Here is a 72,089-nt window from a genome sequence, read left to right on the forward strand (position 1 = left end):
TCACATTTGTCTCACTATACTAATATTTTATATATTGAGGAAATAGAACAATTCAAACATAACCTTCGATCATATTATACAAGCTAGAGATATGTTCTTTAATATGCTCCACTAGCTAGTCAAGTATAACTCATCATATATTTATAGGAAGATATTAATATTAAATATTTTCAAATAAAGTATATCATTTTAGTAACACTTATTCTAATTTTTATTAATTTATTCGTAACTTTAAAATAAATACAAAAATAAAAATAAAAATGCAAATATTAAAAAATCAAGCCTAACACAACTTCACCCGAGCTTAAGCTTGAATTTTTACTTACAACTCGGCTCATGCCAAACATAATTTGATTTGGTCAACACAATTTCTGTTGAGAATTTTGGACTGCAAAATCGCTTTTTCGTGTTGCGAAAACCCCGATTCTCATGTCACAGGATCCGTGCGAAGTAAAATAAAACAAAAATTTAGGAGTACGAGTTTCTTACATCTAGATCTACACTAGAACTACATGGTTAAGAGATTTTACCCTCGATGCGATGCCTTTCGCAATCCCAGTCGTCCAACGGTTCGCCGGATCTCGAGATCGTCAAGTATACGATCCTCTAGAAGTATCCACACGAACAAACTAGGTGGAGAAGACCAAACAAAGGTGTGCTATCACCTTAGATGGTTCGGCCAAGGAGGAGGAGAGGGAGAGCAAGAAGAGAGGAAGGAAGAAGATGAGTTGAATTCACTTGAATGAAAAATCAATTTTTTCATCCTTAAGTGGCCGCCCACATTATGGCTTGTAACTCCCATGGAATATCAAGAGTCAAGTCTCTTAATCTCCTCCATGAGGTGACATTTGGTCAAGTCAAACTTGACCAAATGAAGAAGCCTTGATGATGTGGCATTGGTCAAGTCAAAGTCAAGTCAAAACTTGACTCTTCATTTTCCTACTTAAGTCAAGTCAAACTTGACCACTTCTCTCCCTTGGTTGATCTAATCTAATCATTGGTTCAAGTCAATTTTGATTTAATGAATCTCTATTCATTGAATTAAATTAATTAAATGAGTCTAAGTCCAAATTAGACTCACTTAACACATGAACCAACTTGAGTCCAACTCAATTAGCCTAATTTGGACTCTTAATCCAATTTGGTTCATCATATGAACCTAATCATTTAGGTTCATCAAATGAACCTAACCTTCATCTAATTGCCCTTTGTGTGTGACACTATAGGTTCTTGTAACGTTGGCAATGCTCCTAAACTCATTTAGAAGCATAAGTAATGAGCGGTATCTAGCAACACATCATTACTACCCAAGTTACAAGAATGTTGAGATTAAACATCACCTTGTGACTAATAATTGTGACTCCTCACAATATATGACAAGTGCCCTTCTATCCTAGACATCTAGATTGATCAATGTGAGGCATAGACCATGTCATCCTCTAATCAATCTAAATCTTGAACTCCAAGTAGACTCACTCGATCAAATGAGCTCAATATCTCATATTGACTCATTTGGGCATGACCATGCACTTCGTGGTCTCACTCTATCAAGAATATCGATGTCGCTCCCGTCATATAGGAAGGATAAATCTCATCTACATCACTCACATCCCTCTGCATAATTCGTTACATACCCAGTAATCGCCTTTATAGTCCACCCAGTTACGGGTGACGTTTGACGAAGCTAAAGTACGTAACTCCTTATGTAGGGATCCATGGTGACTTCAGGTCCAAGGACTAGTAGTCATACTAATAGCCACATGAGAAAGTATATGACACTCATATAACGATCCATGATATTTTCTCATGGCGGGTCATTCAGTATACATTCTCCAATGTATACCCATGTGTCAACTTGATATCTCTATATCCATGACTTGTGAGATCAAGTCATCGAGTTGACCTACATGCTAGTCTCGTCGCATTAACATTGTCCCCGAATGTTAATACTCGACTAGGAATGATTAAGAGTAGTGTTCCCTATATCATCTCACTATCGGTTCAACTAACCGATTGATATAGGTAAGAACCCTCTACTCAAGGACGCTATTATATTTAATTTATTTGGTACCAATACAAGTAAGTATAATAACCAAAAAATCAAATACCTTTATATATAAGAATATGATATAATGAATTCATACAATAATCATCAAATGATTAACTGTAGAACTCTAACTAATAATTTCAAGATAACTCTTGAAACAAACCCCCATAAGTTCATGAGACATGCATGATGCAATGCATACAAGATCAAGTTTCTTTCTTCTTCGTTTTTTTTCCTTTTTATCTTAGACTTGTCATGTAAACTGATATGACAAAACTAATGAATGAAACACTTAGAAGTAAAATGGAAAGAGATTCCTTGCTGTATGGATATATCATCAGAGATGAGATTGAAGGTGATGATGATGGTGAGATAAGAGTGGTAAAGTGCAAAGGTGACGAGAGTCATGATCACCCGCCAATGGGGAGTGCTATCTAAATTGCCCTACAACAATCATCACACCCCAACCTTTTAGTTTAGAAAGGCCCCCATGCATGCACGCCACTTTTAAAATTATTTTTTTTAATAATTCAAGTGTCCAAATTTCATCCATTAATCCAGATATAAATGATCTTTTTCCTAATTCATCTATTGGATAAATCCATATCACTTAAAGGTTAATTTCCAAAATATTCATCTTTATTAAAATTCAAACTTTGACCCTTTTTATTTATTCTCCAAGTGTTTTACCATTCCACCGAAAAAAATTACTCTCAATAAGATTTTCATACATGAGTGTAATTAAATCTCTACCTTAATTACTAATTTCATACATAAGAAAAAATATCTTTAATTATTAAAAAAACATCATTGAGATATAGCCATATAGGAAACATAAAGCTCTTATGTAATACGATTATCATAACACAACTCTTGATTTCTTTTTTTCGTTTTTTTTTGTTTCTATAAGAATACCCAAGCATGCTATAATTCCATCGAAATTTAGAATGCAAATGAACTTATATCCAAATTTAGAAATAAAATTACATATTTTAGAAATAAATTTAGAAATATGTTGTTTTAAAATTATAAAATAAATAAAGTAAATGCGTAAATGGTCTCTTACAACTAATAAGGGTGCAAATGTGTGATTCTTAAATATGATAAAGTAATTTGTAAATTAGCTTGCTCTTTTAAAATTTTATATATATATATATATATATATATATATATATATATATATATATATATATATATATATTCCATACTAAACAACTGTGAAAAGGTAAATTCAAACATTTAAGATATTTGGAAGTTCAAATATTAAATCAATTGTAAATCAAGAAAGAAAATATTAAAATGCGCTTAATTAATGTTTAGCTACTTTTCCAAGTATCCTCAAAATTTTAATATTGTGAAATTTTCCTTCATTTTTTTTCTTTCAAAGTGGCCCCCCGGCTCTCTTGGCTAGAACGCAAACAAAAGGGATGTTAAATTTATATATATATATATATATATATATATATATATATATATCTATTTAATTTTCGACCTCACGATACAACAACAAACTCCACAATAAACCGCTATGATGACCATGTTTTTGTAGCCATTGTAGGTAGTAAGTAGTATTGTTGTGTTCGTGGTCATCCTTATCATGCTCAAAAGAGCTACACTTTCTCTCGAGCCCCTACTTTATCTTCCTCTAGTGTTGCCACAACCTCAAAGTTGATACTTTCTCGCCAATTGAGACTTCTTCGACTTCAACAATGGTCACACATTGATCTACTCCTTTGACACCAACCTCTTCTTCATCATTTGATGTTATATATACCACCAAGCCTCATATAGCATCCTATGGCAAGAGTATGTGAAGCTACTCCACATAACTAGCTTATAATTCACACAATTAATTAAGTTGCTAAGAAGCCCACATCAAAATTTTTGATGGCCGTGATTCACACATGAACTGAATAAAGAGAGTTCACGAAACTCCTATCAATACAATTGTTTTCGCAATTCGAATGGGTAATCACTAGGTTGCATAACAACAATTTTATTATTACGCTAGGAGCCTAGGACTACTCTTCATTACAAATTTTAATGACCAGAATAATGGACATAAATCTGACATAACTATAAAAACAAGGCAGAAAGCTTAGAATTAAGTGAGACATGCATTCAAAACACAGTAGTTGTTGTAATGATCCAGTGCTTGGTCCTTTTTTCTCCAGTCTTTTTCTCCCCCGGTGGGGAAGAAAGCTACACGGATGGTGGATATAAAGGCACTAGACAAAAGTAAAGACTGAAGGGACAAATTGAAGTCACTCATAATTAAAGGCTAAATGCAAAGTATTGCATGTTTCACTTTACATGTTTGGAGGAAGGAAAACAGGACTTGGAAGAAAGAAATAAAAGCAGACTTCTATAAGCTTAGTCTCTGTTGAACTGAGCTGATAACTTCACAATGTATTCGATAAAGCTTTGAAACTAAAGGAACATAATCCGATCGCGCACATCCAAAGGGGTGACAAAGGCCTCAGAGCGTCATCAAGGAGGCCGAGTGCACCACCTCCTTTGTTAGCCAAAAAACACCATGTTGGTCATCATTTCAATCACACTGAACTGGGGAAAAGAGGAGGAATATGAGCTTTAAACTCATGCAGTGCAGTGACTCTCTAGGGCTCTACTTTGAAATCGGCAGAAGTTCTATTACATGCCCTTTTTTTTTTTTGTGTGTTTTTACTTGTCATTTGCTTCCTCTTTTCTTTATAGATCTTTTATGGCACTTTTACCTTTAAGTTTTCAACCTTATCCATGCTTTACATTGCCTTTAATTTCATCTTGAGTTGGACCCTTGGTAAGCACCAAATTCTCTAAGCTTGCTCTATTGTACCATCTTTCACTACTCATATTTAATAATTTTTTCGAGCTAAATTCGAATCCATAATATTTCTTTATTTGATTGTTCACGGGCCAAAGTTGAATCGAATTTTGATTATTTTCACATAATTTTAATTTAAATATGTTTAAATTAAAATCTAATAACTCGAACTGAACTCGAATTTAAATCATTTCGAACTATAATTTGATTCTATTTAAATCAAAGTTCGAATAATTTATTTTGAACTGAACTTGAGCTCGAATTTTATTTTGAACCGAGCTCGAGCCAAAATTATTTATATTTTCAAGCTATGAATTGAATTTGAATCTCATATATATATTTTTCAAGTTCAAATATCAATATTTTCATATTATTGGATTCGATTCGATTCGTTTTCACCCTTAACCTAGAATATGCCTCACTTTGAATTTTTAGACTGTCAAATGTTCCACATTATCTTAAGTGATAATTTATGCACTTATCTCTTTACTCACTAACAAAACTATAGACCCAACAAACACTACGCTAGGATGAAGTGATAGTAAGTTAAAATTAATTTGTACTAAGTAAAGTCTCTTGGCACAAATTCAACCTTAGAGTGATTATAGTCAGGGTCTTAATCGACTTATAAGGTAAAACAATCGATCGACTAATGAACATAAAATTATAAAATTATGATTTGGTTAAATTCAGGATTTGGAGCAGTCGAGGATAATAATCGATTGATGAAGTTGTTGACTGAGTAATCCACTCAGGTTGAAATACTAATAAATAAAATATTTTGGTTTGAAGACTAGTGCTACATGTGGAAGCTATAAAACGAGCCATTGAATGAATAAAGACGCTATTAATAATCAAAATGATAGAGCATAAAGATTGCTTAACAGAATCCGACATTAATAGGAAGCTTATAAATAGAATAAGACTTGGGATTTTTGGTTAATGCTCGTGGATAGTTAATTCTTGGATAAGTGTCATTTTGTTTTTGAACTTCTTGATCAAACCAAAGCAAGAGCAAGCGAAATATAAATCTCATTGTTGTAATTTTTATTTCTTATATTATTTTCATTATTACTTGTAATATTTAATTTCCTCTTATATTTGATCAATAAATATTGTAAAAGATTTCTCCAAGAAAGAGAAGTATATATAGAGAATTTATGAGAGTGATCCATAAATTTTCACTTTGTATAGAAGACAAATTATGAAGGTTTTTCTTTGTATATTAGTCATTTATTCTTATAATTGTTTATTATTTTATTTTTACTCTCTAAAATTTCATAATCAAATATTTATTTAATTTGAAATTTTTACCTCTATAAATTTAATTTGTTGGTGCTAAATAATCATATTAACATACTTAAAAACTATCATTAAATTATTTTAATATATGATTTCCTTTTTTTAATTATATTCTTAATTGTATTAATAATTTATTAAAAAAATGGTTAATCAGACAAAAGCTTGGTATGTAAAAAATCAACAATCTCTTTTATTTTTCAACTATGAAATTTGAATAATATTCATTAATAAAATTTATAATCCCATCGAATACCAATTGTTATAAGATGACAGACTTATTACAATAACACATGTCCTCATAGAAAAAATCTCCCACTCCTTAATTATTTGACGATTCATTTTATTTTACTTGATTTAACTCAATTACCTTAATAAATAAATTTAAACAACATAAAACTTAATCACTGGCTCATTTACATCCTTACTAGTGTTAACATGATTAAAAAGAGATGAATATTCACACATAATCTAGGAGATAGATATGGTCAACAGACAGCCCATTTATATCAAAAGGCCCAGGCCCATTGATATTTCATTACATGTAACAAGACTCTATTTTAGATTATTGATGGCCCTTTTAGTAAAATGACTCAGTTAAGGCTGAATAAGTTCTCATTTCCTTGGGTTTTTTAGAGTGCGCATCCTGAAAATACCGCTAAATTAGCTTCATCTTTTTCTAATAAAGAATATTGACATTAGATTTTGTATTATTTTCTTGATTTAACTGAATCATACGAAAAAGCATGCATCTACTTGATATTTTGATTGGGTAACCATGTCATAGTAAAGACACGAATGATTATATGGTCATATTAATAATTAAAAGGATATTTTATAAATTAAAACTCTACTTGTATGATAAGTATAGAAGTTTGAGATATTAATGAAAATTAAATTTAAAAATAATCAAATCCATTTTTATTTAACTATGGGAAAAATAATTGACAACAAATGAAAAGGTCTTTTTTTTATTATAACTAGTGATTGTGCACACGCATCGCGTGTGTTATAATATATTAAAATCACATTGATCATTTATAATGAAATTATGTTAATTAAAGCATTTTAGCATTAAAATATTAAAGTAGATTCATTTCAAATTGTTTGGATTTTCGAGTGTCACCCTTACGGCTTCCCTATGAAAAAAATTAATTTAATTTAATATTATACTTATCTTAATAAAAAAAATTAAGAAAAGTATATTTTTTAACATTGTCGACCTAAAATATTTATAGAAATTTTTTTGATCATAGTGTTGTCAATTCTAAGATGTGGGACTAAAGAGAATTATATATTTTTTTATATAAAACAACCATAGAAAATTAATGATGAGAAAATTTCATAATAATATGTCACAGCTGAGTCTCGAACTCTAGATTAAAAGGATATTAACGTAAATTCATTTTAGGCTTCACCAAAATTAGTTAGTAAAGGGGGGAGATTTTTAATAAAATAATAATAATAATAATATGTCACAGAGTCTCGAACTCTAGATCACTGATTTTTTCGTTTGTGGAATTACTAATAAATCTTGGAATTATTTTTAGTGTGAATAGAAAAAAGGATATTAACGTAAATTCATTTTAGGCTTCACCAAAATTAGTTAGTAAAGGGGAGAGATTTTTAATAAAATAGTAAGATAGTAAGATTATCATAAAAAACATCTCACTTTTAAAGAAATTCATTACAATAACAATCCATTTTATAATTTTCTCAAAAATACTTTTATATGCTCCAGCTCAACCAAATAATTTTAATAAAGTTGCTTTTACCTAAAGTTATTCTAATCTTTGAAGTATTTTGATTAATATATATATATATATATATATATATATATATATATATGTATATATATTAAAATGGGGTGCGATAAGGGATGATAATATGGGTGCCAAATAAATATTCTATGTATATTAAAAAAATACTTTTTCTTCCTTAAAAACACTTAAATATCTTATATTTAAAAGATCTATTAAAAATGAGTTTTTCAAAAATATTTTAGGAGTCTTTTTTTTTAATATCGTAAAATCTATAGTTTACTAGAGGCGAACACTCCATTTGATCATCTTTAATGTAGTCGAGAAATTATTTCAATTATCTCAAGACAGCGTCCTCCCCTAAACATCTACCTTCCTCTTTCTCCCAGTGATGATTAGGGTTTCCTGCGCCACTAGAGAAGACCGCGATCCATCTCGGCCTCAGGACAACAATTGAAAACCAAATCGGCACTAGGGTTTTCCATTCGTGTGTGACCACTTGTTTGTGGTGCTGGATTTCCAGAAAAATTTGGTCGGAAGCGCCGAATCCTTGAGTGTTGGAGAAGCTCCGATGTTGATCAATCAAGAACCGGCGAATAATCCAATCGATCTCTCTCGCTTGGCGTCCCGCTGGCGCTCGAGAGATGAGTGGAGGAAGATGATCCAGGAGATGGATTCGGAGCCGATGCCATCGCATTTGAACACCACCAACAGCTCTGGTCTGTTCCATATTGTATCCACCGACAAGATGTCCGTCCATTACAACGGGACCCCGCAGCACGGGCATGACGTTGGTGTCGTGCAGGCTGACTGTCCGGCGCCCACCAGGAGGTTGGCTTACTATTTTGAGATGACGGTGAAGAATGCCGGGCAGAAAGGGCAGGCCGCTATTGGCTTCACGATGCAGCACTTCAAGATGCGCCGACAGCCTGGGTACTGACATTAACTTTATCAAACACTGTTATTTTGCTTAATTTTACCAATGATAGTTTGTCTTTGACTTTTATATTCCCCAACATATCAAATTTTTTTTTATGTACATGACAAAGCAATTATAGATTTGAAACATTCTCCAACTTCCTTTTTTCATCTTTTCAAGTCGACTTTATTTATTTCAGCGAAAATTCATTCCGGTAGTGCAACAGGGTCAAAACATCTAGAGATTCAATGGAAATTTAAGTGGCACTGAAGACTACACTTGTAGGATCTTTTGTAGACATCTAGTCAAGACCTTAAATAAGTCTTCACACATCAGGTGCATTCGATGTGCTTGGAAGAAAATTCCAAAAGTCAAAAGGATGCCAGGGTTGTTTCATAAAAGAAAAAGATAAAATGAGTTCATGGCCACATTTTATGTCAAGTAAATGAACTATAACTTACACCTCTCATTAATTCTATTATGTTATGTTCTCCAAGCACTAAAATTTTATATTGCTAGACACTTGACACATGTCTGGGTGAAGCAAGATGCTTGATTCTTGAAATTTTCTAAAACATATTTAGGACTAACTATGATTTTTTAAATTACTTTCTTTATGAGTTTCTTGCATCAAACCAATTTTTTTATTCTCCTTAAAATCTTTCTACTATAGAAGAAAGACGTTAAGCCTAGTAGTATTTAATACTGCCTGGGAAATGGTGGTTAGGAGAAGAGTAAGATATAAAACAAAATATTTTGAAAATCAAATTGGTTTCTTACCCAGCTGATATATTACAAATGTTGTCTACTCAATACAACAATTAGTGTGAAAATATAGAGAAAAAGGATGAGTTATCTATGATTTCTATTGACTTTGTAAAGACTTGATAAAATCCCTTGACTGTGCTAAATTGTACAGAGGAAAAATAATGTAATAATTTTGTGTATGTGAGAATAGACATGTGAGCTAGATCGTTGCTAGTGTGAGTTACTGAGAGTGTAATGAATGCTTTTAACTTTTAGTTTACACTATGAGTTTGATTACTTGTATCAAAAATATGAGGGAGAGGATGGAAAGTGACGAAAAGATGTACATGAATGATGGAACTCCAAATGTAATTTTACGATGCTTTCACTCTTCTCCCTCATGTCTTCCATCTGAGTAATCAGACCCATGTCTGATTTAAGATTCACTCTTTTTTCTGCGTTACTACTAGTTTAATTCACTCATCATATCCAAGGTAAATATTTTTGGTGCACATTATTTGTAATGATATAATGCTAATTGATGAGAATGTTAACAGAATAAAGTTGAAACTTTGTGTAGGAGAAAAGCTTGATTTGGGATGCCATAGTCTTTATTCAATTTTATAAGTTTTAAAGTGAATTGGCTTTAAACAAGCATCTTTGACTTGCAAATTGAAACTTAATAATTTAAAATTACTTCTTTCATCTTGAAGTTAGAAATATAGCAGAGTAATGTATGTGGAGCTTTTTAGTAACTTACTAGATAAATATTGCATTCAATTATGGATCAACAATGTTTAAGATGCATCTACTTGTTCTCATAGTTGTTGAGTTAGCTTTAGCTATGAAAGATGAAAAAGCATCATCTGGACCAGATACTGAGCCTGACAACTGTACAAAAGGCTAAAAAGTTATTGTTATTCCAGCTACATGTTGAACCCTTGGTTCATCTTGGAGTCTAAATGTTTTGGTCATATGCTGTGGCTTGTGGAAATCCCATGTATTTATTTAATCAATTCGACTACTCTCCCCTTGTTTTACTGATTTATTCACTAATCTTCTTCTTAGTTACCAGTAAAGGAACCCAATTTGTGAAACAGTGTGTAAGAGAGAATTCAAAGAAGATAGCTAAAATATTGTTCAAGGTGGCAAATATGAATTGGGGTTGTAACATATAAGTCATAATATTCTTGTAGTAATCAATCTTGTACAGGTTAAAGTTGCAATCATATTCTTATTGATATTCATCTATGTTTAATATGATCTCCTATTCTTTCTTACTATTCTAGCATTGAACTCTTACTTTATCTTTGGGTGGTTTGATTGAAATTCTTGTTTGTTTAATATCGCTGAAACTAAGTTCTTTTGTGATATCCATTGCATATGTTGGATTCTCATAAACCATTACTTCATTTGCAGCTGGGAAGCCAATAGTTGTGGTTATCATGGCGATGATGGATATCTCTACCGTGGACAGGGAAAAGGGGAGTCCTTTGGGCCAACATTTACTACAAATGATATTGTTGGTGCTGGCATTAATTATGCAACACAGGAGTTCTTTTTCACGTGAGCCAATGAGTTGTTTAGTGCATGGAAATTTATTTCCTTATCCAATACAAAGTTTCTGATTTGCAAATTCCTCTTTCAGCTTTTATTTTGTTTATGTTTCCCTGATTTTCATGCATTTATCCAAATACATAGGATCTTTAACAAGTTTTGCAAATAGCTGTAGAGATACTTGACATGCCAGAGTCAATTTCAACTGTGATCCTATAGCACAGTTTGTCCATTTTAGTTTGTCATCCATTATGCCAGTTTTCCATCTACCTTCTTGGTGATTAGTAGCTTGGTCATGTTTTGTATATGATGATGATGACAACCTTGCTTTTTGTGCAGGAAGAATGCAAAACTTGTTGGAACTGTTACAAAGGATATAAAAGGACCCCTTTATCCAACAATAGCTGTTCACAGCCAGAATGAAGAGTATGGTGCACTCTCATTTTATATCATGAATATAGATGTTATTTGTTGCTTCTTTGTTTTCAGTACCATCTAGATCTTCCTAGCTATGTACCTAATCCAATTACATTTGTATGAAATCTGCAGACTAATTAATGATTCTATATTTATCGTCATTTGCTTGTAGCATATAGTTCATTCCTGTATTCATTTTTTCCCCGAGGAGTTCTGAATTTTTATTATCCTTGAAACATCAGCATCAGTTATCTTTACCAACAAGGCATCCTCAAATTAAAAATGTATGATGTGTAGATTCATAGACAATGACTTCGAGAAAACATCATGAATATTATATATATATATATATATATATATATATATATGTGTTTTGATTTCAATTTATTTTACATTTTTTAAGGTAAGTGCATTGAGGCTATTACTGTTGAAAATAACAGAGGAAGTTTATTCAAGAGAAAACAAAATGAATTGCATCAATTAAAAGTAAGGAAAATATAAAGATGACAATTCAACCAACTCTGATGAAATTTGCATCATTCATTCTGCCCGTCCCTTAACATCGATGTTCTCAACTCTCAATGAGATACATAAATGAAACCCACGGGTAGTGAGAGTGGGATGAAACAAATTCTTATACCTTAAAATTTATTTTTCCTCACTTGTTCTGCATGAATTCTAATAAAGAATGTTTTTTTTTCTTTTTAATTTTTTTAAAGTTTTATATTATATTTATTGTTGGTATCCTAACGTGTCTTGAGCATGCTCACACAAGAAGGGACAGCGGAAGGGAATGAGTTAGGCTACCTCATAAGTGACCTTGTGCCACTTCAATTTTTAGCCTCTTCTTGCTTCAATTTTAGGCGAGGCGAGAATGGGAAGTCAATTCCCTGTTTTCTCCTACTATATTTCCTTCCCTAGGAAAAAGACTAATTTTCTCAATTGATAGTAGGTGCTATGCTGCACCTTACATAGTCCAATGCAATACATGAAAACAAAACAAAATAAAATAGTTAATGTGGGACCATTATTATCTTATTAACATCATGAAAGATGGCCATTCCTATTTTGGAAATCCAAATAGAGAAACATCTGAATTGTTATAGTGGAGACTGAAGTTACTCTCCAGAACTAGGAGTGGACATCTTAATGATCACAACATCTTCTTTAATGACTACTTGAGTGTGCTTTGTTCACTCATGAAAGAGTGAGTTGTTGGATCTGCATTGGTTGAATCAGAGTCCCTCTTAAGAGTGAATGTAACACTTCCATCTCACAAGCTGTTACACACCAAAGGATAGTCTATTTTAGTAATAGTGAGATAAGCAAGCAAAACTTTCTAATTACCTTCTAAGTTATGAAAGCATGGTCATCACTATTGGCATCAGTATGGATGTTTCAAAAACATAGGTATTGACTGTCATCAAATAAATACAACTGAATTAAAAATAAGAAATACAATTCAATACATAATTGGACTGAATATTTAGTTGATAAATTGTACATCACAAATGATATACTATATATTTTTAAATTAAGTAAATAATTTAATTATATTTATTCTTATTTTTATTATAATAAATAAAAAATTATAAGATTTTTGTAATATTAATTAACTAAACAATTGATCATTAATTATATATTAAATAAAATTTAGTTAATGTCATTATTATTTATAATTATTCTTCATCTATGATTATGTGCATTTAGTTATCATTATTGTTTATAATTATTTATTGGCAATGATAATATTATTATTTAGAATATTAACAAATACTATTAATTAATTTATTTTTACTGTTACTAATTAAATATTTTAACTTTGCTTACGATACTACCACAACAACAACAACAACAACAAAGCCTTTATCCTACTAAGTGTGGTTGTCTATATGGATCCTTCTATGTCATTGGACTTGGTCACATACTATATCATCATTTATTTTTAAATGAACTTTATCTTGCTTTATTGTTATTAACCAAATTTTCTTTGGTTTCCCTCTTTCAATTAGGTCTTTCTCTTCCTTGATTAATGTGTATTTGTCACGGTCTCATACTGCCTAATTAAAATATTCATTGGTCATCTAAGTATATATCCATACCATCTTAATTGCGAGGTTTCCTTCAATTGGCATAATTTTGACTTTTTCTCTAATGCTCTCGTTTCTTATATGTCCATTCTCGTATACCCCATACATCCACCTTAATATCCTCATCACTAAGACTCTCATCTTCCTCTTGTGTGTTTGATTCATAACTCAATATTTAGCCCCATATAACATAGCACGTCTAGTCGCTATTTTGTAAAACTTCCCTTTAAACATTAGAGGTATCTTATGATCATAAAGAACATTTGATGCCCCCTTTATTGTAACCATCTTGCTTGTATCATATGCAAAACATTTCTATCAACTCCATCCTTTTGTAAAAATGAATTTAGATGCTTCTGTTATTTTAACAATTGCATTGCTACATCTACTATACCAAACTTAAATTTCATATTTTATCTTTACAAAGTCTAAAATCATTTTTTTTTTGCCAAATTCGTGCTTAGCATTTACTTCTTCATGAGTCTCATCAATCAAAACAATGTTATCTGCAAACATACACCATGGTAATGCGTTTTAGATGTATTCAGTGAGTTCATTGATGACTAGTGTAAAAAATACAAATTTAGAGTTTTGGTGATGATATCTTATCTTTATAGGAAACACTTTAGTTAATCCACTTGAGTCTTCACTCTCATTGTTATATCCTTAACTATTTCAACTAACATTACGCTAACACTTTTTTTTTTTTTCTTTCTAGACTTCTCCATAAAATTTTCCTCATGACGCTTTCATAAGTTTTTTTGAGGTTGATGATACTACGTATAAGTCTTGCTTCTTTTGTTTCTTTCATGATACTTCTCAATTAGTTGTTTGAGAAGATGTATAATTTCTATCGTCAACTTTTCAAGCATAAATCCAAACTGATTTTTTGATCACTTTGATCTCCTTTAATTTTTTCCCATCATTTTTTCTTAAAATTTCTCTCATCAGCTTAATGCCCCTTATACTTTGCACAATTTTATATGTTTTTTTGTCTTTTATACAAGGAGCTAGAGTATTTACCCTACACTTATCATGCATTTTCTTCATTTCTAATATGAGATCGAATAATACCTTGCTTACCTTTGCACTTCCATACCTCAATTAGAATGTCATCCGATCTAATTGCTTTTTCATTTTTATATCATTTAATGTCGGTTGTACTTATGAAATTTAAATACTCTGATTAAATTTAAATTTTTATACTCCTAGCTTAAATTTTTTAAGCTAAGTTGGTCACCTAAACTTTTATTAAAATGTTGATGTATATATCTCTTTTATTGCTCCTTCATTTCTTCCCTTCATTAATACTCTATCGGATTCATTTTTAATACATCTTATTTGGCTAAGACTCTTTGTTTTCCTCATCGCTTTAGCTATTCTATGGATGCCCCTTTCCCTTTTTTTGTATTAAGATATTGATACAAACGTTCGAATGACTTCACTCACTATTTTCTTGACACTTTCTTAGCTACCACATACTTTTTAAAGTTTTTTTTCATTATTACAAGTGTACAATAACTTATCAGTTATTCAATGTTTTGTCACTTTTCCCTGTGCTTCATCATTTCACCACCAAAACTTTTTATTTGGTGGCATTTGTCATATTGACTTTCCGAGAAGGTTTGTAGCCATTGTTTTCAAATTTTATGTCACTTTATCCCATTTCGTAATGGAGTTGCTATGTATTTCTCCTAATACATGTGCTTCTACCCTCTCCTTAAAGATGCTTTGCTTTTGTCTTTTAACTTCCACCAATCAATCTTTAGAATCATGTACATTTTTCTTATATTGACACTATGTTTGAGACGTGTATTTAGACCATTAACTTATATTGGGTGGTCAAGTTTTCTTCAAGCATGACCTTGTAATTGTTACAATTTTTTCTATCCTCTTCACCATAAGAAACTCAATTTCTTAGTTTTGAACGTAAATAGTTGTTCTCTTTTCTTAAAAAATGTATTAGTTATTATAAGTTTATATATTATCGCGAAATTCAATATAATTTTTTTCCTTCATTTCTTGTTCCAAAATCATAGCCCTAATGCACCTTATTATATTCCTCATTTCGTACTCTATACCCATTTAGACCTCCTCCTATTAAAATCATCTCTTTTATCAGAATATTTTTGACTATCTCATATTGGTCCTCCCAAAACTTATGTTTGATATTTTCATCTAATTCTACTTCAAGTGCATATATACTAATTATATTAATAATTTCTTTTGCTTCCACTATCTTAAGAACTATAATCCTATATCCTTTCCTAAATACTACTATTTCGCCCCTTAATGAACTATTTATAATAATAAATAGTTTATTTCTTTCTATTTCTCCTTTTACTCTTTCCCTATCATAACTTAAAACATGATTTTTTTTTTATAATTCTCCCCTATCCATTTTATCTCTTGTAAACATAAAATATTAATTCTTCTTTTAATCATTCAATCTACTACCTCCCTTTATCGCTTTGCCCGTGAGTGTATGCTCTAAATCTAAGATAATCAGAATTCCTATATTGTCTATGATTATCCAATCTAGAGTGTGAGAATTCTTGTATATTTAATATTACATGCAAGTTCTTACGGAGATATAGTGATCCTTGTCGAAATGTTGCAGTTGGACCTTGAAACGTATTCTCTTTGTAAAACAACTAAGTATTAACGCAATAGTTTAATGGTTCCATATATAACATTTGCTTATGTTTTACTGACAACCTAACATCACCCTCTTTTACTCGGGCTTGGGATTGATCATGGCTAAGTTTATTCACCATGGGCAGAGTTAATATTGCCTATTAGATAATAATAATATAATACCATTACTAAGTATTACCAATTACGTTAGTGCAACAAGATTATATCTATTACTGGTTTACCAAGTAGCCTTCGTATTTGTTTATGCATCTATTAGTTACCTAATACTTTTTGTTGATATTAACCATATTTAATATCTTTACCTCACAAATCACACACTTGAAAGCCTTTCTCCACTCTAGACTCCATTTAATGCCTTCCTCCTTGATGAATCTTCATGTCTCCCTCTTGTCTTGAGGCAATAATGCCAGAGTGATTTCTTCTCTCTCATGCACATGAAGTATTTACTCTCTCTTATTTTTGCTTCACCCAAAGCCTGTTTCTTCATGCAATCCAATGGTTCCGGCAAGGGGCAATATTTAGAGAAGAGGATCTCCTTGTTTTGGAATTCACCATTGCGATCTATAGCAGAATGCCTCCCTCATTTTTCCAAGTTCTTCTCCGTCTCTCCTTGCTCCATAATTGTGATAAATTAGAAATCAGTTGATTTGGAAAATGTTATGAATCTCCCACTGTTCTCTCTTGATTTGCACAATATTCACTGAGATTTTTTTGACCATTTTCAATTTTATTTTTCAACGCCATCACATGTCTGAGGCATTGGCAAGAATTGGATGATCTTGCTGATCCCGATCCAACTCAGTTAATTCATATTGTGATCAGTTTGACCTGGAATAATCCTTGGACTACAGTTAATTGTATCAAAGTCATTATCTTTGGACTACAGTTTCCGAACTGGAATAACTTGCATCGCAATAATTTTACAACAAATGCATTTATATTTTCTCTACTAGAGAAGAACCACTCTAATCTCTTTGAATAAAATTCCCCATTGAGCAACCTTTAAAATGGAAAGGCTAAACTCTCTGAGTAGTAACGAAGTTAAAGAGGAATGAAAGGAATTGCTGTATTATGATGAACATGTAGGAGACATGGAATCTCCTTTTCAAATTCTGTTTTAGCTTGAAAACCTTTGTGACTCTAATCTCTTTGAATAAAATTCCCCATTGAGCAACCTCTAAAATGGAAAGGCTAAACTCTCTGAGTAGTAACAAAGTTAAAGAGGAATGAAAGGAATTGCTGCATTATGATGAACATGTAGGAGACATGGAATCTCCTTTTCAAATTCTGTTTTAGGCTTTTAGCTAGAAAACCTTTGTGATTTCTCTCCATTAGTCTTGCAAGAAAACCAGAGAAGAGATAACATGCTTGAATTCATTTAATAAATTGACAAGAAATCATTAGGGTCAATATAGCAAACCATCTCAGGAGATTGTCAAAAGATTTCTCTAAATTATATTTGATCAACCTCTATTAATAGAGATTCAGATTTGGAAGATTTCACTATATGGATGATTTCATTTGAGAGTGTTTTCAATACTCTTCAAAAACACAGCTGACGCTAGCAGATTTATAAGTTAGCCAAGATAAGGTCTCAATCTGGATCCATGTACCTTTATGAGATGTTCATAGAGTACAATATATAAGCCAATAGGTGGATTAGAATTCCTTAAAATTTCAAAGGGTTTAAAAGAGTAGATGCTCAGGTTGTATATGCGCCAACTAACTCTAGTGAATTACTGCATATGCGGGGCATCTACAGTCCATGCTATAAATGTAAAAGGAAAATCATACTGATAAAATGCTTAGCACATCTCATCACCATCATCAAGCCATATTTATCCCACCAAAAAATGCTTAACATATGTACAACAATGTCTTTTTCTCAACCTTTCCAATCCATAAATTTAACATCAAATATGTATAACATAAAATGTAAAATACATAATATCCAACAATTTTATAACAATCTTTATCAACCAATAACGTAGAGCATATATATAATAGATTTACATATATACAAGTACCACACCAACAATTTAATTTATACAAGTGTTTCACAATTACAATATCTAATCCTATGATGAGTAAAAGCATCATAGAAGACATTATTTGAAGGGACCAATACCAGTAAGAATTAGACTTTTATTTGATTTGGTTCAATCAAAATTTGTTTGAATCAATTCCAATTTAAGGTTTTTTGGTATCCCCGTATGTGGCCTTATAGATAACCTGATACCATTGACTAAAGACAGACATATATGTTATATGTGATGTAGTTTGCAGTCACATATCCATAGGTGGCTGTATATATTTCTTTTTAGAACATTGAACATATTTGGAGCTTACCTATTCTGGTATTAATAAGAGTCAGGGAATACTAACATGGTTTATGATCACCTAGACCTCTTTTTTTTTAAAAGGTAGATCTATTGGGGTTGTACTTTTACAAAAGAAGTGTTTATATAACATTTACAAGTTATCACACCAAAAAGATAGTTTATATGTGATTCATAATCACAAGAACCAATCCTTCTGTGTATAAACATCATAAAAGTTATTGTTTAAGAAGGTACCAGTGCGAGTTAGACTTTTATTTGATTTAGTTCAATCAAAATTGGTCCAAATCATCTGAATCTTGGTTTATTTGGTGTTAATGTATGGGGCTACATAGATCGCATGATCAATCTACTAAAGACAACAACATTTCTTATATGGATGTGGTCTCATGCCACAAATTCATAGGTGGCAGCAAACGTGTCTACCATGGCTACTTTTTAGAAGATGATTTGGGATTTCTCCTTTTTTTTTTGGTATAAATAAGATTGAGCTAGACCACTTGATAAAAATTGGATGTATATATTGTGTGTACTGTATGAATTAGATTCAGGAATACGAACAGGAAAAAGGGAATATCTTCTTTCTTTTTTTCAAAAGAATTCTTAATGCTAAGATTTTTGCCACATATTGAAAAGATTAGCTCAAATTATATTATGACGATCTTTTGGTTCTTGGTTTACAAAAGCTTCTAGTCCCATGAATGAGCTTGTGAAGAGGGCTTACTTGGTTGAATTACAATTACAAATCCATAATGAAGGAAAAGGATATGTTATGTACCAAGCAACTTCAAATTATTTGAGTGCTTTACTTTTAAAATGTTTGACTGCTCATATGACACTTCTATAACTGATTATTTTGTCTTAGTCCAGAAGAATTAATTGCCGATAACCATAACTTTAGGAAATATTTAGTTTTGATTTTCTTTTATATGACTACTTATCATCTTATATCCAGTTCTTTTGTTTAACTTGCTGTGTAATGTATGTCAGTTTCATTTTAATTTTGCTACTATATTACCTTCATGGTGCAGGGTAACTGTGAACTTGGGGAGGAAACCGTTCTATTTTGACATTGAGGTACAAGAAAAATATTGCTCTGCAGTTTTTGTCAAATCTAATGCTTAATCATACCATTCTTTATTTGAAAACTTGTTGAAGATGATATCTTGTTTCCTTGAACTATCCTGTTAATCTCTTGCTATTAGTGAAATCTGTCTCCTTATTTCTGTTCGCATGTTCTTCCCTCGAAGGGAACACATTAAATTTGTACAGGCAGTTAGAAATAAAAGAGGTCTGCTGCAATGACAGAACAGAACACTCACCAGATTGTTAGCAGGGAAAATATCAAAACAGAACTGAAGTTGCTGAAGGATGCTGGAAGTAAATCTTCTTTACAAATTTAGCCAGGAAGAGCTAGCGAGAAAGTGATTTCATGGAGACGAGGATAGGCAAATCTAGCAGATCCAATCTAGGACGATGCGGTAGAGCAGGTAGAGCAAAGATAGATTTGGGAGTAAGTGAAGCTGCACTATTGATTGGGCTGATGCTGGGAGAGCATCATGATAATAGATGATGTTCAAGATCTGTGATGAGATCAAAACTCTATTGTGAAGAAGTGCAAGTATCATGCCACAAAGAGGCAAGTGCTTTGCGGACAAAGATAAAAGCAACAGTGAAGAAGCCCAAGATCATGTTGGTTGGAGAGCCATTGTTTGGAGATGCCAACAATAGGAATCACATTACATGGACAACTTATGTAGTGGGCACTACTTGGAAGAGGATCGTGTGACTAGGATTCACCTTCACATGGAGAAGATTTTAGAGACAATCATGGAGAAGATATAATTAGATGTGCCAACAAGGCCAAGTCAAGTAAGGGGCATGAACCTTATTCCATGCTCATGTTTCTCAGCTAGTAGAATAGGCTTGTCCTGTAAGAATTTTGGTTGTACTCATTGGTCTGTGAGCTTTTGCCATGATCAACTCTCTTAGGTGGCTAGCCATGGCCAAGTCTTGGGTTGCAAACTATGCTTAACCTAGCTTCTTGTTGAGAATGACTTGTGGACCGAACACAACAACAACCAATCCTTTATGCTACTAAATGGGTGGGTTATATAAATCCTCCTACGCCATTAAGCTGGATCCTCTATTGTTTTGTCATTATTAACCAAGTCTTTTTTTTTATTTCCCTCGTCCTCTGTTAATGTGCATATTTATCATAATCTCAACTTTCTATCTAATGTTTTCATTTATTATCCTGTCCATCTTTGTTTGTTTGTACATTCATTTTAACATCCACATTTCTACAACTTTTATCTTTTATTGTTCGTTTCATAACTCAACATTCAGCTCCATATAACATAGCTAGTTTAACTATTATTTTACAAAATTTTCCTTTCACTTTTAGAGGTACTTTATGATTATAAAGAATACTTGACACCCTTCTCTACTTTAACCATTATGTTTGTATCGTATGTAAAACATTTATGTCAACCTCTCAATTAAAAAAAAAAAACGATCTTAGATACTTAAAACTTTTAGTTATTGGTAACTTGTCATCTCCAAACTTAACAATTGCCTTGTGTCTAGTATTAAATTTAAATTTCATATATTATATCTTTATTTTACTATACCTAAAACCTTTTAATTCAGTGTTTTCCATAAAGATTCGAGCTTAGTATTTACTTTTTCACACCCAAATAATATTATCTGCACACAACATGTATCATGATAATGAATCTTGAATGTGTTCGGTGAGTTCATCAATAAGTAGTGTAAAAAGGTATCGATTTAATTGAGCCTTGATGTAACCTTATATTTATAGGAAATTTTTACGCTGTTGTAATTTAAACATCTAATAAATCGGAATTACATTTTTGTATTACAATGAAGGCTTGAAATTTTTTCCGAGTGGGGTTTTGGTCTAAGTGGAAACAAAACTATTTTGGCTCCATCTTGTGCATGCTGATATGTTGTGTCGGTGAATGAAGGAGGAAGAGGAAAGAATGGTAGAAGAAGGTCAACCAACAATAACAACAATGAAAGATGAAAGAAGTGCATCATGAGATGGGAGTTTCAAGCCTTATATTCTTATATGTTGATGAGCAGACATGCAAAGGCATAATTTTTGAGCCCATGTAGTACATAGCATTGAAGGTAGATTAGGAAGTTCTCAAATTGCTTTGGTGAACACTTCATGATGCTCAAAACCCTTGCATGAACATTGTGACACTAGAACCCTCGCACGTACACTTCATAATGCATGCAACCCTTACATGAACCTTACTAATATCATTAAATGCTCACTCAATCCTTGCTAACTTTGTAGGTGTTGTCGCACGACCTTCACTCGTCATTATAGTTGTGTCATGGTTTTGAGGTTTGTGTCATGTGCCGCAACAACGAAAAAAGTAGATCTCTACAATGCAAATCAACGCAACCATGATTAAACTTTTTTTTTCTTATTTTAAATTTTCTTTTATCATTAAGTTTAGGCCAAACATTACCAAATATTTCAGAGTGAAATGATTTTAATAGGAGGTGACCTAAATGAGCATGTCGGAGTGAAAAATGAGGAATATGAGAGGGTACATGAGGGTTATGGGTTTGGAACGAGAAATGAGGAATGAAAAACTATATTAGATTTTGCGATATCATATGACCTTATATTAGCTAATACGTTTTTTAAGAAAAGAGAAGAACACTTAGTCACGTTCAAAAGTGGGAATAATAAATCGCAAATTGACTATCTTATGGTTAGGAAAAAGGATAGAAAGATTTATAAAGATTGCAAGGACATCCTTTAAGAAAACTTAACTACCCAATATAGGTTAGTAATGTTGGATATACGTCTTAAACATAGTATCAATAGAAAGAAAATATATATGACTCCTAGAATTAAGTGGTGGAAGGTAAAAGATGGGAAGCAAAATATATTTAAGGAGAAGGTAGGAGTACAAGCATTAGGTGAAATATACGGTGATTTTAATATGATATGGGATAAGATGATATCAAAGTTAAAAATAGTAGCTTAGAGTGTACTCGGTGAGTTAAAGAGAATTGCACCAAGTAAGGAATCTTGGTGGTAGAATGAGAAAGTACAAGAGAAAGTGAAGGAAAAACGAATAGCTTATAAAGAATTATATATTTGTCATAACGAGGAAAACTTAAAAAAATATACAAGAAAGAAGCTAAGAGAGTAGTGGATGAAGTAAAAAATGAGACTTTTGAATGATTATATCAAAAATTGGATACAAAAGAAGGGGAAAGAGATATTTATAGAATAGCTAAAGTGAGAGAAATCCAAATAAAATATATTAAAGATGAATGTAATAGGGTACTAGTAAACTATGAAGAAATAAAAAAGCGGTGGAAGTGGTATTTTATCAACTTTTTAATGAAGGTTTAGGTGACCAACTTAATTTAGGTAATTTAAGTAGGTCAAATGTGCATAGAAATTTAAATTTTTATCGTAGAATTCAAACTTCAGAAGTAGAATAAACTTTAAATAGGATGCATAATGAAAAAGCTGTTGGACGGATATTTCGATAAAGGTATGGAAGTGCCTAGGAAAACAAAGTATTGAATGACTTATAAAATTATTTAACATGATATTGAAAATAAAAAAAATACTTGATCAACGGAGGATAAGTATTCTAGTTCCCTTGTATAAGAACAAAGAACACGTACAAAATTGTGCAAAATATAGGGGTTTTAAACTAATAAGTCATACCATGAAACTTTGGGAAAAAGTAATAGAAAAAAGATTAAGAAAGGAGACTACGGTGACCGAAAATCAATTTGGATCATGTCTGGGAGGGCGATAATAAAAGCTATATATCTTCTTAGACAATTAATTAAAAAATATCTGAAGCAAAAGCAATATCTACACATGATATTTATTGGCTTAGAAAAAACTTATGATAGAGTCTCAAGAGAAATTATATAGAGAATTCTAAAAAATGGACGTGTTAGCGTAACATATATTGAACTAATTAAGGATATGTATGAGGATGTAACGATTAGAGTAAAAAACTTTAGGCGGAGTAACTGAAGTATTTCCAATAAAGATAGGGTTACATCAAAGATCAACTCTAAGTCCCTATCTTTTTATACTAATTATGGATAAACTCATTGCAGATATTCAAGACACAGTATCGTGGTGTATGTTGTTTGTAGATGATATTATTTTGGTAAATGAAACACGTCAAGAAGTAAATGCTAAACTAGAATCTTGACGGGAAACACTTGAAGGGTAAAATTTTAGGCTTAGTAGAATAAAGACAGAATATATGGAATTTAAGTTTAGCAATATTAGTAATAATGAGGCAATTGTTAAGATAGGAGATGACGAGTTGTCTGAAATTGAGAGCTTAGATATTTAGGATCATTTTTACAAAATGATAGAGGGATTGAGAGAGATGTCTTACATAAAATACAAGCAGGATGATTGAAATGGAAGAGTGTCGGTTGTTTTATGTGATTGTATTTTATGTGATCGTAAAGTACCTCTAAAACTTAAAAAAGAATTCTACAAAACTACAGTTAGACCTGTTATGTTATATGGAGTTGAATGTTGGGCTATAACTAGTGCACATGAGCAAAAGATGAGGATGTTAAAGTGGATGTGTGGATAGAATAAGAAATGAGAGCATTAGAGAGAAAGTGAGTTGTATCTATTGAGAGAAAACTCCGAGAGATGCCTTTAAGATGGTACATGCATGTACGTAGACACTAATAAATGCTCCAGTTAGACGATATGAATTATGACAAACACACATATCAAACAAGGAAGAGGAAGAAAAAAAAAAAGAAGACTTGGTTAACAATAATAAAATAAGTTAAAATTTATTTAAGTATAGATGATGATATAGTAGGAGATAGAGTTCAATAGTGTAAAAGGATCCATATAGCGACCCCATCTAGTTGGATAAGGCTTGGTTGTTGTTGTATTAAATTTAAGTCCAAAGGGCCTAGGCTTTGTCCAAGAGCACTAGTCCCTAGGCTAGTTGGCACCACTCTAGATTATGTCTAGCACGACCTATATGAGGCCTTGTCAAGCATCTTGGTCGTAGCCTATGACATCTATAGATTCCATTATAAGATGAGAAGGTGGATAAGTACACTGAAGATATATATAGATAAGTGGATGATGCAAATAAAGATAGGGGTACCCATTATTTAGTTCAGATTGAAAAATCAAAGCAAAGTTGGTCAAATTTTGATTGTCTGGTTTCCTTGCTAAATCTATTTGTTTCAGGTTGACCAAAGGTTTGAAGCATAATTAAATTTGAATTGATTATTTATAAACCAAATCAAATCACTGAGTTCCCTTGTCTACTTCATTAGAGGAAGAAAAAGCAAGAGGGAGAAAGGGATCAATTTGGCGTTCCTTCCTTCACTTGTGATTTTAGAGTGGATGAAAGTGGGGAACAATGTTGAAAAGAATTGGTTTAACCCTGCATGTACGTGGGAATGACAACATTGAAAGACTAATTTTTTGTCTGTGTGGATATACGAGGATGAACTCAATAGAGAACATTAGAGAGAGTTATAGTTGCACCTATTGAGAAAAAATTTTGGAGACCACGTTTAAGATGATAGACATTTACTTAGGCGATGTGAAATTATGATAAATATGCACATTAAACGAAGAATGCCAAAGAAGATTTGGTTAACAATAATTAAATAGAGTAAAATTTATTTAAATATAGACGATGATATAGTAGTAGATAAAGTTTAATGACATAGAAGAATCCATATAGCTGTTATTGTCTATTTTAGCAAATAAACAATGGAAATTTCTTTTTTTCCCTCTTCCCATTTCTGATCCTTTCTTTGCTATCTTTCTCCACCCAAATAGACAGCCATAAAATTATCATTGATGGGCTTTGAAATTTCAGTCTTCATGCTAAAAAATTCAACATTACTAATACTATTTTACTATATGTGTGATGAATGAATGAAAAATACCATGATCCCCTAATGACTATTCATAAGTCTGTCATATTGTCATATTAATTGCAAGTCTTAACAAATTGGATGGTTGGAAAATCTCTGTTATCCACAAGCTATAAGGCAAGCCTATACCATTCTTTTGATTGTAAGATTCGGGCCCTTTGCAAATAAAGTAACCTTTGATATGAAGCATGGTTTAAAATACCATTCTGTGCGGGGCGAAACTTACCCTTCCGCTTGTGGCCTGAAACCTGCACCGATAGTCCAAAGGTTTCGAGGCCCACAACCAGCCTTAGAGGCATCACACGAGCCCCATGGCGGAGGCAAACTCGTTGCACGAGTCTTGCGGTCGCGGAGGTGTTGTGTGAGCTCAGCGACTTGTCGAGGACTCATCTCTTGATGCCGCGGTGCACTCGTTGCGTGTGGCTTGCAGCAGACTCGCCGCGAGAGCCCAATGGCCGTGGCAGATTCGTCGTGAGCTCCACATGGCGGACTTGTCGCACAACAGGTGCAACAGTTCAACGAATAGTAAAATTAAATAAACGCATATTAATAATTTCAATCAATTTATAGCTATAGTCGGGATATTTTAATAGGTTTAACTAAACCCTAATAAAATTATCCCATAAATTATATATATATATATATTGTATTTTAAATATTTAGATTAATTTTTATTCTTAATTAATATATTTTATATTGGTCGCGGAGGTGTTGTGTGAGCTCAGCGACTTGTCGAGGACTCATCTCTTGATGCCGCGGTGCACTCGTTGCGCGTGGCTTGCAACAGACTCGCCGCGAGAGCCCAATGGCCGTGGCAGTTTCGTCGTGAGCTCCACATGGCGGACTTGTCGCACAACAGGTGCAACAGTTCAACGAATAGTAAAATTAAATAAACGCATATTAATTATTTCAATCAATTTATAGCTATAGTAGGGATATTTTAATAGGTTTAACTAAACCCTAATAAAATTATCCCATAAATTATATATATATATATATATATATTGTATTTTAAATATTTAGATTAATTTTTATTCTTAATTAATATATTTTATATTTAAAAAATACCGAAACTATATTGGCACGATACGAAATCGAAATCGTATTTTTCCGATCCAGTACCGAAATCTTGGCACGGGTCGAGAGTTTAAACTTTGATCTGAAGTACATATTTTATCCATATAATATATGTTTGATTTTCATATTTGATTTATATGTGGGTACAATGCATGTCATATAATAAATAACACCTATTTTCATTAGCAATCATTCAAATCCTTTAATTGGCAGTTCCCCTAAAGGTAATTAATAGTAGAGATTGTGCTGGCAGGAAATTGTGGAATTCTTTAAGGGTGAATTCGACAAAGTGATTCAATCATTTCTGAAATATTAAAGCACCTTTGCTCGCCTCGTAATAAAAAGATTAGGGTGAATTTTTGGTTGTATGGACTGCTAATTTATGTGCTAACATCAGAATGATGGTTGAGATTGGATAGATGTAGCTGTGGGTAAAAGCAGAAGTTTGAGCCTGAGTTTTATAGGTTTCTCTTTCAGGATGTACTGTCTGTTCAATTGAACACTGAAATTGGAGGGCAACTGGCCCAAGTGATTGTATCTCCAGCATCTTCCTCATCAATGAGAAGATCAACCACTCCACTATGAAAGGGATCAAAGGAAAGAGGATCTGAATATGTGTTCAATAGCTTCAGACAACCAAGTGGACACAATGACTACAAATGTCTTATGACTTTGAATATAACTGGTAAAGAAAATTAGTCAATATCATGGTTTTCAATATCAGTTATTGGTATTGGGCATTCTAGAAACTTAGGAATCAATTGTATAATTTGTATTAGATCAGTAAGATTGGTGAGATTGGAGTTGGTGAGTAAAAAAAATAAAAAGGTCATTTAATGAAAAAAATGAAACAAGATAAGTTTGTTCAATGATTGATGTAACGAAAGATATTCGAAGAACCTAAGAACAATTAAACATATATCAATACAGTTGAAGTGAATTTTGTTTTAGAATATTAATTTTGCATTTTATATAAATTAGCAGTGATTAATTGATAGATAATTACATATTGTATAACCAGATGATTAGTAATTAACAGCAATATCAATGAAAACAAAAAAACATAATTAATAAAGTCCAATTCTAATACAATTCTATAAATACATACTAATAACTTCAAATTATTAATAAAATAATTATATCTAATAATAAAAATAATAAATAAGTATAAATTATTAACATTGTTTTAAATGACTAATTTGATTTCATAAATTAATCTAATTAATAATATAACACAAATTAAACTCAAACCAATTATTATTTTAAATAATCTGATATCATATTGCCAGATTAATAGCTATATATTTACCATTTGAAACTAAACTCAAATCAATTACATAACATGATGATCGTGATGATGTTATAATAAATAATAATATTATGTAAACACCCAAAACCACGTATTTAGAATAGATGTGAGCACATCATCTACCCAAATAATGCTGCAATTGATTGTAAGGATCACAAGGTTGCCACCAAGTCTATCCAATATTGCACAAAATCATATTACAAAGTGAAAATACATATTTTGTACTGCGCTTTCAACTTCTGATGTATTATTTTATCATAAAGAGATGATTTTCTTCATCTTACTAAACAAAATGCAACATTATACTAAGATATAAAAAGTACATAGTATTGTTAATAATATTGATCTGGTATTACTTAATATTTTAAATTAACCTTTCACTAATTATTTTACATTATCGTTATTATTTTACCAAGTTGTGTTAATATACTGCCTGTTGTTAGTCATTAACAGATTATTAATATATTAAATAACTATTATATCTCATTATGTCTTAATTTTGGAAATTCAATTACTTATCATAAACCATGCAAAGCTCCTCCTCCAGAGAGCTTGAGTGCCTGCTCCGAAATCCACTCCTTCCCCACTTGATAATCATGGACCTTCATCAATTAATGAGGGGATGATCAGCCAGTTCTCTTTCTTCTCTGGAATCAAATCTCATTTGCCCAAGCCTTTGGCAGTGACTGTGAATCATGCCCATTGAGCTCTGTGTCTGAGTCTTTGAGCTCTTCTTCCTCCATAAATCATTGATTCATTGTGGTTTATTGCATAGAGATTGAAGTCTATTGCAGGATCAAAATCTCATTGTACTCTCACTTCCTACAATAATTTCCCTCTCACTTCTCCTCCAAATCCAGGTTTGATCTCATTAAAAGACAAAGTTCTTGCTTTTCTTCCTATTTTTCTTCATCTTTGTGCTCCTTTTGTGTTTGTTTGCCAATTTGTCCATCCGGATAGATTGAAAAGATGGAAAAGTTGGTCTGTCTAGAAAGTGTAGTTCAAACCTACAGTTGCTTTTCAACCTTAATACAGTTTCATCTATTTCTTGGGAGATGTAATCTATTTCTGCATTTCAGTGACCCTCAGATAGGTGCCTGAGAAATCTGCTAAGATCAATTGGCTGTTGCTTCCTGATCTAACTTGGTCGATCTGGATTATGACTGAGTTTGCTAACTATGGTCAATGTTTTTGGCAACATGATGTTCCTGTCTGTAGTGTGACGGGTGCTGTTGCTTCCTGTCTTTACTGTGATTGTTGCTGTTGCTTTGGGTTGGTTTTACTAGGTAAAGGGTGTTCAAGCACAAGAACATGTTTGAACTTGAACTTAGATTTTAGTTCTTGCTTGTGGATGATAACTTGGTCAGAAATCCAAGTATTCTGGTCCTTTCATGTAATCTTATCTTAAATAGTTTTTTTGGAATGTGCATGTGAGGTTACAAGTGGCAATTTATTTTGCAATCTTGTTTTCCGAATTTTTTTTTATGACTAAATCGTTTATGTTGGAGTCCTGTCTCGTTATAGCAATGATCATCTTCTTCATTCAATTTGTTGTGCCTTGTGCCTTTATCTTCTTAAGTTTGATTTTTTTTTTTCTTTTCCCTGGACAGGGCTATATTATGGAAGAGAGATTGAAACAGCAGTCAGTGGTTGAAAAGCTTTCCTTGCAGCCAAATATTAGCCATCGGTATGTTAGTTTAACACAAATCATTCTGAAGAAGTTGCTTGTGGAGGGAATTGAGTGGCATTTACTTGCAATTGTGCAAAATTTTTGCCAGTGAACTTTGAATTAGTCATTACAGTCTCAGAAATATCTTACTTTATGCCCTAGAAGCTCCATAGAATTGTCTCTGCTATTCTGGTTTCAGTAGTCATTCTGCTATTTGTTTTTCTTGCTCTCCTTTTACTTCTGCATTCATATCCTTGATCTTACTTTGTGAATTTATTTGCTTATATGTTTAAATTCATCACTTAACACCAGGTTAAATTAATCTGATGTTTGATTTAGACACTTTAAAATTCTTCTGTGGTTCCTCAATGGGATGTATGTATAAATGGTCTTTCTGTATATTTTGTAAAATTTTGTTTGTTGTAGCATAGAATGATAAGCAAAAAGTAGATTAGGATAGTGAATGTTCCAAGTTTGAATGAAATCACAACTTTTTGTTTGTAATTTGAAGTCCAGTCTTGGTACAATCAATCACAAGCACAAAATTTTTAGAAGTTCTTCCACATGAACTGCCTGCATACCTGAATGGGGTTTTGAGTTCAACTCATTGCAGCATGGAGTTTGAATATTACAATACAATACCTTACCGTTGCACAAGGAGTCTTGTTTCCTTTACATAAATCTCTTTGAAGTCCCAGTAGGTAACTGTATAAGATTCACCTCTTAGGTAACATAGGCAGTTCATGTGACTGTCAGTTGAATAATTAAAATGTTCAACATGCTTCTGCATTAGCATGGGGTTCTGGGAATTTGGCACCACTAAACTGTAGTTGAAGTCGTACGACAATTTGAATGGACCCCGATGGGAACTAAACTGCCTAGCAAGTAAAAGGTTCTTTGTCCAATAGCTCTCATAGTTGTTTAGCCTAAAATACTTAGGGCCATGTAACAAATCCAAGGCTCCATTATTATTACCTTGTTTTAACGAAAATGGTACGATCCTACATAACATCTATCTATGTCATTGTAAACACACTTTGACTTTTTCAGATTCTTTGCCATGCCTGTCCTGATGCATTCACCATGGCATCAAAAGTAACTACACATTTCAATTTGGCAACATGAACCTGATGAAGTCATCCATTGATAATTTTTAAAGTCACTGTCTCTGGTGTAGTCGTTTATGAATGCCTAGGTTTACTGATCTCCCCCTTAAGAAAGCCATGTAAATCCATATTTCTGGCATCTAATTCCATGCTTATTTACTCAAGTTCTTAATGCAGTTTCCATAACTGAAAGTTGACTACTTGTTACTGTGACGGACACTCAATACTGATGTGGCACACACTTCCATTAACCTAGTGTAAAATATTCAAGAAAATGAGGTGCAGTACACCTATAAACATTACATGTGTAGTTTGGTAACTCATAGGTTCATTGTTCATCTCCTGAATTTTTTTTTAATAGGTTAGCTATTGACATGTCAAAAATGTACCCCCAAACATTATCTTCAATTGTCATTTACGCAATAGGGATATTATAGACTTTTTACACTGAGCTGCATCATTAAACACAATTCTAATTATCGTAGATCTCTGTCAGGATTGTTCGTTCCTATTTGTTACACTACGGGTATCAAGAAACATTGAAGTCATTTGACCTTGCGAGTGAAAGTACCTATCCTTCAGTGTCCTCAGCTACAGAAAATGGCTTTAGTGATCAAGACGATGTCTATGCTCTTAATCATAGACATATACTCCGTCAGGTAGGAGCATTGTTATGGGAAATTATTATATTCTATGTTTTCATTTATTGGCTTTGAATTTTGTTGCTTGTTAGTTTCTTACTGGAAAGTGATCTTTAGGATTTAAAACTATGGATCAGAGCATCAATCAAAATGCTACATGATATTGTTATTTAACTTTGCAATGAAGCACCTTATTTGAACATCCTTGTAATGTCCGATTGCATTTTTTTTTTTTACCTTTTTGATGTTAGTTTCAGTACAGTGCTGTCTTGACCTATGGACTTTATTTTCATCTGACCAATATTTAAATACTTTCGATCAATGTACTCCCATGAAAGATGTATTCTATTCCCATTTTGATCACATTATTATTCATCTCTGGCAATTCTGTGATGATAAAATATCACCCATATCTACCTCATCATCCTCACCACGCTTTCTGCTTCTATGCACTGTAAGCTCTTAACAGTATTTGCCGCATTGGTCTTTTAAACATGATTTTATAGAAGTTTTACTGATGCCAACAAGGCTATAGATGCCTTACATTTTTCTACACAAGTAATGTTGTAGTAAAACTCAGGAATAATGGGGAACTTCAAAACCTTTCAAATGACGTAATGCTACTAAATATATATTAGGTCATCAATTACAGTTCCAATTTAGATTCTTTTATCGTTCCCAAAGGCTGTGGAAGCAAATTTTATCTTTAGGTTACTGTCTTTTTTAAATTTTCATGATGGAGGAGACAGATCTTCAAATTCAATGTTTCATTTCTTTACAAGAAAGAACTACTCAGGGTCGCATGATATGCTATCTTATTTCTTTTGAGCAGTGTGTATCTATGCTCTCTTGTTTATTTTGAGCAGTGTGTATCTATGTTTCTAAGTACTGAATGATATGCTCTCTTGTTTCTTTTGACTTATGATTATGAAGCTAATCAAGAATGGAAATATTGATTCTGCATTTCGAAAGCTTCGAGAATGGTATCCACAGGTTGTGCAGGTATGCTGTTGATACTTCTAAATATCATATGAATTTAAGATCTTTGCAAGTTCCATAATTTTTCTATTTCCCTCTCATCTTTTCTTTTTTGCTTGTCGATTACATATGAAAAAGTTAGCAGTCTTTACCGACTATTTGGATCAAGGATCAAAAATATCATTTTGCACTGCCCAATATGGGCGACACAATTGTTCGGACAAATATTTGAGATGCAGATTCTTCTTCATTGCTTCTTTCCATCACAGAATTAAATATTATTTGATGTTGTAGTCATTGTTGATTGATTTAAAAATCAATATTTATGTAAAATTTTCTATAATTTATTATTATATTTTTCTCATTATTATAATAATCTATTATTAATATGATCTGGTATTAATTATTATTAAGAATATGATTATTATGATTATGATGTGTAACTATTATTACAATTTTACCAATCTGCCATTGCTAATATTTTTATTTTAAAAATTGACAATCTTGTCACCATCTGATAGTGGCATTATTCAGAATTTTAGCCTTAAAATTCTTTACCGATTCAATAGAAGCAATATTACAATTATTAGCCCTGACAACCTCAAGACCATTACTGGGTCCCTGGTCATGAAGTAGGTTTCTATTTTGTATTTGTATAATCATATTAAAATCATTTGGTATATGTTTGTATTCCTTGCATTTTATTACATCACAAAGTTGGTCTGGTACACTTAACTATGCTAGCGTTGACATTTTTAAATATTCCAGTTCATGAAGTGGCTTGTGGACTGGTTCATTGTTCGGTTGTTTCTACTGGCACACTGATGATACAGGAGAGAACAAATAAGAACAAATGTGCCAAACAGTCGTTAGGAGAGAAATGGTCCATGGCTGTGTGTGACACTATTGAAGTTGCCACAATAGGGGATTAATGGTTATCAAATAAATGAAACTAGATTAAACCACCCTGGGCTTTTACAAGATTTAAAGGGATGGAAAGTAATCATGACAATTGACATGGAACATGTTGGAAAGATAAATCAAATCAGTTGTGAACATCTTGCAGATCGAGAGTGCAAAAGAATAACCTTTTGTATGATAGAGAAGTTGGATATTCATCCATACATGGATAGAATATAAATGAAGAGATTGAGAAAAACTGTAGATTGACATATACTGCCAATAAAATCATCTATAAAGAGATTCATTGTGAAGATTAATGGGCAATATACATGAAAGCAAGGTTCTAAAATTCGCTACCGCTAGCAGGTGCCAAATCAATGCGTAGCACCTAGGCCACTTAGGCAGGGATTAGGCACCACAAGGCAGATTCCACGGTATCAATATAAATTACATAATAAATCATATACTATAAATCAAACACAATAACATCAAATTTAAAATTAGTTCAAAATTACACAACTAATAAAATATCACATTTATTCTACTTCTCCGTAATTTTCAACAACTTGTTCTTCATCGGACATCAACTCAATATCATTATTGTGATCCTCATCTTCTTCTTCGGATGCAAAATCATCCTCGTGAAGTTCTCTCACTCTGTAGCTTCTTCGGGGTTGTAGATTTTCATCTATTCTACTTACTTCAACAACCATTTGTCATGTGAGCCCGAAACCTAGTTCAACCATAATGAAAGTATGAAACCATGTTATAGCAGCATGTTATTATTAATTTAATGTTACAATTAATATCAAGTAAAATTAATCATGTTATTATTAATAATAAGTATTGAAACCATGTTATAACAGCATGATATGGTACTACTGTATTATTCTAGTGATTGAAACTTGGTACAACTTGAGATTTTAAACCTGCATTACATATTTACAAATGGGCCCTGCCATCATCCCATGACATAAAGCCCATAAAAGACTTTTGTGTGTTCTCAATTAATCTTCTGGAGTTATTTATCATGTTTTTCCATATCTCGGTGTAGAATATATCAGCTGTGTAACTTGAGTGCGAGAGTTTGCAAATGAAACTTGCCAACTTGTTTTTTGCAGGATGAGATGTCTGTTATCTGTTTTATACTCTGCTCTCAAAGGTTTATTGAGTATATTAAGGTAAGTTCATACTGGATCTTCTACTATAGGTTTTTTTTCTTTGAATAACTTTCATTGTAGAATCTGGTATCAGTGATGTCTCTTCAGAAAACCATGGGTTATTCAATTGTGCAAATATTATCTTTATCTTTTACTTAATATGTTGAATTGAATTAGTGCATCTTATTAATATAATTTACTAACATAAGCTGCATATAGTTTTTTTTGAAGTATCTTCTATATTAAGCTCTTTGTTTAAAATGATACAAATTAATTATTTATTACACTGGGAGTTTTTTCAAATGTTATTTGCATCATGGCATTTGTTATTATTAGTACATATAGTTATTTTTATTCAACATACTATTTTAGTTATTATCTATTTGTGTTATGTATAATATTGAATATTAAAGTATGATGATTTATTTAAAATATTTTTCATTATCAATATAGAACTGAAAGCAATTTTTGAAAGGCACCATCTCATGCCATAGGGTGCATTGCGATTAAGGGTTCATTTGGCACATATAGACATATAAATGAAATAAAATGAAATGGAATAAAAGAGCAATATTTTGTTCTATTCTCTTGTATATTTGGTTAAACACGCTATGTTTAACCTTTTTTCTCATCTAATTTTTCAATCGGTTTTACTTGCTTATCTAGTATCTTTGCATGTCACCAGTCTACCTCATCACATATGCAGTCAGCATGACAAGCACAACTCACCTGGTTTGCCCATCCCACTCAACCACCTAACTCGATCAATGGTACTAGCTCACCCCATTCAATCGACTCGACTAGTCCCCCATCCCACTTGCTTGTGTGACTTGTTTAATCTGCTAGCTCAATTAACCTTTATGGTCCCACCGGTTCAATTAACTAAATTGACCCATCTAGTCCACTTGGCTTGTTTATCTTGATTGACACACTCAAGTTAGCTAGCTTGCTTGGTCAACTATGCCTGCCTAGCTCAATCATCGTGATTGGCTCACATAGATGATTGGTCTACTCAGACTTGATAGACTGAGAGTAACCTTAACACTGCAATGGGTTACTTGAAAGAGGGATGAGAGAAGGTGCATGAGAGAGAGGGAGAGGGGTCATTTGATGCATGACCCTAACCAGCTGATCCATTCTGCTCAACACCGGTTAACCATAAAACGGCGAAATTAAATTGAATCTGAGTTATATTTGTGCCCAAATCAAATTCAAGATGATTGCCAACCATTGAATGACCTTACTAAACCCAAATTGAACCCAAATCCAGTCAAAAACTGCACAGAGACAGCCTGGTTCAGCCCTAAAAATCCTAATTGCAGCACATTTTCGTATTTAACTTCTTGAATCCTTAATAAACCCTAAATCACATGAGTATATAATAGTAACAGTATGTTCAAGTAACGCTTTGTCTTTTCTTAACTACCTCTATTGGCAGTGGTTCTTTTCTTGTACCTCTTATTGTTTTAATCTTACATGGTTATGCTGCTTACGATACTAACATGCTTTGCTTTGTAGGCAGAGCAGTCAGAAGATGCGGTAAGTTATGGTAGCACTGAGATAACTAAGTTTTACAAAGTAAAGAGTTATGCTGACCTGCTTGAGGTATCTACTTATTATTTGATAATGTTGATGATTGCTTTCATTTGTTAATTCTTTTCATAGTTTCAGTATATTTATGCCATTTGTATATTCATTTTTATTTCTGGATCAGTGTGTTGATAAATTCGTAGAATAACATTTAAGTTGTTAAGTTTGGCGAAAGGAAATAATCTATTGCATTTTTATAAGAGAGTGTGCTCAATTTTTGTATCAGAGTTGGAGTCATAGAATAACATTTAAGTTAATAAGTTTGATGTGATGAAAGGAAATGATGTATTGCATTCTCATAAGAGACACTGCATGCACACACAGACACCCATAAATACCTATGTGCAATTAAATCCATGATTTAATATTTTATTAACCTAATACTCTTAGCACTCCACAAGTTGAAGCATAGACACTGTATATGTCCAGTTTGTTATGTGAACTGGAAAATGTAGACTGTAATATGACCATAATCAAATGAAAACATAATACTCACATAGGCAAACAAAGGTTTTGTGCAGCATCTAAGCATTGGTTCGTTGATAGAGATCAAAAGAAGAGACTCCAAAAGGAAGTTTCTCAAGTGAACTTTTCCCTAAGTGACACATAAAGAAACACAATAGATTGATGAAAGAAGCGTGGTGGTGCCTACAACACGAGTGGGCTGCAGAAAAAGAAGAGAGGTGGTGCATACAACACAATCAACTGAAGAATGGTGAGAGGCGGATGTATACAGCACTTTGCAATATATTGAAGAAAGAACAACCATTGCATATAGCAGCAATCAATTAACTGAATAAAGGAGAGGAGTGGTGCATTCAGCAGTACACGAACATAGCAGTCGAGTGTAAGGGAGGCAAGGAGATTTTGAAGGATGGGAAGATCACAGAAAGAACACTAGGAGATTAGAGAGGGACCATTGTCTTTGAATGAAGATGATGAAAATGGAATTAGAAAACTTCAAGACAATATTTGTGTCTGGGTGTGGTATGTAAAAACAAGAGAGATGTGCACAAGGATAGGAAATAGATGAGAGATTGAGAGTTAAAAGTTAAATATAAACTTCAAGACAAGTATGAGAGGTAAACTGTTCCTTGCCTGTATAAGAGCAGCTAAAAACAGACCAAGCAGAGTAGAAAAGGAAACTTGACAGATTGATGTCAAGTATCAGGAAGGTCATGTGACAAGGGCATGGCCTCCTACTGGTCTGTGGAGGTAGTACAAACTCTTCTGAAGACTAGATTTGGCAGAAGAGGTCTTGTAGGTGGCATTCGTTTAGGAGGAGATGACTAAGGAAGCTTGTTTGATGCAGCCCACTTGTATAGAAGAAAATGAGTGGGCAAAGAGCGAGATGGAAGCGAGGCACTGATGAGCTGAATGAAATTTGGTACTGATTATCCTGAACAGGAGTGAAAGAAGCCTAACTTCCTGTGAAACTTCTCACGTGGAGATGATCCAATCAAGAGAAATGAAGAGAATCTGGAAGTGACAGTAGTGAATTTAAAATTGAGATATTTGAAGCAAGATGAATGGTAGACACTCGTCCATGATGAGCCAATGGAGAAGGTTCTTGCCTTGGAAGGTATCAAGGATTGAGAATTGCTTTAAAGAGATGAGAAATGATGAGGGGAGAATGAATCAAGAGATGAGAGAAGGCCATTGGTGGTGGTGGCCTTATGGGGAAATAATCTTAATCCTGCCAGGAAAATAATCTACTGCAATCTCATAAGAGACACTATTATCTTATCCATACATAGCACATGGTTTGAAATCTCATATAGTGTTTGGGACAAAATGGTCAACATATTGGTTTGATAAATTATCAAAATTTGATACTAATCAACATAGACCGTGTGTCCTGTGTTGTATCAATCATGTCGTTAATTGCTCACGTCAACATTCGACACTTCTTAATTTTCTAATGCATAACTAAAGATAAATTGAGATAATATTATTTTGTTATAGTTTGTCTTTGTATAAGATAATGTCAAAATCATACCATATACCATTTTGGATGAAAAACAAATTTGAACTAAGGTACATAGTTGTCCTATCTTCTACTTTTGCTTCTTCATCTCCTTCCACCTTCAATTCGTCACCGACACTATACATCGGAATGTCAGCATAATACCAAAACAGTATCATTGAGCATGATACCGAAACAATATTGTTTGGCACGGTACGGAAAATATATGGTTCTAATTAAAGACCGAAACACCAATATAACTTAATTAAAGACCGAAACACCAATATAACTTGAGATTTTGAATCTTAATATAACACTCTATATGGTAATTCTTATCTAAAGTGTGCGAGTCTAAACTCACTAAATAATATTCTATTAACCTAACACTCTTAACATTAAGTTTTTATCACTATGACAGTTATAAATTGTCACCTTAAGATCAGTGGTGTGGCCATGCATCTCAAGTTAACATTCTATAGATATTTATACTGTGATGTGAAGAGCAGAAATACAACTTGGTCTGCTGTAGCATTTGCTCTTCACTTTTGGTTGTTTGTTTATATGCTTAATGCTTTGTGCCACCGGTGTCTCTTTTCATGTATGGGTAGGACATTGTTGGATTGCTCGCCTATAAAGTTCCTGAAGAATCGAGCCTTGGATATCTACTTGATTTGCCGCAGCGTGAGTTTGTAGCGGATGCAGTAAATGCTGCAGTTTTATCCACAAATCCTGCCTTGAAGGATCCAAATAGGTGCATGCACTCGTGCCTGGAGAAGCTGCTGAAGCAACTCACGCTGTGCAGTCTAGAGAAAAGAGCGATGAACGAGGACCAAGGGGAAGCATTTTATCTCCACAAGGAACTACAAAGTGCAGGAAAATCCAAGCGCTCTTAGGACACATTTATACTGACCAGTCTCGATCCTTCACAATGCACAAACGCTCTTCATCAACAGGTTTGACCTTGTCCAAAGGAATACATTGTATTCATTCAATGTACACTGTAAATAAGTATAATTACTCTTGCATCCAGGATGAAAACTTGTGTTGGAACTCTTTGGAATTTGGTAAAACGCTATTTAGTTTGAGTTAGATCAAATGTACCTCCTGTTTGATATACGAACACAAGTGTTATTTTGAGCCTTTTAGTGTTTGTGAAGATCGTTGGCTACTGGTTCGTCCTCAAACACTTTTGGTACGAAAGCAAACTTAAATGTATTGAGATTGTGAGGTATTTTAAGGCTCGAGTTCTCTTCCTAGGAAAAGTGCAAGTAGATGGGAGTGAATCGAGTGTGGATAAGAAATTGAGGAAATTAAAATATATTATCTATTGTGTGAGTCGCTCTCATCACTTTCATGAAGGGGAATTTTAACCTACGATGTATATTTTTCAAATATATAAAAATGAAATAATGGTAATATAAATAAAAGGTAAATATATAATTGGCAAATTTCTTAATAGATGCATTTAAAGTTGAGAAGTTTTCAAATGACTTCTTTTCCCCAAATATTGCACCTCTTACATATCTACTAGTTTTAATATTATCATTCCAAGAAGTTAAAATAGCATATGATCTAGTTATCTCGAGTCACCAAAGTAAGTTAAAGATCAAGATGACAAGGTAAAATGGAAGGCCGTTCGATTAAGGTTTGGGATGGTTAAGGTGATAACTTTACCTTTGTCAACAAAGATAGTAAGGTAAAATACCTAAATATTTGGTGTGATGGAAAAAAGTATAGTGCATTTCTCAAGCAATATACCTATGACAATTGAACTACTAGTGAAATTGAGATATCATGTCAAGAGTTACTGAATTTACTTAGTGGACGGAATATAAGATTCATCTACTTCAGAATTAGTCGAGTTGTAAGATCTATATATATAGTAAGGTAAAATACCTTTAGGACCACGATATGATGGTAAGCGATAAGGATGATTCCCATGCAGTTTGGATTTCAATCTCGCGTTGGACATTTTCGAATGTCCACAAAATTTGAACCACTTGTGATGCTGGAATATAATAAAAGGACCTTTTTGTATTTTCTGAATTTACTTGGTAGCTTACTTGTGGGGTTGAACAATCCACCTTAAGATTAGTTAGACCAAAGGCTTAGAAAATAAAAATTAAAAAAAAAAAACAGAGACAAAAAGGTAAGACTGCTAAATGAACTCATGGTGGTTTGAGTGCATTGACCTCAACACAACCATATGACAGAGTTTAGGTCTATGAAATTAGTTTGAGTTCCATCTTGATTGAGCTACGAATGTCTAAATGGAGGTTGGGCTATCATTATATTTTTGATGCTTCTAGAAACTTAATCATGCTCTCACATCCATTAAGTTGGTTTGGCCCAAATTCACTGAGAGAGAAAATTTCACCATTCTTTAAAATTAAAAATTTATTATGTTCCATAAATAAAAGTAGCTTTGGATTTGTGAGAGAAAAAACCTATTAAAGTAATTTATTTTGGACCATCGAGCGTAGGTTAACGAACTAAAAAGGATAGTTAATTGTTCCCACAGGTATGGTGCAAGATATAACACTCGAAAGAAAATTAGGATTTGAATTTAAAATGGAATGAATATTTCATTTGTTAACTTTTGAATATGTATAAATTATATTTTAAATTTATCTCATCGGTAAATTCAAGCTACTTTTAGACGAAGATTAAGAATACTCTCTTACCTTTCTATTTATGAGAGGCTCAGACCAAATACAAATGGTAGGCAAATCAAATTATATTTATATTAATTTATTTTATTAATAATTTTATTAATTCAGATTTTATTACATTTATAATTTATTCACAAAACATATTCTTTTTACTCTTTTAATAATTTTATAAAATTATAAAACTATGTAAACATTATCATATTTTATATATTTCAATAAAAAAAGTAAAAAAGATTATAATTAAATTTTATACAAAATAATAAAATTATTATTAATTTTATGAATCATTCACAATTAATATTTATAAATGCTAATAAAGTCAATTTAACAGTGTTTAAATTTCTTTAATTTATTTTAAAACATCGAATAGACAACCGAGTAGTTTATTCATGAACACCATATTCATTTAGAGACCCGAGCTGGCCAAATTGACTTATCCTTACCAATACCATCTAGGGGTGTCAATTCGGGTGGGTCGAGTCGGGTTGGGTCGGGTTGAGTTTTTTTTTTTTTTTTAACCCAACCTGAACCCGACCCGAACCCGAACCCGATCAACCCGATCAACCCGAACCCAACCCATATAACCCGAAAATCCGATTCAAAACGACTTTTTTGAACTATTTTTCCTATAATTCTTCACTTTTATCTCAATACTCCATCATTATCATACAAATATACATAAAAATATCTAAATTTTTAAAATAAAATTTGATTTAACCCCAAAAAAACCCACAAAACCCTATATTTAAGCCAACCCGGGTCAACCCGAACCCGACCCGACCCAACCCAAAAATTTTTAACTCTCCAACCCTCCAACCCGAACCCGACCCGAACCCGAAAATGCCCAACCCGAACCTGATTTTTTCCGGGTCGACTCGGGTTGGGTCGTCGAGTCGGGTTCATTTTTGACACCCCTAATACCATCCATAGTGCTTGGGTTATGTCGATCCAAGCGAGCTGAATGACTCGGACCCCAACTAAACCTGCAAGTCTCTTCGTGTCAAAGCCAGCACGAACCAAATGCCATCGTGTCCGTCTCACCGTCGACCACCTCAACAGCAAGAACATTGAGCTTACCGACCAGGCCATGACCGCCCTCACCATCGACGTAGCAATCTTCCTCTTGTCCATCTGCATCATCATCTACGTCCTTGCATTCAAGGAACAATATTAATAGCAAAAAAAAAAAAAAAAATGGACAGCTCGGTGCACGAAGCTCCCGCCATGTGAGGTTCCGGGAAAGCTTTTAATAGCAAAACAAAACAAAACAATAATGATAATAAAAGTTCAAGTAAATTATTGATTTTCCTTGCAGTTTGATGCATTTCAAACTTCATTCTGCACCTGGATTGCTTCTAAGAATGATACAACCATAGTCCCCTCGAGACGGTCTAGTGGTTAGCACATGAGGTGTTGTCATCATGAGATCTAGGGTTCGAATCTCGACAAAACCGAAATAAATATCTCCCTTATGTGCTAGTTACTATTCCAAAAACAAGTAGCCGCTCGTGATTTACCTCCTCCGTATTAGTCTTGGGATGGGTTGGCGGGAACGTTGGAGGCAAACGTATTTACCTTTTGCCACCAAGAATGACACAACCATAGCATCTCTAAATTACATGCTTGGTGGGCTTCATCTTCATGGCTCATCTGTTGGCACTTTGTGCTGCTTTGTGCTTTTGTCAAGGAGGTCTGGTTTCCTCTTTGTTAGCTATCATTCAACCTAGTAACAAGAGTTCTCAACAACCAAAAAAGAAGGATAATCTGTTACTCATGTTAACTTTAAGCTGTTATTTGGACCCTAACAACATAATCCACCCTCACACTGAATCTTCACTATCTACCCTCGCTGTACCAAATGTGGTCAACATAACAGATGGACTTAGTGGATTGCCAAGGAGGTCTCTTTCCTCATGGTCTCTCTATTAGCTATCATTCAATGTAGTAATGAGTTCTCACAAAAACAAAGAAAAGGAAAATATGGTGGAAGCCACCATCCACTATAGCAAAGGTTCTATTCTTTACAGTTGGATGAGAGTGCAATCCTGCTTGTGATCACTAAGCAAACACTTGACCACATTTTGTCTACAATGGTGTCACACCAACCATCCAACAGAGTGATGTTGGGAGAAGTTTGAGTGTCACTTTACTATATCTATTGCAACTATGCACCACCTTTTGATCCAGCTCCAATGCTCTCTTTTTTTAACTAACTGTTTAGAAGAATACTAACATTTTGAAGGTTTTCTAGAAAACCCAGGTTTCTCTGATTTAGTAGGTATCCCTTTACTCATGTTATTGCTTGCAAAATGACATTTGGGGATCCAGTTTATTTATTTCTCATGCATCTAGTGATATCTCAATCACCCAGCAACAAGCCTCTTCTTCTGTAACAAATTTATATCATTTCCGTAGGATAAGGGTGAAAAAAGGTGCTAAAAATTGTCAAAATATGATTAAAAATAAAATTTTGATCACGCCAGCAAAGAAGATAAGATGTGCAATATTACGGGCAAAAAAACATTCTGGATTCATTAAAAATTGTTTCAATCTACTAGTTGCTAGTGGTTATTGATAAAAAATAAATAAAATGAAATTGTCTGAAATGTTTATTTAGTTTAATTCCATGTATTGAAGTTTAAATATGTTGTTGATCAGGTTAATGCCCAAGTATGAGGGAATATTTGAAATGATATTCTCCTATATTGAATTTTAAATACTGTTTGAAATGAACCACAATCATTTATTATCATATTTCAAATCTCACATGAAAATTAGGTTTTGCTAAACCTTATTCAGATTTTGTATAAGAGATTCATATTCAATCTTACAAGATGTTGTAAATAGATATAAATTTATTTGACATATTACAAACAACTGCAAGATCTTTCAATATGGTATGTACATACATGTTATATACATGGGAAAGACAGATGCACTTGTTATTATTCAATATACCAAGTCTCAAGAGTTTTTAATTATATACGTATATATAATCACATTCATAGTAACTTCAAGTTGCTACTTGGAACTCCATAATCCACCATCACATGGATCTTCACTATATGATATGGTAATATCGGTCAACATAATAGATGGTGGAAGCCACCATCCACTTCTTCAAAGGTTGTTTCCTATGGATGAATGTGGCTGGGGTTGTGATTGCTGACAAAACTTATAGCCACACATTGTCCACTATGGTGTCACACAAACCATTTAACAAATGTCGGCAGAAGTTTGAGTGCCACTTTACTACAAAAATTGCTAATATGCTATCACCTTATTAACTCATCTCCAATATCCTCTATTGTTACCAAGAGTGAAGAAGAATACTCGGTGGTCTGGTGCACAAAACTCCTGCTATGCGGGGTCCCAAGGAAGGATCCAATGTACGCAATCTTACCCTGTTTTTTTTGCAAGAAGTTGTTTCCAGAGTTGAGAAGAATACAAACATCTTAAAGATTTTCTTGAAAACTCAGGTTCCTCTAACTGTCTAGAATTCGCTTCACATGTGTTGTTGCTTAAAAGTGATATCTGAGGTACCCAGTAACTTACTTGTCCTAACAACTCTACACCAATAAATACCCTAGGATAAGGGTCAAACACGGTGCTCAAAAACCACCAAGATACATTCCAAAACTCTCAAGCACAATCCTAACAAAGAGAAAGAAAACAATATTCAAAAAATTTCTAGATCCATCAAGAACTAGCAAGTTTGTTATCTTAAACAATAGGAATTGGACAATTGCTTCAACCTAAAAATTGCAAGATAAGAGAAGTGGCAAAGGAACTATTAGTGATTAAAAAAAGTTACTTGTTTGTGACATTTGTAGAATTTTATGTCTTGAAGTAACTTATGTTGTTGATCAGGTTAAGTTCTAACCATCGAATAATATTTAAAGTTTAGGCCCTCAAAAGAATTCAAAAATAAAATAAATTAATGTTCATAACAATAAATATATTTCAGGTACATGATGGAGAGGTAAAAGGAAGTGCACCCTTTAACAAGAAATGAAACTTCGGGTAGGAAATTTGGCTTAAAAAAAGTAGCTCCAGTACATCCAATGAACAAAAAAGTCATGAAAGTGAAACAATATCTTTCCTTTTGGCTTGTCATACTTCATCATGAGAAATAGGTCAAGGATTCTGCACTAGAAAAAAGGTATAAAAGAAAATTAAATTCAATATCAGTGGTATAAAAGGCAGGAAGAGCATTCCCAGTAACCATATTGATATAACCATTGCATGACAACCATATCTCATTTACCTAAAATTCTCCACTAATTCTCCTCGAAGGCATTAATCATGGAGTTTAAAGAGAACTCACTCAGTATACAACCCAATCAATCTTTGTCAGCACAGAACGGACCCAGTGTTCATCTCATCAAATTCCCTAAGAAATGGAAATGGAAATGGAATTAGTAGGCTTATATATCAGTGTGCATCATTGAGCCTGTAGAACAATACCTGAAATCTAGAAACCATCACAAGTTGCTCACCAGCAGTTCCCAATCCATAAATCCTTTACTGCTCAGATGGAACCCATTCATTCCCTTGAATGAAATTGTCTAGAGAGTAAACACCCACATGCTCCTCCGGTACTTGGGAGCTCCAGTTCACCCTGGTTGCCGCACTAGCCCTCGGTCCCCAACTCCCATACTCCCCGTAGAACAGCGTGCTCAACGCAAAGTCTCCCTTCCATGGCAACCACCCCTCGGGCATCACAACCTCGCCCATATAGCAATTCACATACACCGTCCTTGAGTACTCCTTCCACGGCCGCCCAAGGTACGCCCGATGCGCCCCTGGCTTCCTCTTGTACGCCGCCAGGTAGTCCGCGCTCCCATTGATCGAGCACCCATTGAACACGAACCCCGTGGCCTGAGCCGGATCGGTCCGCCCATGGGCCGCTACTGGGTTGCTTCCGGCCTTCGTCAGCCCTTCAGCGCGCGGCACCACCTCGATGCTACAACGATCGAACACCGCCGCCGAGTTCCCAAAGATGAAGTCCAACGTGCCAGTAATGCGGCATCTGCGATAGAGCTGGCGCAGAGAACGGGCGTACAGTGTGTCCTGATGTCCCCTGAACTCCACCGATTCGAGCACGGAGCGGTCGCTGTCACAGCGGAAGGCGACCGCCTGGTGGGCGCCGACGCCAGCGCTGTTCTCAAAGGTGAGGTCGCGAGCCGCGAAATTGTCGCCGAAGACAGCAACGGTGGCGGAGTCGTAGGTAGTGAGGACGCCCTGGTTTTGACCAACGCTTAGTGAGCTGGTAACGACGGTGACCCCCATCCCGTCCCCTATGCACACCAGATTGGTCTTCTCGAAGGGAATGCGAACCGTCTCCTCGTACACGCCAGCTTCGATGCGGATCACGAATCGGTCCGATGCCAAATCAGGCGCGGCGTCGACCGCTTCCTGGACTGTTCGGTAGTCGCAAGATCCGGTCTTGCAGACGGTGGCATTGGGTGGGCGGTCGATGGGGAAGGTGGAAATGAGGGAGCTAGCGCCACCGCCGGATCGGAGGGCGGAGGAGGCTGGGGCGTCGCCCCAGTATCCGTCGCGCTCGGTTTGCGGCGGCGCCCAAAGGGATACATCGTGGCCGAATCGCTGAAGGGCGGCGATCATGGAAAGGGCGTTGCTGGTGAGGGCTGTCAGATCGAGTAGCGCGGCCATAGCATCTGCGACGCGGCGGGAGGAATTGACGTACTTGAGGGCCGACCAGCAGTCGTACTGGTAAAGCAGGGCGGCACCGGCCCAGGTGCGGGCGTCGGCAGTGCGGCCTTCGGATAGGGAATTGGAGGCGTCTGAGAGGCGGCGTTGGGAGAGGGCGAGATGGTCGATGCAGTTCCTAGCAGCGGAGGCGCGGGCGGCTGTAGAAGAGGCGAGGATGGAGGCGGCCTGGGAACGGGCGGAGGGGAGGGCGTCGAGGGGGGCGAGCAATGCTGCCTTGAGTAAGTCGAGGGAGGAGGGGGAGGGAGGGAGGTCGGAGGAACGTGAAAGGGCGTCGAGGCAGGAGGAGTCGAAGCGCGTGGCGCGGCATGCGAGGGAGATGGCAGAGGACTGGGCGGCGGCGGGGAAGGGGAGGGAGGCGGGGAGGAGGAAGAAGAGGAGGGGGATGGAGAGTAGTGCGGCCATGGTGAGTAGGAGGAGGAAGGGGCGAGGAGTAATGGGGGAATGTTGGAGCTTCCTCATTGTTGGATTTTGGATTATTTTATAGAGAAGAAGCAGAAGAAGGAGAGAGCGCGATCACGGGCGGGGTAGGCAAGGCGGAGTGCTGCACTTTATCATAAACCTAGTAAATAATGTGGATGGATGTGATAGAACACCCAATTTATTTTATATTTTATATTTTATATTTTATATTTTATATTTTATATAAAAAAATCTTTCTATGCATAAAATTTATTTTTTAAATATTAAAATATTATTTATAAATTAGATAATAAAAAAATAAATTTACTATCTTTACAACTTCTCTAGCAATCTTATATAAAAAATAAATATTATACCGGAAAAAAATAATAAAAAAATAAATATAATAAAAATTTTAAGATAAATAATATATAATGAAAAATAATTATTTAAATTTAATAAAGTAGATAATTTATTTAATTTTTAAAGATATATTAAAAAATTTAGATGAGATGATTATTTAGTTATAATGAGTTGTTCTGTAAAGTGGGTTTAGCCGTTTAGGTAAAGTCTGGGAGCTAGGTGCGCTAAGTCAACGGAAGTGGCTTGAGAATGATGGGGAGAAAAGCGGGTGGAAGTTTATGTTATTTTTTAAATTAGGTATTTATTTTTTTAAACTCTAATTTACGTGGCCTCACTAAAATTTTTCCACGAAAATAAATTTAGAAAACATTAAATGATTCGACGATCACTTTTTAAAATTAATCATACGGGACGAATATTCTTAGGTTTCGTTTAGTTAAAGATTATCAAAAGATAATCTTAATTATCATATAACGTTATCAATAAAATTTTTATTTAATTTAAATAATTGATAATTCCTGAGTAATATTTTATATTCGATACTTGAACAGACATATATCAATAATTGGAAAACATTGAAAAATTGGGATTTTCTTGATTCTCAAATTAAGAAATTTTTTTTATCCAAAATATCTTCGGATAAAAAAAAAATATGATAAAAAAAATTATAAAAAAAATGAAAAAAATATAAAAAATAAAATTAAAAAATAAAAAAAAAATAAAAAAATATTAAAAAATAAAAAAAATAAAAAATATAAAAAAAACAAAAAAAACATTAAAAATAGAAAAAACATAAAAAAAAGATAAAAACATAAAAAATAATTAAAAATAGACAAAACGTAAAAAATGTAAATAATAAAAATGTTAAAAAAAATATAAAAAGAACCTAAAAAATAAAAAAAATTTAAAAATTTAAAAATAAAAACAAAATAAAAAAATGGGAAAAATAAAAAACATAAAAAATAAACAAAATAAAAAAAAATATAAAAATAAAGAAAAATATGAAAATATAATAAAATATAGTAGAATTTAAATAATAATAATAATAATATTATTATTATTATTATGTAAGTTGGTTTTATAATTGAGGATAATATAGTAAAATATTAAACTAAGTTATTCATTAAAATTTTTAAACAAATAAGTTTTTGTTACATTATCTAAATTGAACTAAATAATATTTAGTTATGTTTTATTTCCCCATAATCTTGATTATGTGATTACTTGATAATCACATAATTAAAATGATAGATGATAAACCAAACGCAACCTATTAGGAATTGATTCCACGTGTTTTGTTTGGTGTCAACTGTAGACGGCAACTACTGAGGATCCATAGCGTATTTTTAGTTACAGATTTGCTATGTCTTTCGACGACGACGACGACGACGACGACGACGACGAATAAAATTCCTCACATTTTATAATCGATTGATGGTAAATTGATCTCATAATTGATAAATTGTAAAGAGTATATGGGATGAATCACGACCACGATAGTGGATTTTTTAATTGGACGATCTTTATTTTTTTTCAGTGTTTAAATTTTAGTCAATTAATTTTGTAAAAAACAATTTTTTTTCTTAATTATTTATTGAATAAATTTAAAATACAATTTATACCTATTTAAAAGTTCACTTTCAGAATATGTTAAAATTTAAATTTAAAATTTCTTATTTATTCTTCTTATATTTTTACCGGACTACGTAACTAAATTTGGGAAATATCCATTTCTCATACGGTACTTTAAAATTATTAAATCATGTATAAGACACCGATTTAACCCTTCACCTTTTCTCTCATGGTTGTCGCATACATCCAAATCAAAAGAAAAATTCGAATCATAAGAAAAATCGAATCATGTTCAATTTCTCTTCACAACGAGCGTCTGAGCTAATACCGACGGTTGACAGCAGTGTAACTTCTTCATCAAACCTAAATCTAAATCTAACACAGCATCATTTTCAACATCGGCGTGTTTTCGACAGTTTCCAGCACGATGCAGCAACTCAACGAAAACAAATAACCCTCCCCTCCCAACCACCAAAGTCCGAACCAACGAAAGGCAACTTTCCTCTTGGCCATCTCCGACTGCAACGACCGAGCAAAACTTAGGTATGTTTTTTTTTTTGGGTCAGCGCTTAAATCTTCCTGTAGGACAAAGTATCCTTAGAATTGAAGTTTTACAGTGTAAATCACTGTTCTAGAAGCTCCAAAACTCTCGACATTATTCTGACAATTGCAAGTATTCAAGAAAAACTTCAAAGCACCAGTAGCATTTAAAATTCTACTGAGGACAAAATTTTTTACTATGATCAATAGAGATATGTATTTTCTTCTACTATATTTTAGTTTTTCCTCATTTTATAGATTAGTATTATCAAATTGTTTAAATTTTTAGATGATTTAACTCTTTAAATTAAAATCATAATTATGTTTTTATCTAAAAGATAATTATTTCTAAAAGGATAAATTCAAAAAGATTTATAATTCAGTTTTAGTAACATATACATTTAATAATCTATTGTCTTGCTCTACTCGATTATTATATATATTTTTTTAAATATTCATAATTTTAATAGAATTTTTATTTACAATATGATTAATTTATGATTGTATCAATACAGGGAAGATCAAATTTCTAATGGGTAATTATAGTTACGATGCAATCTATAAATTCACAAATAGAGAATTAAAATAAATCTATTATTCCAAATATAAATATGAGTACTAGCAATATGACATCTTCAACTTCCTCTAGTATTGTGGTTAATACTAGAGAGACTATTAATTACAGTTTCAATTTAAATGAACAAGCTCCTAGTTTTGAGGATGATCTGGTATTTATAGGATTGGAAGATCTTTTCGAGGATACATGGACTGGACAAGAATAGAATGGAAGTAGAAATTCAAATGGATATTTTTAAGGATGAATTCTTAGTAAATAATATGCACTATTCATTATATGAGTTAATCAACACTAATGAATATAGTGATCTTAAAGGGTAGTTTCCATTAGCTAAAGATGCATAAGAAATGAATAATAGACTTGTTACATTGCTAATGAAAGAAGTAGATGACTCTCTTGAGGAATTTTGTGTTGGTTAGGTAACGTATTTTTTTAATTTTCATAATGTAAACTCAACTAAATTTTAGTAGCACTAACATAAATATATATATCAATTCTTATTGTAGATATACGCAATGTAAAATTTTTTTAAAGATGTACTTGCTAAATATGCTATGAACATACACTTCATATACAAAATAAATGACACTGAGAAGAGTAGAATTAAAGCAATCTGTTATAAAAAATTGCACATGGAAAATAATTGCAAGGGAAGATATTGAGTTCATGTTTATAAAATATTTAGACCATTATCAGTGAGGGCTTAGTATGACAACAGCTAATCATTCTAAGCTCATCTTCATTTATAGCTTCTCAGATTGGAAGTTATTTTGTGGCATCAGAAGATTATAGATCCATAAACATTCAGAATGAGATGAAATCATGATTTAGAGTTAATATATCATATCGAAGGGTATACTATGCATGTGTGAAAATTATAAATAAGGTGGTAGGTGATTTCAATAAGGATTATGGTGATGTCTCTAGAGTATTTCGTGAGCTAAAATATTGAGACCCAGATATATACGTTGAATTGAAAGAAATGGTGATAAATTTCAACGTTATTTTTGGGCTTTTGGTGCATGTAGAAGAGTTTTCAAACATATTTTTTAAAATTAATTGAAATTAATACAACACACTTGAGAGGCAAGTATCTTGCTGTATTATTGAGTTTTCAAATATATGTCAGAGTAAGGAATATGCCTTGATGAGTAGCTGTTATTATCTGACAGGTAGCTATGATTCTTTGAAACTATTGTCTCTTGGAGGCAATCCGACCAACATTTTATTCTACCATCTATATGAAGGGAGATTGACACATGAGAAGTGGGGAACTGAGCCCTGGAGGTCCGACCGATTCTTGGATGACCGGTTATATGCTGAGAGTTATATTATAAGGCTGACTAATTATATACTGAATACTTTGGCTCTGCAAGTTTGACTGGATCTTAGCCATGTTGACTGTATGTTAGGAGACTGCCTTTGCTATATGCTAGGAGACGACCTCTGAAGGGTGGGGAGCTAAGTCCTGTATGCTCGACCGGTTCATTATGGTCGATTAGGTTTTTTCTGTATATCTAGGCACTGAAGAGTGGAGCGATGAGTCCCCTAAGTCTGAACGGCTCTGGGGCTGACCGATTGTTTGTTGAGAGATGCTTAGAGAATGAGGAGCTGGGTTCCTTAACTCCGGCCGATTCTAGGGCTAACCGGTTATATGCTAGTGCTTTGATACTAAAGTGGAGCCCTAAGTCCCTTAAGTCTGACCGACTCTCGAGCCGATCGACTTCATACTGAAGGCTTAGTGCCACAGATTGAGGAATTGAGCCTGAGTGAAGGTGACTCATTTGGTTGCATATACTCTGACTCTGACTCTGACTGTCACCTCATCTTGATTTTGACCACCACTTCATCTTGACTTTAACTACCATATCATCTTGACCATTAATCCCATATTATCTTTGGATCCACTTACAATATACCATATCAACTTTCATGGAGCTTAGTGTTCTAGACTTCATGATAAATATCTGATTCCTGGACTTCCGAGACATCAAACCTTTCAAACCTACCAAGAGCTCACTTTTTGAGCCTTTAAATTGCAAGTGTTTGATCCTCTTATGTGGATTTCACCCGTTTAGAGCTTACTCTTTGAAATTTTATGTTTGCCAAGACCTCTTCAACTTTAACCCAGTAGTATGGTCAAATTAGCCTCCGGAGCTAAGGTACAGTGGAAGGGTACATGTAATTATTACCTAAGTATTTTTAGTTTGATTCCTAGATACAATATATTTATAGAGATTTTATTCCAAATGGAACTCACAACTAAAGGATGTTGGTCTCCTACGTCATTCGTCGTGAGTACGACGATAAATAAAAAATTTCTATAAAACTAAATCAATCACTTCATATTTAATATTATCCGACTTAGTTAATCATTTATTAAATTGATCAAACTACACCTACAATTATATCGATTTTGTTAAACATATCAATTTTATTCAACAAATCGATTTTTATTTACAAATTAAATTTTATCTAACTTAAATATTATATCAATGATTTTACCATATCAACAGAAGTTCAACTCGTGCATGACTACAGACACAGTCGCCTTAAGTAAGTTGCATAGAACTTGCGCCAATGTATAATTGCATGTTTCACGAAGGCTTATCTTGTTGCTTTTGATTGAGATTTTAGAAATGATTCTCTATCTCTTCAAAACCTTTCTCTTGATTTTGTTAGTGCTTTGGGTCAACAAGTCTTCCTATTCATGACATTTGTATGGATTTATTAGGTTAAATTTTAAGAAATGCCGGTACTTAGAAAATTTGATAACTATTAATTAGGGTTAACTACTATTAATTATGTCAATCAAGATTAGCCATCCTAAACTCCATTATATAGAGCTTGAGAATCGTTACCAGTTGATTGATGCTTGCACCAGTCGACTAGTGTTGGCCAAAGGTACTTTATAAAACCTGTGATTCTACCAACAACTCTTTACCAATTGATTGATGTCACCACCAGTCAATTGATCCTTTCGGCCATTAGGCACAGAAATATTCTGCGCCCTGCCCTAGTTGACTGCTCCCATCACCGATCGATTGATAAAACCCTAAACTTAAGATTTCTCTTTTCGAGTACATTTCTCTCGCACTCTGACCCTTACGATTCACTTGACTCTTCTTTGCAGCCTTGACCTCTTACATTCAAGCCTCCTTCCTTTGGCTATCGTCCCTCAAATGCATTCAAGCCCGCGACTTGTTCCAATATCATCCTTTGCATATGCCTTGAAGTATGCTTCCCTCAGCTTGTCCTTGCTATCTTGTCCACCGTCCCTCAAATGCTCCATCCTTCATCGGATCCGAAGTCATCAAGCTAAGTCATATGTGTATCCTACAAATCTGCACAACTCAAATACACATATAAAATACAAGGGTAAATGTAACTTAAACTCTTTGCCCAAACATCAAAACTCATGGTTGTTGGGTCACTTTGGAGCTAGAGCGGGGGGGGGGGATAAATAGCTCGTCTCGTTCGCTTGCTTTGTAGATGTTGATTTTGCAGCGGATAAACTCCAAGCAAGCTTCCAATGCTAACAAGAGTATTTATTTGGCATCCACGTTAAGATGAGGTCTATGGATCCACACACGAGCACACTCTCCACTATCAACAACACTTCTCTTCGAAATAATCTAGAGGTGGAAAAACCTTGTACAAGTTAAACAACAAGATACAACTCGAAAGAAGAAGTAAAGGAATACAAATGAAAAACTTCTTCTTTCTTGATCTCTTATTGATGAAGATGTCTCTAGACCAGTTGGAAAGTGCAACAACATTTATCTTCCATGCTCAAGATCTGACGAACAGTAGTGGAGAAGAAATTGTGTAATAGTTGTTTTGTTTAAATCTCGCTGCCACCTTTATATCTATATTTCTAGGGCTCCCAATCGATTGCCACGTCATATCTGCACGATCCTAGCCGTCCAAACCTTGTAACCTGCTCAATGGTTATATCCCAATCGACCAATCGATTAGGGAGACTTTGATTAATCGATTAATTCAGAGCGCCTCTATGCTCTCGCAGATTTTCACAGAATCAATTGACCAATCGATTCTGGCTGCCTTGCATCCATCATGATAAAACCTCCCTTATCGATTGCTTGATCGATTGGAGTAGTTCAATCGATCGACCGATTGATTGGGGAGTGTTGGATCGAGATCGCGCTAGAGGGGGGGGTGAATAGCACTCATGACTTTCACGCGTTTCGTATTCACAAAACAATGAGTAACACAGCGGAAAAACAAATGCAATACAGAAAAACACAAGGAGTTACTTGGTTCGGAGCCTAGGGTGACTCCTACTCCAAGGTCCATGATCGTTGATCACTTTCGGTGGGCAACAACTATAATATCGCAAATTTGATACAATAAAGGATTACAATTAAGTGCACAATTAACAGTAATAAAATATACTGACGATAAAAAGATTGACGAAATCGGAGTGTCGGGTCATTGGGAACTTGCTGTAGCTTTGTCGAAACTTTCTCGTTAGCAGCTGGATGCAGAAAGGTTGCTTGTTAATCGATGAAAAAAATTGCTGCTCGAACCCTCCTTAAATAGCCTGCTTGAGGCGCCTCAAAGCCCTTCCAAGGTGCCTCAAACCTGCCGAGTCAACCACGTTGATGAATGCTGAATTCTTCGTCTCTGATCCACTTGAAGGCACCTCCATGTCCAGTCCAAGGTGCCTCCAAGCAGTCTGAGACGCCTCCATATCCTTTGAGGCGCCTCCAGCTCTGTTGTGCACAGACCTCAGCTCCTTTGCACCCGAGGCACCTCCATGCTCCATGGAGGCGCCTCGGAAACTGTTCATCCGAGGGAAAACCTTGTTCTCTTATACCTACAAGACATGTTAGTCTAAAAATGACAAACATATCCTGCAAAACAAAGTTAGCACATATAATTATGATAAACAAAATACTTTGACATGCTCTGGACTGTCCAGTTCTGACTTCGGATTTTCGACCAGAAACCCTACGTCGAACCGACGCCTAGAGTTCCCTCCGCGGGAAAGGCGTCCTCACCTACTCCACTCAGGAGAACATACCTGATGCCAGAACGATCCTCCAGACCAACTGGACTTTCCGCCTAGGGTTACCACCCCCTAGGACCTAGGGTTACCACCCCCTAGGACCTAAGGTTACCACCCCCTAGAATTTTTCTCCACTTAGGGTTACCTCTTCCTAGGACCTAAGGTTACCCCCCCTTAGGATTTCTCCTCCACCTAGGGTTACCACCCCCTAAGGTTTTTCCTCCACCTAGGGTTACCTCCCCCTAGGACCTAAGGTTACCGCCCTTAGGGTTTTCCACCTACCTAACCGTAGTTAGGACTTTCCTGCAAATTTATTCAAGTACATTAGATAACAATTAAACTTAACTTTGAATCCCTTTTGCCATTATCAAAACTAAGGTTTGATCGTCGGATGCTTCCCACACCAACAATCTCCCCCTTTTTTTATTATGGTAACTGAAATTTAAAGTTAAGCAAAAAGATGTTACTAGCATAAGCAAAAGTTTAGCACAAGAATAAATATAATAAGCACAAATACAGCTAAGCATAAATATGATAAGCACAAATATAGCTCCCCCTTAATGGACTCCCCCTTAATAAAAGCTCATTGAATTTGAATTGATCTATACTCTCCCCATTTGCCATATATCAAAACAATTTGAATTTTCTTAGTTAGTTTTGAAAGTAATTTTTATCTTATTTTTCAAAACTAGGGTGTTAGATAAACACTTAGCTTTTAAAGAGAGAATGAAAAAATTTAAGAAACATAAAAGCTTTAAGTAGAAAATTAAATACTTAATTTTCTTGTAAAACTTTTAGCTAAGTGAAGTTTTTGACTTTGAAAAGTAACTTAGTCAATATTGGAAAGAATACTTAGCTAAACTTAATAAGCTTTTGAAAGACACTTAGCATAAAATTTTTTGAAATTGCTTTAGATGCTAAGTTTGAAATATAGAGACTTAGTCAAAATTTGGAAAAAAAAAATTATTTTTCCTTTTTGAGAATAATACTTAACTAAATCTTAAACTTATTTTGAAAAATGTTTAACTTATAAAATTTAAACTAAGGCCATTTAAAAAAAAATATTCCTAAAGTCCAAGCATGAGTAACTGAAAGGTTAATACTTAAATTCCTTGGCCACATGTCGAACCATTAATTACTAGCTGATTACCTAGAGGGCAACAACTTTCACTTGGTTAGTCAAGTTAAGCTAGTGATCCAGTTATATTTGATTAAGTCTGGATAACTTAACTTGATTACTGTTATTTTAGTATTTATTGTCCAGACTTACTGTGATGCATAGAAATAAGCATTCTGAAGTCTAGACTGTACCCTATGCATCTCACCCCATTCTAAGTTTTTCAAACACAAACAAGGTAAACCTAGTGTGCTTGTGAGATTCTCTGGCTGAAAACTAGGGGAACATGAATTCTAGGGTTAAACCTAGGCTAAGTCCAAATTTTGAAAATCTAAAAAATATTATTTTTCCTAGAATTTTAGAGTAAAGAAGATCCTGAAAATCATAGCAACAACTAAGTACTAAACTATTAAGCATAAAAGTAATTTAGAAAGAGTACGTACGACTAATCAAATATCTAAGCAAATAAAGTTCTAGTGAGATGTCCAAGTTCCATATACAATGCAAGGAAAGATAGAATCAGGTAGAAGGGTCGTCAGCTGGAGGATCGTCAGGTGGGGGTTTCTCGGGTGCAGGCTGCCCCTGACGAAGGGAGGAAAAGCCGGAGGCTATCTCTGCGTGGAGTATGCGAAATTCATCCAAGATAAGTCGTCGTGTCTGTGCGGACTGAATCTCGAGATGAGTAAGTCGGTCCTCGATCGATAAGGAGGTGGATGGCCGTGTCGAGGTCGAGGGCCTTGTCGAAGTGGAGGGTTGTCCATGAATATCCTCGGCTGTACTCTCTAACCAGTCCTCTCCCTCGGCTGGAGCAAAGAAGGCAACAAACTCGTCATCTGCCTCGGGCTCTATCGGAGCAGCGACTGGCTGTGGTCTACCCCCCCACCCCAAAGCTAGGATCCCCTCAGTAGTGACATCTATATGCACTAATCTAAGATGACATAATCCAAACTCATCATAATGTGTAAGGGGAATAATCATCCCCTGAGTCACATCTATGCCCTCTATCATCGAGAAGATGGAAGTTAGCACATGGTAGTAGGCCATGTAGACTACTCGGGATGTGATGAGACTAGCCGCATAAACAATGTTATAAAACATATTCAATGCAATGTCTATATCTAGATGATGACATAATGCATATAAAAAGAAAGAATGCGATGGACGCATCTTCGCGATTTCCCGAGATGTGATGGGTAGAATGCATGCAGTCAGGACTCTATACATGCGTAGTCCTGCACCCTAAGAGTCGACCTGAAGTCAGAGACTCCAAGTGGTCCCCCAAAAAAAAAAAAAACTCATAGAGTGTATCTAGAGTGATGTGGGAGTAGGGCTTGCCAAATGGCGGATACCTACCAGGGTAGCACAGGAAAGGGCAAGCTGACTGTCTAAGTTCTAAACTAGTACATAATAAAGAAGGAGTAAACTGGATGTCCTTTCCACCAACTCTGGTGGAATAGACCAAATCATCAACCCTCTCAAGGCTGTTGAAAAACTGGGCACATAAATCTCGATTTACTGCATGACTGCAGTAAACCAGTCTGTCTAGCTGATAGTGTACAATTATCTGAGTGGCAGGCTGACAATAACTTGTGAAACAAGGTCTACTTAGGTATCTACATTTAATGACAGAATATGAATGCTGAGAGAAACTAAGCCTATGCTGCTCAGTGGGAAATCTAGCATCAGTAGAAGAGGCAGTGCCCGATGTGGACGCCACATTGCGTCGTTTCCTAATTTTACTCATATAAGCATAAAAATGGAAAAAAATACAACAAATACATACAAAAGGATGAAAACTAGATTCGAGTATACCTAGGAGGTATTCTGAGGTTTTTAATGGAGGTAGAAGGCAGAAAACCGTGGTTGAAGGTGCCTTGGATCATCGGTGTTCGACGAAAAATTGATTTGCAACGAACTCTCTGTTCGCTGCATAAGTCGGCATTGAGGCCGCCTTCAAGCTCTTTGAAGGCGCCTTCAGTGTCGTGTTGAGGGCGTCTCAGACTCGGTCCAAGGCGCCTTAATGGTTTTTGGCGGGAATTTTCCCGTTGACTCCTGGAGAGCGCCTCTGCCATAGCAGAGGTGCCTTCGTTCGGCGCCTTAAGAGGGATTTTTTTAATTTTAAATAAGTTTTTAAAATATTTTTTAATAAGTTTTTTAAAAGATTTTTGAATAAATTTTTTAAAAGATTTTTATAAAAGTTTTAAAAGATTTTTAAATAAGTTTTTAAAAGTTTTTTGAATAAGTTTTTAAAAGATTTTTAAATAAGTTTTTAAAATATTTTTAAATAAGAATAAATTTATAAAAGTCTTAAAGTAAGTTCAGCCTAGATCCAAATTTTTAATTACTTAAGTTAATTGATTAATTAAGTTAAATTATTAAATTGAACTAAGTTCAACCTAAATCCATCTCATCCGATTCTAAGTTATCAATCAGGGAACCATAAGTAATTTTGTGAGATGGTTATCTTTGATTTGGATGATTTCTAAGACTTAATTTACATTTGACTTAAACTTAGGTTTTCCAATTAGTTAATTAAATATGTATTTCAAGGATTGACTCCCAGGTCGTGGCGAGGCACTAGGCCTTCTTAGGTATGAGATCATTCACCACTTCCTAGACAGAACCGCTCAAAGAAATGTCATATTTAATTTTCTTTTTGAAATCCCTAGGTTTAACTGAACAAGTGTAACTTATGCCTAGGTCCTTAATCTATCTTAATCTAATCATGCATATTACCAAGAAAGTAAATAAACAATTATCAAGCAATTCTATTTATTTATTAAGATAGTTTTTCTATTGGCTCCCCTGGATCACAACCTCGATATAATATATCAAGGTAATGGACTTGATCCTTGGGGACCAAATATTGACCAAGTCCAACTTGATTGACCAAGTTGGACTTAGGTGCCCATGCTTGGACTATCTTGCTATTCGGTCTGTTAATAAGCGATAAATAAGACCGATACTTCTTTTTAGCTTTATATCCTAGTCCAGATCGATTGTATACGACTTTCTATTTTCCAAGAATCAAGTCAAGATTCTTGAAACCCAGTGTAAACCATTCCAATGTAGTCTTCAAATCCTTGACTTGACTTTTCAGGTTGGAATTCTCTTCCTCAAGTTTTTGAACTTGAGTTGAGGTTCCAGCCTGAACAGGGTCAGGTAAGGATTCGGTATTAGTCACTTCTTTAAGGAATGTTACTTCCTTTAGAAGCAACTTGATCCGAACATTAGACTTAGCTAATTTGTGCATTAAGTAATATATTAAATTATATAGACGATTTGTACTTATAGAGGCATTTGGCCCTTCGGAAATGGATGTGGATCCGTGGCTTCTCTCGGACTCAGCCTCCGATTCGTCCTCGCTTCCGAATTCGTTGATATGGTCTCGGGCTGTCATTGCGAAAAAACTTGTCTGCTCGAGTTCTTCATCGTCGGACTCCTTTGAAGATGACTCGTCCCAAGTTGCCTTCAGGGCCTTCTTCCTTCTTGCCTTTTTTTGCATCTTTCTGGTTTGGACAGTTGGCCTTGATGTGCCCATTTTGGTTACACCCGTAGCACGTCACCTCAAACTTCACCTTTGGTTGGGCCTCCTTGGGCTGGATTACCTTTTTGACGTCCTTCTTGTTGAAACCCCTCTTTTTCATGTAGAGTTTCCTTACTAGATTGACGAGTTCGGTCGTGAGCTCATCATCGTCGTCGTCCAAATCTGGATCCTCTTCTGATTCCGGTTCGGTTCTTCACTTTGTTTTAGTTTCCTGGGTTCTGCTTGTACCTGCAACCAAAGCAATCCCTTTCTCGGCCGGACGTGAGTTAATCTGTTCATGTAACTCAAATTCTACAAATAATTCATCTAGTTTAATTGACGAAAGACCCTTAGAGACCTTGTAAGCATCTACCATGGATGCCCACAAGGTGTTCCTGTTGGGTTTTTCGGGCCGTAAAAACCGCTTTTTGCATTACGAAAACCCCGAAATTCTCATGCCACCGGATTCGTGCGAAGATTAAAAATTTCGTAAAAACTTTCACGTACGAGTTTTCTAACCTAGATCTAAACTAGATCTACAAAGGAGAAGAGCTTTATCCTTGATGCGATGCCCTTCGCTTAATCCAGCTCGTCCAAGGTTCGTTGGATCTCGAGAGTATCAAAGTAGATACTCCTCTATGTGTATCCACACAAGCAAGAGATGGAGAAACCAAACAAAAAGGTGTGCTAGCACCTTTGAATGGTTCGGCCAAGGTGGAGGAGAGGGAGAGAAGAGAGAGCTTGAGGAAGAAGATGAGAGTTACACAAAAGAAATAAAACTCACACAATGAATTAGTGTGGTTGGCCACATTAAGAGGGAGTTTTATCTCCATGGGATACTAAGAGTCACAACTCTTGGTAACTCCCATGAGGTGGCATCCCACTTAAGTAATCATGATGATGTGAAGCATCATCATTGGCCCACTCTTTGCCAACTCACCAATGAGGTGACAAATGGTCAAGTCAAACTTGACCCTTCATTTTCCTCTCAAGTCAAGTCAAACTTGACCACTTCTCTCCCATGGTTGATCTAATCTAACCATTGGTTCAAGTCAATTTTAATTTAATGAATCTCTATTCATTAAATTAAATTGACTCAATGAGTCTAAGTCCAAATTAGACTCATCTAACACATGAACCAAATTGAGTCCAACTCAATTAGCCTAATTTGGATTACTCTTAATCCAATTTGGTTCATCACATGAACCTAATCCTTTAGGTTCATCAAATGAACCTAATCTCCATCTAATTGCCCTTTGTGTGTGACTCTATAGGTTCTTATAACGTTGGCAATGCTCCTAAACCCATTTAGAAGCATAAGTAATGAGCATTATCTAGCAACACATTATTGCTACCCAAGTTATAAGAATGTTGAGATCCAACATCACCTTGTGACTACTAATTGTGACTCTTCACAATATATGACAAGTGTCCTTCTATCCTAGACATCTAGATTGATTAATGTGAGGCATAGACCGTGTCATCCTCTAATCAATCTAAATCTTGAATCCCAAGTAGACCCACTCAATCAAATGAGCTCAACATTTGGGCATGGCCATGCACTTAGTGGTCTCACTCTATCAAGAATAATGATGTCACTCCCGTCATATGGGAGGGATAGATCCTATCTACATCATTCACATCCCTCCGCATAATTTGTTACATACCTAGTAATCGCCTTTATAGTCTACCCAGTTACGGGTGACGTTTGAGGAAGCCAAAGTATGTAACTCCTTATGTAGGGAACCATGGTGACTTCAGGTCCAAGGACTAATAGTCATACTAATAGCCACATGAGAAAGTATATGACACTCATATAACGATCCATGATACTTTCTCATGGCGGGTTATTCAGTATACATTCTCCAATGCATACTCATGTGTCAACTTGATATCTCTATATCCATGACTTGTGAGATCAAGTCATCGAGTTGACCTATATGCTAGTCTCATCGCATTAACATTGTCCCTGAATGTTAATACTTGACTAGGAATGATTAAAAGTAGTGTTCCTTATATCATCTCACTATCGATTCATCTAACCGATTGATATAGGTAAGAACCTTCTACTCAAGGACGCTATTATACTTAGTTATTTGGCACCAATACAAGTAAGTATAATAACAAAAAAAGAAATGTCTTTATTTATATACAAGAATATGATACAATGAGTCCATACAACAATCATCAAATGATTGGCTCTAGGGCTCTAACTAACAATCTCCCACTAGCACTAGTGCTAATCAGTGTAGGCTCTAAGGCCTAATGACCTAGTATGACCATCATGCTTTCTCTGTGCCAAAACCTTGGTCAAGGGATCTGCAATGTTAGCCTCTGTGGGTACTCTACAAATCTTTACATCTCCTCTTTCGATAATCTCTCGAATGAGATGGAAGCGCAGTACTATGTGTTTGGTCTGCTGGTGTGAGCGAGGTTCCTTAGCCTGTGCTATTGTTCCATTGTTGTCACAATAGAGCTCTATGGGATCAGCTATGCTAGGAACCACCCTAAGCTCAGTAATGAACTTGCGGATACAAACTGCCTCCTTTGCTGCTTCTGATGCAGCAATATACTCGGCATCTATTGTAGAATCAGCAACTGTGTCCTGTTTCGAACTCTTCCAGCTCACAACACCACCATTTATGCAAAACATGAACCCTGACTACGATCGATAATCATCCTGGCCAGTCTAGAAGCTGGCATCACTATAATCCTTTACAGCTAGCTCGTCATCGCCTCCATATATCAAGAAATATTCTTTAGTCCTTCTTAAGTACTTAAGAATATTCTTGACTGCTATCCAGTGACTTTCACCTGGATCTGACTGGTATCTGCTCGTCATGCTCAAAGCATATGAGACATCAGGATGAGTACATAGCATGACGTACATGATAGATCCTATGGCTGAAGCATAAGAGATCTGATCCATGCGGCCTCTCTCCTCTTTAGAAGAGGGACCTTGAGCCTTCGAAAGACTCACACCATGTGATATCGGCAGAAATCCTTTCTTGGAGTTCTGCATGACAAACCGAAGTAATACCTTGTCAATATATGTACTCTGACTTATGCCAAGCAATCTCTTAGATCTATCTCTATAGATCTGCATGCCAAGAATGCGGGATGCTTCACCTAAGTCCTTCATTGAGAAACAAGTCCCTAGCCAAGTCTTGACAGACTACAGTAAAGGGATGTTTTTCTTAATGAGTAGTATGTCATCCATATACAATATAAGGAAGACAACTATGCTCCCTACAACCTTCTTGTAGACACAAGGTTCATGTTCATTCTTGATGAAACCAAACTATTTGATTGCATCATCGAATCGAAGATTCCAGCTCCGAGAAGCTTGCTTTAGTCCATAAATGGACCTATGCAGCTTGCATACTCTGCCAGTATGCTGTGGATCTACAAAACCCTCAGGTTGTGTCATGTACACATCCTCGAGCAGGTTTCCATTCAGAAACGCAGTTTTAACATCCATCTGCCAGATCTCATAATCGTGGTACGCTGTAATAGCAAGCATGATCTGAATGAATTTAAACATCGCTATTGGAAAAAAGGTTTCATCATAGTCAATACCATGAATTTGCTTGAATCCTTTAGCTACCAAGCGACCCTTATAAATAAGTCCATCCATGTCAGTCTTTCTCTTAAAGACCCACTTACGCCCAATGGGTTTGACCCCTTCAGGTGGATCAACCAAAGTCCATACTTGGTTAGTGTACATGGATTCCATCTCGGATCTTATGGCCTCTAGCCATTTCTCGGAATCTGGTCTCATTACAGCTTCCTGATAGGAGGTAGGCTCATCCTCAATGAGCACAACGTCATCATGGTCAGACAAGAGAAATGAGTATCTCTCAGGCTGACGACGTACCCTATCAGATCTGCGAAGAGGTAGGTCTACTTGAACTGGTTGTGGTTCCTCAACTCCTTGTGGAACAACATCATCCACAACACTTTGTGGTTCCAGTTCAACTTCCATCGAGGCTTCATGTGCTATGGTCCACATCTTGAACTTCTTCAAGATCGAACATACTCCCACTAGTCTTTCTAGAAACAAAATCCCTTTCTAGAAATACCCCAGTCTTAGCCACAACTATCTTGTGTTGACTGGGAATGTAGAAGTAATATCTCTTTGTTTCCTTGTGATATCCAATAAAATAGCACTTATCGAATTTGGGTCCCAGTTTGTCTGAGACTTGACGTCGAACGTAAGCCTCACAACCCCAAATCCTCATAAAAGACACCTGGGCATCTCTCCCAGTCCATATCCTATATGGTGTCTTTATTATAGCCTTAGATGGAACTCGGTTGAGAATGAAGGCTGCTGTGTCTAGAGCATAGCCCCAAAGATATATAGGAAGATCTGTGTGACTCATCATAGACCGTACCATATCTAATAAGGTACGATTCCTCCTTTCGGATACACCATTCCACTGTGGTGTTCCAGGAGGAGTGAGTTGGGATAGGATCCCACACTCAGCTAGATAGTCACGAAACTCATGATTAAGGTATTCTCCACCTTAATCTGATCAAAGTATCTTAATACTCTTGCCAAGCTGATTTTGTACTTCATTCTTGAATTCTTTGAACTTTTCAAAGGATTTTGACTTATGTGCCATCAGGTACACATAACCATATCTACTGAAGTCATCAGTAAATGTAATAAAGTACCTATAACCACCTCTAGCAGTGACATTGAAAGGGCCACATACATCACTATGTATAAGACCTAACAAGTCAGTCACTCTCTCACTGTGTCCACTAAAGAGAGTCTTGGTCATCTTGCCTTAGAAGGCATGATTCGCATGTCTCATATGATTCAAAATCAAATGCGTCCAGCAAACCATCTTTATGGAGCTGGGATAAGCGTTTGTCATTTATATGACCTAAGCGACAGTGCCAGATATAGGTTTGGTTTATGTCTTTTGACTTGAACCTCTTGGTACTTATGTTATAGATAGGATTCTCAAGGTCTAGAATATAGAGTCCGTTTATCAGAGGTGCACTACAAAAGAACATATCATTTAAGTAAACTGAACAACATTTGTTCTTTATTGTAAATGAAAAACCTTTCTTGTCCAAACAAGAAATTGAAATTATGTTCTTAGTTAAAGCAAACACATAACAACATTCATCTAATTCTAATACAAGCCCAGAAGACAGAGATAGATGATAAGTTCCTACAACAACAGCAGCAACCCGTGCTCCATTACCTACGCGTAGGTCCACCTCACCCTTCATCAATGCCCTACTATTTCTCAGCGCCTGAATATTAGTACAAATGTGAGAAGCACATCCGATATCTAATACCCATGATGAAGAAATAGATAGATTGACTTCTATAACATATATACCTGAAGTAGAAATCTTATTTCTCTTCTTCTTAAGATCTTCTAGGTATCCTGTGCAGTTCCTCTTCCAGTGCTCTGCTTGTCTTTGATACAGTTGACGAAGATGTTCAACCATATTATAAGCACCCATCAACTCGTGTTGCTTCTGAAGCTCAGAGTTCATGGTTGTGAGCATGAGACAAGACACATCTAATGCGTCATCTTGATGCTTCTTGTAAGCATCTCGGTCAGCTCGCGTGGCAGTGGTAGGAGGTGCCTCCGGAATGGGTTGCTCCAGAACGTACAGTTTACGTTCTTGTGTGAGAATGATTCTCAGATTCCTGTACCAGTCCAGGAAATTAGCTCCGTTGAGCTTGTCCTTCTCAAGGACAGAACGCAGGGAGAAAGAGTTCGTATTTGACGTCATGGTTATCTACAACAGAAAAATACAGAAAAATAAATAAATATCATATTCTATTAATCATCTAATTAGGCCTTTAATTAAATGATGCTGCCACTGAATTCTATAATTCATGTGGGACAAGATCCACATCATACTATGCCCTAAGTTAGCTTTGGCTAAATCGCCCAAGACTTAGTATGATCGGTAGGTAACTAATTACCAATTACATCTCTATGCAACTCTTGTTTATAGGATCAAGATCCGCATTTATATTAAAACTCGAGTTAGCTTTGGCTAATACGCCCAAGAGTTAATATAAACGTGATTTTGACCTATCTACCAACCATTGAAAAATGCCTATAGTTAAACTCGATCCAATTGAGTTAACTAGTTACTCAATCTAATTGAGTTGTACTCACCCATGGGTTGATAGGCGGGACCAAGATTGTCCCTCCGTACTCTACCAAGATAATATGTGTTGCTCTGCTTTGGCAGATTCAACAACAACATGTGATCGAGGTAGTGATAGGTATCACGGCATGGTAGGCTTTACGAGTTGACGCGATTGAGATCTAATCTAATCGACGAGGTGTATCATATACGCGATTTAAATCTAATCTAATCGTCGAGGTGTATCATATACATGATTTAGATCTAATCTAATCGTTAAGGCGCTAATTAATTACTATTCTAGCATGCATCACATATACACACACAAGCAATTAATTAAATATTTTGTGATTAGTCATGACCCTACTACGATCTTCTCAAGCCAATGAGAAGATCGGATGGTCAACCTAAGGTCAACAGCTTCTCAAGCTCCTTCCAGTGACCACCTTGTGTTGCTCGCACCCTCCTCATAACTCCGTCTCGAGTGGACCTTCCACCGCTCCATTTTATACATTACAAAAGTGAAACTCGAGTTACATTCGAGTCTAAACTATTTACAATAAGAATAAATAAATAGAAAGGCATGACGCGCAGGTCGCATATCAAATATACAACACGCACAATCACATGACGGCACGCAGGCCGTATTATGAATTACAACACACAATATCCAATCAAATTGGATATTTTGGGCCATGACCATCACAAAATAATACATAATTCTAAATTATGTAATTTGTATAAATTTCTGTAATTTTTCTTACAATTTTTATGAGTAAAAATTCCCGGCGGTCCCGTTTAGCGATTTTCGGGCGCAATCGCGGAACGAAGCCCCTTGCGAGGTCAAGGGCAGCACCCCTACCCGCGATATAACCATCGCGAGTATTTCTAAGCGATCCTACAATGCCTTAGCTCGCTGTCCCAAAATGATTTGGGGCGAAACCTTGTCGTTTCGGAAATATTTTCTCGGTAGTCGAAACCTACAAGTGTCTAAACACTCGTGCTTCGCTTCTACGAGAAAATTACCCATAAAATCTATAAAAATCATAAAAACACAGAAACTTACAGATTTGTATAATTTCATAAAATTCAAAATAAAACTTGTACGTGCTTCGCACGTGGCTCTGATACCACTGTTGGGGTTTTTCGGGCTGCAAAAACCACTTTTTGTGTTGCGGAAAACCCGAAATTCCCATGCCACCGGATCCGTGCAAAGATTAAAAATTTTGTAAAAACTTTCACGTACGAGTTTTCTAACCTAGATCTAAACTAGATCTACAAAGGAGAAGAGCTTTACCCTTGATGCGATGCCCTTCGCTTAATCCCGCTCGTCCAAGGTTCGCCGGATCTCGAGAGTATCAAAGTAGATACTACTCTATGTGTAACCACACAAGCAAGAGATGGAGAAACCAAACAAAAAGGTGTGCTAGCACCTTTGAATGGTTTGGCCAAGGTGGAGGAGAGGGAGAGAAGAGAGAGCTTGAGGAAGAAGATGAGAGTTACACAAAAGAAATAAAACTCACACAATGAATTAGTGTGGCCGACCACATTACGAGGGAGTTTTATCTCCATGGGATACCAAGACTCACAACTCTTGGTAACTCCCATGAGGTGGCATCCCACTTAAGCAATCATGATGATGTGGAGCATCATCATTGGCCCACTATTTGTCAACTCACCAATGAGGTGGCAAATGGTCAAGTCAAACTTGACCCTTCATCTTCCTCTCAAGTCAAGTCAAACTTGACCACTTCTCTCCCATGGTTGATCTAATCTAACCATTGGTTCAAGTCAATTTTAATTTAATGAATCTCTATTCATTAAATTAAATTGACTCAATGAGTCTAAGTCCAAATTAGACTCATCTAACACATGAACCAAATTGAGTCCAACTCAATTAGCCTAATTTGGATTACTCTTAATCCAATTTGGTTCATCACATGAACCTAATCCTTTAGGTTCATCAAATGAACCTAATCTCCATCAATTACCCTTTGTGTGTGACCCTATAGGTTCTTATAATGTTGGCAATGCTTCTAAACCCATTTAGAAGCATAAGTAATGAGCGGTATCTAGCAACACATCATTACTACCCAAGTTATAAGAATGTTGAGATCCAACATCACCTTGTGACTACTAATTGTGACTCTTCATAATATATGACAAGTGCCCTTCTATCCTAGACATCTAGATTGATCAATGTGAGGCATAGACCGTGTCATCCTCTAATCAATCTAAATCTTGAATCCCAAGTAGACTCACTCAATCAAATAAGCTCAACATTTGGGCATGACCATGTACTTAGTGGTCTCACTCTATCAAGAATAATGATGTCACTCCCGTCATATGGGAGGGATAAATCCCATCTACATCACTCACATCCCTCCGCATAATTTGTTACATACCCAGTAATCGCCTTTATAGTCCACCCAGTTACGGGTGACGTTTGACGAAGCCAAAGTATGTAACTCCTTATGTAGGGAACCATGGTGACTTCAGGTCCAAGGACTAATAGTCATACTAATAGCCACATGAGAAAGTATATAACACTCATATAACGATCCATGATACTTTCTTATGGCGGGTCATTCAGTATACATTCTCCAATGCATACCCATGTGTCAACTTGATATCTCTATATCCATGACTTGTGAGATCAAGTCATCGAGTTGACCTACATGCTAGTCTCGTCGCTTTAGCATTGTCCCTGAATGCTAATACTTGACTAGGAATGATTAAGAGTAGTGTTCCCTATATCATCTCACTATCGATTCAACTAACCGATTGATATAGGTAAGAACCTTCTACTCAAGGACGCTATTATACTTAGTTATTTGGCACCAATACAAGTATAATAACCAAAAATAAATGCCTTTATTTATATACAAGAATATGATACAATGAGTTCATACAACAATCATCAAATGATTGGCTCTAGGGCTCTAACTAACAGTTCCTCGGAAAGGCGTTTAAGGCATACCTCAATATGTCGCGGTTCTCCACTTTCTATCTGATCGCATGAAGCCCGTTCAGTAGGTCTTGTATTCGGGCGTGGAGTTGGCTAGCCGTCTCATTTTCCTGCATTTTAATATTATATAGTTTATTAAGTATTAAATCCCTTTTATTTACCTTGGTGTCGGACGCCCCTTCATGAAGCTCGATCAACTTCTCCCACAATTCCTTGGCGCTGGAGAAAGGGTCGACGCGGTTCAGTTCCTCCTTCGATAGGCCACACTGGAGGGTGCAAGCCACCTTGGCGTTTGCTTCTACCTTTTTGATAAGTGTTGCGTCCTAGTCCTCGTATGGTAGTGGTTTGCCGGCGCCGTCAGTTGGTAGTTGAAGCCCAGTTTTGATGATCATCCAGACTTCAAAGTGAGTCTAGAGATACGCCTCCATCCGACCCTTCTAGTACCTGAAGTCATCTCCGGTGAAGAGCGGTGGGCGAGCAGTGCTGAACCCTTCTTGGAAAGCCATTTTAGATCTAGCACAAGAAAAACGAACGAAAAGAATGTTCCAGAACTTGATCCTGGATTAGCAGTGAGGTATGAAAATAAGAGTAAATTACGTTCTCGAGTGGTGTTGCACCAACTTCGAGAAAAAAGTACGATTACGAAAAAATAAGATCGAAAGATGGCAAGAATACCGATTCTGATCGACTTCGAAAAACTGAAATCACTATAAAAAGAATGCTTGATTGGTGGTTGCACCAAATCAAAGTTACCCCGCTCTGTACCAATTGTTGGATCGAGATTGCGCTAGAGGGGGGGGGGTGAATAGCGCTAGTGACTTTCATGCATTTCGTATTCGCAAAACAATGAGTAACACAGTGGAAAAATAAATGCAATACAGAAAGACACAAGGAGTTACTTGGTTCGGAGCCTAGGGCGACTCCTACTCCAAGGCCCGTGATCGTTGATCGCTTTCAGTGGCAACAACTATAATATCACAAATTTGATACAATAAAGGATTACAATTAAGTGCACAATTAACAGTAATAAAATATACCGATGATAAAAAGATTGACGAAATCGGAGTGTCGGGTCATCAGGAACTTACTGTAGCTTTGTCAGAACTTTCTCGTTAGCAGCTAGATGCAGAAAGGTTGCTTGTTAATTGATGAAAAAAATTGCTTCTCGAACCCTCCTTAAATAGCCTGCTTGAGGCGCCTCAAAGCCCTTCCAAGGCGCCTCAAACCTACCAAGTCAGCCGCGTGGATGAATGCTGAATTCTTCGTCTTTGATCCACTTGAAGGCGCCTCCATGGCCAGTCTAAGGCACCTCCAAGCAGTCTGAGGCGCCTCCATATCCTTTGAGGCGCCTCTAGCTCTATTGTGCGCAGACCTCAGCTCCTTTGCACTGAGGCGCCTCCAAGCTCCATGTAGGCGCCTCGGAAACTATTCATCCGAGGGAAAACCTTGTTCTCTCATACCTATAAAACATATTAGTCCAAAAATCACAAACATATCCTAGAAAATAAAGTTAGCACATATAATTATGATAAACAAAATACTTTGACAGTCTCTGGACTGTCCGGTTCTGACTTCAGATTTCCGACCGGAAACCCTACTTCGAACCGACGCCTAGAGTTCCCTCCGTGGGGAACGCGTCCTCACCTACTCCACTCAGGAGAGCATACCTGATGCTAGAACGATCCTCCAGACCGATTGGACTTTCCGCCTAGGGTTACCACCCCCAGGACCTAGGGTTACCACCCCCTAGGGTTTTTCTCCACCTAGGGTTACCTCCCCCTAGGACCTAAGGTTACCCCCCTTAGGATTTCTCCTCCACCTAGGGTTACCACCCCCTTGGGGTTTTCCTCCACCTAGGGTTACCTCCTCCTAGGATGTAAGGTTACCACCCTTAGGGTTTTCCACCTGCCCAACCGTAGTTAGGACTTTCCTGCAAACTCATTCAAGCACCACATTAGATAACAATTAAACTTAACTTTGAATCCCTTTTGCCATTATCAAAACTAAGGTTTGATCGTCGGATGCTTCCCGCACCAACAGGGAGCACACTGTGCTCTCGTGAGAATGACTCCCAATCAATCAATTCATCGATTGGACTACCCTTACTCACGAGACTTTGCCAATCGATCAACTATCGATCGGTCTCTAGTTCAATCGATCACCTGATCGATTGACCAACCCTAACTAGCTTCACTCAAGCGTAGGGTTCCTATTCCCAACATTCAGTCAACTGTGACATGTTGGAACTTTTCATTGTCTAGCATCTAGTCAACCTTGACCCACTTGGACTTTTCTCCTCGTGCCAAGTGTCTGGTCAACCTTGACCCACTTGGACTTACCATCTCATGCCAAGTTTCTAGTCCTCCATGACCCACTTGGACTTCCATACACTAGATGTCCGGTCAACCTTGATCCATCTGGATTTCCACATGCTTGGCTTCACTCACTAGGACTTCCCTTCTGCCTAACTTCACTCACTAGGACTTTTCACTTGGCTTGACTCACTAGTATTTCTCACTACAAAAATAATCAGGTTTACCGACGGAATATACCACCGGAATATTATTCCGTCGGTAATCTCCGACGAAAGCTAATTTCCATCGGTAATCTCCGACGGAATCTAATTTCCGTCGGTAATCTCAAATATTACCGACGGAAAATTAATTCCGTTGGTAAAATTAGAATATTATCGACGGAATTAAAATTTTGTCGGTAATATTTTCTGACGGAATTTAATTTCCGTCGATACAATGATGGGAACTATTTATTAACGGGGGAAAAATTAGGATTACCGACGGAATATAATTTCCGTCGGTAAGTACCGACGGAATATAATTTCCGTCGGTAAGTACCGACGGAATCTAATTTCCGTCGGTAATCCTGAAATATAAACAAAAATATCAGGATTACCGATGGAATCTAAATTCCGTCGGTAATTACCGACGAAATCTAATTTCCGTCGGTAATCCCGAAAATAAAATTAGGGCACCAGCCCTTCTCCTCTCGTGTGCTCGATTTCCTCCTCTCCCGCGATTCCGGCGCAATCTCTCCTCTTCGGCGATTCCGGCGCGATCTCTCATTTTCGGTGATTCCAGCGCGATCTCTCCTCTCCGATGATCTTCAGGTAAGTTCTCTCCTCTCCTCTCCATTTTTCTCCTCTCCGCCAGTCGCTACCACACGGTTGGCGGCTTTGCCGGGCGCTAGCCGCACGCTGGTGGTTGTGCCGGCCGCTAGCAAGTGGTCTGTCGCTTGCTGGCGGTTGCTAGCAAACAACCGACAACTGTACCGGTCAGTTGCTAGCAAGCGGTCGTCCAGCTGCTAGCAAGTGGTCGGCGATTGTGCCGAGCGCTTGCAAGTGAACGACAGCTGAGCAAGTGGTTTCTACCACAATTTTTTTCTCTATTATGTAGGGACACAAAATAAATGGGGAATATTATATGAA

General features: G+C 35.4%; 2 protein-coding genes across 9 annotated transcripts; one reads left to right on the forward strand and one right to left on the reverse strand.

The window, feature by feature from the left end:
- The first annotated feature begins 8,220 nt into the window (after positions 1–8,220).
- Positions 8,221–39,161, forward strand: LOC122026629 (ran-binding protein M homolog). The gene is made up of 10 exons (XM_042585363.1): positions 8,221–8,863; positions 11,016–11,162; positions 11,493–11,579; positions 19,689–19,734; positions 29,614–29,690; positions 31,275–31,437; positions 32,353–32,421; positions 34,422–34,481; positions 35,979–36,065; positions 38,625–39,161. The coding sequence occupies exons 1-10, from the start codon at positions 8,502–8,504 to the stop codon at positions 38,907–38,909; spliced, it is 1,383 nt and encodes a 460-aa protein (XP_042441297.1). The 5' UTR covers positions 8,221–8,501; the 3' UTR covers positions 38,910–39,161.
- Positions 39,162–44,111: 4,950 nt separating this feature from the next.
- On the reverse strand, positions 44,112–46,937 carry LOC122026636 (probable pectinesterase/pectinesterase inhibitor 64). 8 transcript variants are annotated; one of them, XR_006124163.1, is made up of 3 exons: positions 45,156–46,934; positions 45,016–45,081; positions 44,112–44,342 (listed from the first exon to the last, which is right to left on the reverse strand). XR_006124163.1 is itself a non-coding variant. In XM_042585384.1 (2 exons), the coding sequence occupies exon 1, from the start codon at positions 46,881–46,883 to the stop codon at positions 45,213–45,215; it is 1,671 nt and encodes a 556-aa protein (XP_042441318.1). In that variant the 5' UTR covers positions 46,884–46,937; the 3' UTR covers positions 44,609–45,081; positions 45,188–45,212. The 8 variants fall into 8 exon arrangements, 1 of the variants encoding a protein (XP_042441318.1); XR_006124165.1 differs by lacking the exon at positions 44,112–44,342 and adding an exon at positions 44,609–44,839 and having other exon boundaries at positions 45,188–46,937; XR_006124164.1 differs by lacking the exon at positions 44,112–44,342 and adding an exon at positions 44,609–44,839 and having other exon boundaries at positions 44,956–45,081; positions 45,188–46,937.
- Between the last annotated feature and the right edge of the window lie 25,152 nt (positions 46,938–72,089).

Source organism: Zingiber officinale, chromosome 1A (assembly GCF_018446385.1).
Source record: "Zingiber officinale cultivar Zhangliang chromosome 1A, Zo_v1.1, whole genome shotgun sequence".
Lineage (NCBI taxonomy): Eukaryota > Viridiplantae > Streptophyta > Magnoliopsida > Zingiberales > Zingiberaceae > Zingiber > Zingiber officinale.

Excerpts from the sequence above, each read along its gene's own strand:
- LOC122026629 (XM_042585363.1), top strand. The coding sequence starts at position 8,502 with ATGTTGATCAATCAAGAACCGGCGAATAATCCAATCGATCTCTCTCGC. Across the intron at positions 29,691-31,274 it reads CAGCCAAATATTAGCCATCG|GATTGTTCGTTCCTATTTGT; the intron begins GTATGTTAGTTT and ends GATCTCTGTCAG. Across the intron at positions 32,422-34,421 it reads GGTATCCACAGGTTGTGCAG|GATGAGATGTCTGTTATCTG; the intron begins GTATGCTGTTGA and ends TGTTTTTTGCAG.
- LOC122026636 (XM_042585384.1), bottom strand. The coding sequence starts at position 46,883 with ATGAGGAAGCTCCAACATTCCCCCATTACTCCTCGCCCCTTCCTCCTC.